Source organism: Perca fluviatilis, chromosome 24, assembly GCF_010015445.1.
Source record: "Perca fluviatilis chromosome 24, GENO_Pfluv_1.0, whole genome shotgun sequence".
Classification (NCBI taxonomy): domain Eukaryota; kingdom Metazoa; phylum Chordata; class Actinopteri; order Perciformes; family Percidae; genus Perca; species Perca fluviatilis.
In genome coordinates this window covers 15,330,359-15,402,447 of record NC_053135.1, presented here as the reverse complement: position 1 = coordinate 15,402,447, position 72,089 = coordinate 15,330,359, and the positions used below count along the sequence as shown (strand labels likewise).

The 72,089-nt window shown below is 41.0% G+C and overlaps 1 protein-coding gene and 1 long non-coding RNA gene across 2 annotated transcripts; one reads left to right on the top strand and one right to left on the bottom strand.

The window, feature by feature from the left end:
- Positions 1-29,598: 29,598 nt before the first annotated feature.
- On the bottom strand, positions 29,599-68,208 carry LOC120553993 (GATA zinc finger domain-containing protein 14-like). The gene is made up of 7 exons (XM_039792542.1): positions 67,791-68,208; positions 44,155-44,242; positions 40,911-41,884; positions 38,005-38,056; positions 37,022-37,888; positions 30,228-30,313; positions 29,599-30,073 (listed from the first exon to the last, which is right to left on the bottom strand). The coding sequence occupies exons 1-6, from the start codon at positions 68,206-68,208 to the stop codon at positions 30,253-30,255; spliced, it is 2,460 nt and encodes an 819-aa protein (XP_039648476.1). The 3' UTR covers positions 29,599-30,073; positions 30,228-30,252.
- Positions 33,615-34,144, top strand: LOC120554282. The gene is made up of 3 exons (XR_005638355.1): positions 33,615-33,654; positions 33,916-33,979; positions 34,113-34,144. It is a non-coding gene; the product is annotated as an uncharacterized LOC120554282 (long non-coding RNA).
- Positions 68,209-72,089: the final 3,881 nt, after the last annotated feature.

The window sequence follows — 72,089 nt, the reverse complement described above, 5'->3', positions numbered from 1 at the left end:
TTAGTGCCCAGCTTGTGTTTTCTACTGTACATCTCTCAAGGCTGCATCTGCTTTTTATCCCTCAAGAAAAGTTTTTTTGGTGCAGTGCTGTTTTCATCTAAAATGAACAGAATAGCAGCTTGTTCAGTTTAGTGTTAACGATTAGATTTTTACTTGAGCCTGTCACCTAGAATGTCTGTATACGTTCCTGATGTCACTAAGACTTTTGTTGCCAAAGCTATTGAAGCGGTCGTGAATATGAAACTGGCACTGCAGTCTCCCCCGATGCTGGGACTGCCAGATCCCTAAAAACAGTTTATACAGACACACACTGTCAGAGACCAAGCAGTTAGACAATTAGGATAACAGGAGTTTGTTGTAAAAAAGTGGGGTTTTATTTACCCAAAAAATTCACAAAACAATATAAGACAAAGAACTTAATATATAAACCTCTAAATTAAGTAAACTCAATATAACTTAACCCAAAAATAACTAACAAAAAGTACATGTGCACATCAAACCTGCCCACCCAAAATGAGACAACAGGGAACATATATACTAACTGGGCCAAACCAAATAACCACCCAGGGGAAACTAAAATAAACATAATTGAAACTAATACAAATAAACGCCCACCTAAACCTAAACCCCCCCTTCAGCATGGCATCTGATGGTACGGCCCAATTGGCAGGCCATAGTATATAACAGTCCTTCACCCTTGTCCACGCCTTTTCTGCATCAGGAAGGACCTCTCCACCAGCATGGTAACAAAGACAACAAAAATAATGATTAATATAACAAAACCTTGCAATGTAGAAAAGTGTATTCCATTTAAACCATATAAAACAATGTAATGGGTTTGTTTTAATGTTGAAATTATTTAAAGTGTGACTGAATGAATTAATGTGTACCAAAAAGCATGGGGTGAAATGGTGTACTATATTACCATTGCTGGCTGTTTAACCTGTGTGGCTTAGGCCATCACACACGCCCCTCCTTCAGGACTCTCGCTGGAACTTGCCTGGGATGTGCTGGATGTTAAAGCGGAAAGGTTGGAGTGCCAGGTACCACCTGGTTATTCTGCCATTGCTATTCTTCATCCTTTCCATCCACTGAAGAGCTTTGTGGTCCGTCTCAAGGGTGAATTCCCTGCCTAGGAGGTAGGACCTTAAGGAGTCGAGAGCCCACTTGATAGCCAGGGCCTCTTTTTCCACCGTCGAATACCGAACCTCTCTTGGGAACATCTTCCTGCTGATGTAGGCAACTGGATGGCGGTCACCAGGTGGTCCCTGAAGAAGCACTGCCCCCAGACCCCTGTCAGAAGCATTTGTTTGCAGAATAAACTGTTCATCAAAGTTTGGACTGTACAAAACTGGTTCCTTACTTAGGGATTGCCGGATGTCATAGAAAGCTGCCATTGCGTCCTCTGTCCACAGGATCCGATTGGGCCACCGGGATCCAGTCCTGCGGTATGAAGCGGTGGTAACAGCCTGCCATGCCCAGAAAAGATCGAAGTTGTTTCTTTGTCTGTGGCAAAGGACAGGACTCTATGGCCTGGATCTTGTTGACCTGTGGCCGTATCACCCCATTTCCGATGATATGGCCCAGGTATGCCGTCTTTGCAGCCGCAAAGACACTTTGATGGATTTATGGTCAACCCGGCAGAGTGGAGACAGTCCAAGACAGCCTGCAGATGTTCCAAATGCTCCTTCCAGGTGGTACTGTAAATGACAATATCATCCAGATATGCAGCCGCAAAACCAGTGAAATCACATAGTACCTGGTCCATGAGCCTCTGGAAGGTGGCAGGAGCTCCGTGCAACCCAAATGGCAAGACTGTAAACTGGAAGAGACCCAATGGAGTCCTGAAGGCTGTCAGCTCTCTGGATCGCTCAGAGAGGGGAACCTGCCAATAACCCTTGCACAGATCTAATGTGGTCAAGTATTTTGCTTTGCCCTGTCGTTCAAGCAGTTCATCAATTCTTGGTGTAGGATAGGAATCAAACTGAGAAACTGAATTTAGGTACCTGAAGTCAATGCAGAACCGTATGCTGCCATCCTTCTTTAGCACCAGCACCACTGGGTGACACCACTCACTTCTTGAAGTCTTGATGATCCCCAGGGACAACATCAGTTGAATCTCCTTTTCCAGTGAAGCCAGTAAGCGTTCAGGGATCCTGTAACTAAGTCATCTCACTGAAGCCCCTTCTTTAACAACAATGTTATGTTCAACAATATTTGTCCTACCAGGATTCTCCTGGAATACTTCTGAATTACAGATGTCTCTCACCTGGAGCTGCTTCTCTTCAGAAAGGTGGTCGAGGTCATGTCCACTGGAGCCCCAGCTGAAGGTAAGTATTGTTCATCCACTTCCTCTACCTCTTGCCCACCTCTGATGAGCATCACTTCTTTTCTTTCTGGACGCTGCACCCACTCCTTCAGGAGATTTATATGTAGTATCCTACTTGACTGTGGTTTCCCTGGGGTTGACACCTGGTACGTAGTGGGCCCTAGTTTCTTAAGAATCTCAAATGGTCCTTGCCACTTTGCCAAAAGCTTTTTGTCATCACTGGGGAGGAGCACTAGCACTTTCTCTCCAGGGTTAAAGGACCTCTGTCGGGCCGACCGATCGTACCAGGACTTCTGCTGTTGCTGGGCCTCCACCATGTGCGCTTGGGCAAGCTCACTCATTTTCTCCAATCGTTCCCTCATCTTGACAACATAGGATATGACATTAACGGATTCCCCCCTCTCCTTTCCTCCCTCCCAAATCTCTCTCAGTGAGAGAGGACCTCGCACTTCATGCCCGTACAGAAGTTCAAACGGAGAGAAGCCAGTAGAAGCTTGGGGTACTTCCCTGTATGCGAAGAGGAGATATGGCAGCCACTGATCCCAGTCTGTACCGCTGTTGTTGACAAATTTCCGGAGCATCTGCTTCAAGGTCTGATTAAAGCGCTCTGTCAGTCCATCCGTTTGGGGGTGATACGGTGTAGTCCTCAGGCTTCTGATTCCTAGTAGCTGGTACACCTGTTTCAGCAGCAAAGACATGAAGTTAGTTCCTTGATCAGTCAGGATTTCCTGAGGGAAACCAACTCTCGCTTTTATAGATTTAAGTGGAAAGACTTCAGGGTACTTTGTAGCATAATCTGTTATGACCAGCATGTAACGATTCCCTGCTTTGCTCCTTTCAACGGGGCCCACAATGTCCATTCCCAGCCGCTCAAATGGGGTGCCAATGATAGGTAGAGGTTGGAGAGGAGCTCTAGAAGGAGTTTTAGCAGATGTTATTTGGCACTGAGGGCAATTTCTACAGAATTCAGCTACATCTCTGCACAGACCTGGCCAGTGGAAATGGCGTTTGACACGTGCTGTGGTTTTGTGCTTACACAGGTGGCCCGCCCAGGGAACAGAGTACCCAAAGGTAAGTATGTTTGGTCTCACTGCTTGGGGAACCACTAGCTGCAACACTGACCCCTGTTGATGATAGAGCAGGGGTTCTTAACCTTTTCGACCTTGAGGCCCAATTTTTATAGTACAAAGTGGCCCGGGGCCCATTAAATATTAACACTGTATAGGTTTAATTGACTTCACTCTCGGTTTGATTTGTATTCAATAATAAACCAAATCCACTTATTGTTTAACAAGCAAAAAATTGTCAAATAAAATGACAAAATGATAAAATGGGATCATCACAAAGACTTTTATTAAACGTTTACATAAACCTGCACACATACATCAAGACACCGAACAGGCTGATAATTCATGGACCAAATCAGGCTGTGATAAGAAAAAATGTCAAGGATCAATTCAGGCTTTTTAATCATAATAAAAAAAGACCAATAGTAGGATTTTTACTATAAATTAATAAAAAAATAAATTATATATATAAATAAATCATGAAATCAATAAAAAGGGGGTGATAAAATAAATGCATTCAAATAATATAAATCTATAAATATAAATAAACTGTAAATGAAATTAAAGTGCAAATGAAACTATAGCCTTATAATCTGCAAAGCCATTGTAAAATTGCTTCAGCAGTCTCCATTTTTGCATGGCAGAACCAGAAGAATCTTTATATCTGTGACAAATGAACAATGACACAAATAATAACAACAATTAACAATAATACAACTCCCTTTTATCTTCACCTCTTAATGAGACACTTGGGCCTGCCTCTGAGACATAATCAGATCCAGTCTGGGTGGAATGGGAGAAAGGCTCACTCTCAGAGTAGCCTCCAGTGTTGCTCTGATTCTATTTCGGGCTTTGGTCTTAGTTGTGGCCACAATGGAGAATCCTGATTCACACAGGTACGTAGTTGTGAATGGGAGAAGGAGTTTCACAGCCCTCAGTGCAAGACATGGATACTCCTTTGAGACAGCAATCCAGAAGGAGCCCAGGTCCAGTTTGCCCCACTGCAGCTTTAAAGTGCTGTCAGTAGAAACTTCCAGAAGCTGGGATTCCAGGTGTGAGGGCAAAGCAACATCATTTACAGTGGAATCCACTGAAAATGGGTCCACAATCCACATGTTTCCCTCTCTCGCGGTCCTCAGGAAAGTAGTCACCAAATTTCTCTGCCAGTTGGGAGAGATGCTGGGAGACTGAGTCACTGATCTTCACCTGAGGGGAGTTTTCCAAAATGTCAGACAAAAGTGGAAACATGTCCATCCTCTTTTCCTGGGCCCTCTTGGTCCACAAAGCAAGTTTCCTCTTGAAAGCTTCAACTTTGTCTGCAACACAAAATATGTTGCAGTTTCTTCCTTGAAGTGAGGTGTTCAGTTGGTTCAGTAGTGAAAAAATGTCACAGAGGTAGGCAAGTTTTGCTGTGAACATTGTGTCAGCATAGTAATGTACAAGATGAGATTTTTTCTCAGTGAGAAAAGAGAACACCTCATTCCTCAGTTCAAACAAACGATTGAGGACCAGTCCTCTTGAGAGCCATCTCACTTCACTGTGATATAGCAGCTGGACATGATCTGCTTCTATGTCCTCACAAAGCTTAGCAAAACATCTGGAGTTCACAGCATTGCTTTTAATAAAGTTTATGGTTTTCACACTTACATCCATCACCTGGTGGATATCTGGTGACATCTGTTTTGCTGCAAGGCTTTCACGGTGGAGAAAACAGTGTGTCCATTTAGCTTCTGGTGCATGATCAAGTATCTGTCTAATGACACCATGATGCCTGCCAGTCATTGATGCTGCACCATCACTGCACACCCCAACACAGTTCTGCCAGTCCAGGCCGTTCTCAGTGAAGTAGTTATCCATGCAGCGGAAACATTCCTGAGCCGTAGTTCGTGTTGGTAGCTCTCCACAAAACAGTATGTCTTCGTGCAAACTACTGTCCCAGCGATAGCGAACAAAAACTAGCAGCAGTGCAGCATTCGTAACATCCGTGGACTCGTCTAATTGCAAAGAAAAAAAAGGGCTACTTTTTATTCTTTCTGTAAGTTGATGCTGTATGTCTGAGGCCATGTCCGCGATACGGTGACTCACAGTGTCGTTTGAGCAGCTTTTTTGCAGCGGCCTCTCCGATTAGCTCACGGCACTTTGAAATCCTAAGGGTAACTCTGGTTCAGGATTGGTTAGTGGTTTCACAACAGTGTGTTGGAACTTCTCCTGCAGTCTCTGTCTATGAGTTTTACGAGACTTTCCAGGTGCTGTCTCCAACTCGTCATTGTAGAAGGGCAGTACACAGAGAGTCTCAACATGGTCATTTGACTTATTTGCCTGTGCTCTGGTAACAGCCGCATTACATTTCCGGCCTTGGTCAAACTCCAACAAATCAAAAAGCACTGGAAGATCTCGCCCTAGTACAGCAGAAAAAGGTAAGCAATCAACAACTCCAACATTCAACAGGTAAGTTTGCCCATCTACTTTTATGTACATGTCAGCTGTTGAATATCTTTTCTCATCTCCATGTACACAACAGATAGGTATGGTGTCTTGGGTGCTGATTATATGGGGGGGTACAAACCTCCTGTGCACAAGAGTGATCACTTCCAGAATCAAGCAGGGCCTTAAGAGTTGTTCCATTCACTTCAATATTTGTCATTTTAATAGATTGGTCCTTCTTGAGCTCAGGTTCCTCCTGAGGGCGTGGTACAAAGCACATTTGTGTCATTTTAACTGAGTTTTTAGGGCACATGGGTTTTGTATGGCCTTCTATGCCACATAGATAACAGATTGGCTTTCTTCCTGAGGATTGTAATGCTCTGCTAGCTGGCTGGCTTTCCCCCATGGGACGCTTACCCACACCAGTCACTGGTTGGTAAGCTGGTTTCCAGTTGTCATTTGTTCTCCATAGGTTGTAGCTCCATGGTTGTCCCTTCTGCCGTGCAGCCACAAAAACATCAGCCAGCCTTGCAGCCTCCATTGCTGAATCTGTGTCATGTTCTCGGATCCAAACCTGAAGCTCTGGGGACACCATTTTCAAATACTGCTCAAATATAATAATTTCACCAATTTCTTGGATGGTTTTACCTTTTGGCTGGATCCACTTCGCATAAAGCTCCTTGAGCCTTGCATACAGCTCCTTGGGGCTCTCATCATGGTTGACCTCTAGGGAGCGAAATCTCTGCCTGTAGGTCTCAGGATTAATGTCATATTTAGCAAGAACTGCAGATTTCACCTGGCCATAATCAAGGGAATCATCAATGTCCATATGCACATATGCACCTCTAGCTTTGCCTGTCAGTAATGGAATTAAATGAAAAACCCAGTCTGTTCTTGGCCACCTGCATGCTACAGCAATGCATTCAAATGTAATGAGAAAATGTTCTACATCATCAGTATCAGTTAATTTTTCCAACCTGGGCTGATGATGTGAGTAAGCCGCACCTGCAGAAGCCACCGTTTGATTGGTAATCATAGGCTCAGTTTGGGCTGGCAGAGGGTGTAGAGTGGATGTTTGAACCCCCTGCTCTGGAGGATCGGACTCGGCTGACAGAGGATCTGAAGACGTTCGGGTCTCCACTTCACACTGCAGAAGTTGAAACTGATGTTGCATCGCTCTAAACCGATGTTCTTGTCGTGTAGTTACCTCATTCTGCCTTGCCTCTCGGGCCTCCTGCTGCCCCATGTGAGCATGAAGAATGGCCATCACATCTGACAAAGTTGGCTCCATACCCTCTGCGTTATCCACCCCTCCAGAAGCTCCATTTTCTCCTTCATTGGCTTGCCCTTCCTGAGCAACTGTTAGGCCTGCCGGTCCCCCTTGGTTCCTTCCACCTTTTTCTCGAGGCATTTTCCTCTTCTTGGGTTGGAGAAAAAAAAAAAAAAACACTCCTGTTTCCTCAACTGGATGATCCCACCACTGCCACCAATTGTCAGAGACCAAGCAGTTAGACAATTAGGATAACAGGAGTTTGTTGTAAAAAAGTGGAGTTTTATTTACCCAAAAAATTCACAAAACAATATAAGACAAAGAACTTAATATATAAACCTCTAAATTAAGTAAACTCAATATAACTTAACCCAAAAATAACTCTAACAAAAAGTACATGTGCACATCAAACCTGCCCACCCAAAATGAGACCACAGGGAACATATATACTAACTGGGCCAAACCAAATAACCACCCAGGGGAAACTAAAATAAACATAATTGAAACTAATACAAATAAACGCCCACCTAAACCTAAACCCCCCCTCCAGCATGGCATCTGATGGTACGGCCCAATTGGCAGGCCATAGTATATAACAGTCCTTCACCCTTGTCCATGCCTTTTCTGCATCAGGAAGGACCTCTCCACCAGCATGGTAACAAAGACAACAAAAATAATGATTAATATAACAAAATAATATATAAAATAATATATAATAATATAACCTTGCAATGTAGAAAAGTGTATTCCATTTAAACCATATAAAGCTACAGAAAATAAATGTGGATTATTAATTAAACAATGTAATGGGTTTGTTTTAATGTTGAAATTATTTAAAGTGTGACTGAATGAATTAATGTGTACCAAAAAGCATGGGGTGAAATGGTGTACTATATTACCATTGCTGGCTGTTTAACCTGTGTGGCTTAGGCCATCACACACACGTATACACATGCTTGCAATGATGACATGCTTTTTGCACGCTACAAACACTCCCCACACGATTAGACAGATCAAATGAGCGCAAAACCAGCACGGTAAACAGAAATAACTTTAGGAAAAAAGTCCACTTATTCAATGTGTTTGTCAGACAAACACATTGAATACGTGGACTTATATATATATATATATATATATATATATATATATATATATATATATATATATATATATATATATATATATATATATATAATTAACCCCATTCTAGGCAATTTGTTAAATTGCCTAGGCAATTTGTATATAACAAATTGCCTAGCATGGTGTTAATTACACAAGGGAAGAAAATTGGATTTTTAGTTGATTCAGGAGCAATAATTTGGGTTTAGTGAAGTTTTGTTCTTCAAATCAGAAGCTCTCTGGTAAACTAGTTTTTTTTTCTTAGGGAAATGATTGAGTGGTTATCCCAGGAAAGTTCAAAATTTTTATGATATGTGTGTATTCAGATCCTTAGGATCCTGAACTAGATAAGAAATGAAAATGTTCATTGTGTTTTCTTTTCTTCCTTTCATCTGTGTGTCCTGAAAATTTGTTAGGCAAAGATTTGAAAATGTCTATTGGAAAATTAAGTCATTTTTTCACCCACGGGTCTGCTCACGGGCTTTAAAGTTGTGCGACTTGATAAAAATCACTCTTTGGCTGACATATTTTTGTTGCAGCCTAAAAGTATGCATTTGTTTACAAATTATAATGGAACACGTAAAAAGTCAGTCTGTTAATCTCCTGACTACGGTAAAACAAATTGGGACACCTGTAGTTAAGTTTAAGGAATCACAAATATTACATGCATTCCTTTTGTCACCTTTTTTTGATGAAGATTACATTGAAAAGTTTTTTTTTGAACCAATCTGAAGAGGAGCATGAGTTTTCTTTTTTCCACGGCGATATACACATGTCCAGTGGCTGTTCTAACTCAAAAGCTCACATTTCGTGTTTCTTTGTCTCCATCAGAAGAGGAGACAGACCCAGGACACCTTGTGACTATTTATAAAAATTGACTGACTGGACTGACATTACTGATAATGTGTTTATTTCTCTCCATCGAAAGGAGACTATAGAAAACCCATACAACAACCGTTTGTGTTGTATTCACAGTGTTCACATATTCAGTGATCGTGTGGCTACAACAGACATAATTGCATGGTAAAAACAAAATTTTTATTTACTTATGTTTCACCAGTTTTTGTCTCAGGTACAGCGTTATCTCTGGGCAAAACACACAAATGTGACGTGGATTGATAGACAAATTGTTAACCTGTAGTCATCAAGCTGCGTTCGGACTACAGGCCCCAGAAACATCAGTACACGCTAAAACAGGAAGTAATCAACAGAAATCCGACCGTGTTTTTAACTCTTTATTGACGGATGGGGTTTATAGTTCCATGTTTAGATTCTCTAGCACATACGCTTATTTTCTCAAGTAACATAAATAAGAAGAATCATTTTTATTATGAATGTTAAGGTTTGGTTTTATTCAGGACCTTCGAGCAGTAAATGTAGTGGGTCTATGCTCGAGCACCCAATGTCTCCCACAGCTAAAAATAACATTCATGATTTTGATATACATTTTTGTTGAATATTATATGATGTGATATGTTTCCCATAACAGGTAACAATTTGGATAAATAGATGTTCAAAGTACACGTTCTTAGGTGTGCTTTTATAAGGCTAAAAACATTCATTTGTAATGATTCTTGGAACTAGCAGATGGTAATTAGTGTTACTTTGGTTTGTAAACTGTAGATAAAAAATGAAATAAACAATGTATTTTGGGTAATTCGTCTTAGTTTAATGGTGATAATGAATAAATAAAGGTTTAAATGAGATTTAATCCTAAAAGCAGTAGGTTTCATATCGTACTCTAATGAGTTTTTGAGTTGCTATATCACCAATTGTCTAAACTAAATTAGTTGATGTTGACGTTGAAACACTTTACTGTGGTGAATTTCATCTAAAGAAATTATTTATTGAACTTTGGTTACTGATAAACAGGATTTGCTGTAAAACCTAGAACAATGTTAAGGATTAGAATATTAAACAGATTATTTATATTGCTTTTGAGTCATGAGCTTTATCATGTCTCAAATAGGAGGGATATAGTAGCAATGATAAATAAGGGGTTTAATAAAGAGTATGGGAAAAGTAGCAAGGGAAATAAATAGTGTTAAATAATTTTAGTGTTAAATAATTTTTCTAAAGACATTTGAAACATTTGTTGTGACATCACTGTAGCTCCAGTTTAAAAGACCTTGAATAACCAAAGTGCTAGAATAGTTAACAATTGTACATTTAAAGAAAAAATCTGCTTAGCTGAGAACAAAATTGATAGTTCAACTGTAAAGAAAAGGATCATCTACCCCTGATTGACACGGTAATGTAAGGGGATGCAATAGTAATTGTTTTTGTTTTGTTGATTCTGATTTGCTCTAAAGAATTTTGCTCTAAAGAATTTTTTTTGACATAGGTAGGGAGAGGCCCATAATAAAAAACACTTATTTCTTCCACGGCAGTATAAGGGAAATTATAGGTTAGGTTAGGTTATTGCGTGAGAATTTTCTTCTGCTCTTTTGGCCGTAAGAATCCAAGTGTCAAGCATGGGGATTCTGTGGTGATAACAACTTCAGGAGGAAGGATTGGCAAAATAGACGGTGACAGAAACCATCGAGATCCTTCCATTGACACAGGGCAGTGAAGGTTCCAGGGAGAGTCACCTGGATACACGCATCACTACCAAAGGTTCCAGATGTGGAGGAGAAGAGGACAGGTTTTTCTACAACCTGCAACAAGTGACGAGCAGATCCTCTGCTGAGTCACCTACGAGGGAAATCGATTCAGAGATCAGCCTGACAGACGGCGTTTCTGTGCTATCTCTGAAATCAATCGGGGAAACTAGAGTTTTTCTCACTGTTTGCAACACATTGAGAGAGGAGAAAAACAAGAAGTTTTTCCAAGGAGGAAAAACCAGAAGCTACATACTGGTATTGTAGCCTGCTGTTTGAAATCATTGCAGAAGACAGCAGTGATACTGATCTCTTCTCTGACAACCACAGCACATTTCAGAGCACATTCTCTGACAGTGACAGCAGAATACACTTCACAATTGTAGAGGACACACCACCTCTCTCTCTCACATTCTTTTGAGGAACTGTTGACATTCCTCTGTGACTCAGAGCAGTGTGCTCTGGCACACACACACAGGAGCAAAGTGCTGTGATATGCACACACATGGAGCAGCAGGATGACAAACTGCTGAAATGGTACCCTCCGAGGAGATTCGGGGGGTCCAAATTTGTACTGAGTTTATTTTTCGTTACTGCATTTATGATTTTCTGTTGCATTTATGTTTTTTGCATTTTATTGTGGATGAGAGCAAGTATGATAAATCATGTGTAACCATTTCTCCCAACATTTACATACACCAACACACTAGGGTGACTGGAGGAAAAGGCGAGTGATGCGTTCACTACTTTCCAAGTCAAGAAGAAAATGGTGGTTGGAATACAATAAGTACTTGTACAGAGCTAATATTACTGTAATGATTAACTTACGTCCACTCTTATGTTCCAATAACAGGCATTAGGATGGTTGGTATATGAATGCTACTAAATTGGGGCTAATTAGGGGTTTTGTACCTTATGTGGTTCCTCATGACCACACAAACTCAACTGATAGATTATTGATGAAAGAAAGTAAATTATTCCTAAACAGCAATATTGTTTATATTGAACAAAGTTAAGTATAAAGATCTAGGCCATTTTGTTGTGTGCTTTATAACCTAGGAAAAACTCCTTGTGGATCTTTTATTACATTGAGGTAATTTCACCTTCCACATTGACGACACACGGACACCACATTTGACTAAGACTTTTGAAAGATTATCTATGTTTGGACACCATCTCTGATACTGTGGGAGATTGATTCATTTTGTTTTATTATTTTACTTTGACGTGAATGCTTGGTTTTTTTGTACCTTTCCATTTAACATGTAAGAAACAGACATGAATATCCATAAGGTTGAATATTAAGAAGTAAAATTTGGTTATGTGATTAATTCTATAATAAGGGTTGAATCTTTAAAAGTAAAATTTATTTTTGTGATTATTTTGTAATCAAAAGGGTGAACTGTGGTGGCAAATTTCATTTAAACCATTTGTTTAATGATATTAACCATTCGTTTAAAGATTGTTTAAAACCTCCACAAAATCCCGCTCCTTCCTGTAGACTCTTAAAGCACCAGAGAGGGGAACAGCTACAGCCGTCAACTATAGCCCAGTAGAATTATTTAGTTTTACTAGCCTGAAGCTTCTCACATTGTTGTCTTTTGCTTAGATAGAAATGGAGCAGGCCGATGGCTGTTTACGACAGTGAGAACTACGTAGGTTTCTGTCTCCTGAGATAAAACTGTTGTTTAGGCTAATGAAAAGAACAGGGGTCCATTCTTCGTACGTTGCTTAAAACATCCGAGATCAAATGACACATCCTAGATGATATCATCGTGCTAATCATGATCTGGCTAATTAGGTTCTTCGATCACACCTGCTGTTGATGATTAGTATAGCTGGATTGAGTTAGTGAGATAATTGCGCGTTCATGCGCTTGTTTAAAAGGGGAGATGTATCGATAGCAGAAACTTTGATCAGCAACGCTGCTATTGGCTGCTCACCGTGGCCAAAGAGCGCGCTCAGTTTTTCAACGCAGCAGAGCGATAACTATTACTGGAAGGGTATGCTGAGTTTGAAACAATAATTAAAACGCCAGGGAACACCTCAAAGTCTGCAAAAGCCAGGAGAGAGGGCTGGCAAAAAGAAGCAGACAAATTAAATCCGTAAGTGTTCCATGTTATGGTTATATCACTTATTACAGTATATATTCTTGATTTTTAATTATTTCATAATTGCTTAATGTCAGAGCCAGCTCAACCCCCACATTATACCCCGGCAGAAGAGCTGGCCCTTGGGCTAAATGCGAACCGACCCATTGTGGAGGGCATCCCTGGGGGCAGCTCTTCCTTAGACCTACAGCCAGGTAAATGAGTTTTAAATCATCTTGCTACAGTGTAAATAATTTGTTGCTGCATTAAATTAAGTATGTCTATAATCCAAATGGCTGGTACAGTCATTCCAACAGATAAATATTGAGTCAATTGCTTTGACTTGTGAAGGTGAAAACTGCATAACTTAATGTAGTAATGTTTTACAATATGTTGTAATGCCATTGTGTTCTCTTTTCCGACGAGTCAAACTTTTAACGTGTGGCTCCAACAAGTTGATAATGTAGATGAGACCCTCCCGAGAAAAACGATATCTCTCAATCAGTAGATTATCGCACTGCGCTAAAGGATCCTGTCGATCTCGCAAAACGCGATTGCTTCGAAAAGCTCTTTGAATTATTATGGCACCTTCAGCAACAGGTTCCTGACGTAAAATCGGACAAGATATGGCTGCGACAGACTTCCCATATCACCTCCGTTTATATAGCCGGGATCTAATCCTGTTGACATGAAATAAGCCTGCTCGCGAGCAGGTTTAAGATTGCGCACCTGTTGCTATGACAGCAAGTCCAGGATGAGCGTCGAAGAACTAAACAATCCAAGATCATGCCAAATCGCCAACAATCAAATCCAGCTAAGTGAGTTAGCGACGTACGAAGAATGGGCCCCAGGAGCAGAGGGGAAGGTGATCAACTATGGCCATGCTACAATATACATTTAGAGGGGTGGCTTAACAGAGGTTTTCACTATATGATGTGTGGATGTTTAGACTTTAGGTTAGAAGACTTTTTCAGAGGTGCTGCGGTAATTGTGAAACTGTATTTCTCCATTTGTAAATGTAAATAAATACTCAAAGACCAAACTTTAGTTTAATTCTCAAACAGTCGTTATTCGTTTTGATTTTATCATGGATATCACTAAACCTTGCTGCTTCATCGGAAAAATTCCACGACAGCGCCATTTCTCCTTTGGCCAGTCAATGTGTCCTTTGGCAAATTTCAACCTATTCAGTACATGTCTATTTTTCAGCAATAGGACTTTGCGGGGGCTTCTAGCTGATAGCTTTGCTTCACATAGCCTTTGTCTGATCGTAACAGTACTCACAGGTAACTTTAAGTCTTCTTTGATTTTCCTGGAGCTGATCATTGGTTGAGCCTTTGCCATTTTGGCTATTGTTCGATCAATTTGAATGGTAGTTGACCGTTTTTTCCCATGTCGTTCAGGCTTTGGATGCCATTTCAAGGCATTTGAAATCATTTTGGTTGAGTAGCCTATAATTTTCTGCACTTCTTTGTACGTTTCCCCTCTCCAATCAACTTTTTAATCAAAGTCCGCTGTTCCGCAGAGCAATGTCTGGAACAACCCATTTTGCTGAGTATTTCAGTGTGAAATGCACTATAACCAGCATGCACAACATTTGCTTTCTTCCTTCCTGAATATGGGCCATAATTGACACCTGTTTCTTCACAGAATCAATCACCTCACTAATTGAACACAACATGCCCCTTTCAATTACAGATTCAATTACACAAAATGAGCAGTATGCATGTCATGACTGTTGGGTCTGTTGGTTTTCTATGACTCTACAACACTTACTAGTAAATCATTTGCCATGTAGAAATATCACTTCTATCAAAGAAATTGATTTATGAGGTTAGTGATGTTGGACTGCTATTATTGTGAACACTGTACTTACCCAAAATGAAAACATTTAAGATGAAATGTTATATATTCCCCCTTTCTATCTGCTTTCAATGTTTTAAACGTTCTCCTTCTGTAACAGTCCACATCTATCATTCATCTTTCTATTGGAACAGAAGAAAGGCTAGTGATAGCTTAGTGATGAACTAAACTAAATCTCAACATATAGAATTCCAGCAGTCAATTTGCCAATTTTGTCTCAGTATAGGCCTATAATGGCACACTCCCTTCTTGTTCATCTTATTTGACAGTCAATATTAGTATTAATATTGGAACAGAAATTGGAACAGTGTAGGCTATTGACGTCACTCATAGGTGAAACATTTTTCAGAAAAGTTGTTATACCATAAGAACAAAATCAAATATCCAGGTACAGAATTTCAGCTGTCAATCTGTCAGTTTCTTTGATCATTATCATGGCATTCTCCCTTCTTTTGACCTGCTGAATTCCACCTATGTGAATGTTAAAAGTAGTTTGACCAGTGTGACAGTCAGTAAGGACGAAATAATAAATATAGATAATAAATACAGATTTGTAGTGTCGGGGTAATGGTGCAGGAAGAAATGCAAGAAAAAAAGAATAGCATTTTTACCTTTTGACTTATCAGACCAGTGAAAGTAAAAAATAATATTTATATGGACACATCTAAAGAAACATAAAAGTTGTATTTCCTCATATTCTTGTATGTATTATTCTTGAAATTTAATGACATCAATATGATACTATATGAAATCACTATATTTAATATTTATTAAATATTTGATTGTTATAATATCATATTGTGACTGTTAAAGCTGGTATGGGTCTGGCTCCTAGCTACATAACAGAGATATTGTCCCCATATGAGCCAGTTCGCAGCCTTAGATCCTCGGGCAGGGCTCCTTTAGCTGTTCCAAAGTCAAGGCTTAAATCTAAGGATGACCGTGCTTTTTCCATCAGGGCCCCTAGAATTTGGAACGACCTGCCCGAGGAGATAAGGTTCGCAGGATTGGTGGACTTTTTTAAATTACTTCTTAAAACTCATTTTCATAGAGTTCCTTTTATGTGATGTCTCTTTTTGCTCTCCTTTTATTCCCTTTTTATTTTCTCATTTTATTGTTACTTTTGATCAGTATCTGTTATTGCTATTGATCTCTATTCCATACTGTGTATGCTTTTTTGTCTCATTACCTTGTTTTGTGCTTTTTGGCCCCACTGTTTAGCTGTTATTTTACTGACCTCTTTTGCCTTGCTTGTCTGTCAAAGCAAATTGTAAACTTTGTTTTTAAAGGTGCTATATAAAAGATATGTTTTTTTCCTCCTCATTCCATTTTATATTTAACAATAGCAGCACATAGGGTAAAGACAAACTGTTGCTGCTTATACAGGGTTTCTGCGAGTTCACCAAGTTGGATGTAAGACTTTTTAAACACCTTGATAATACCACACAAAAAATCCTACTTTTTCATGATTATATTGGCCAAAGTATGAAATAATATTTGAAGACCAGTAAGGGCAATATGGCCTGATTTATGTTGTTATTAGCCTATATCACATATGTTGAGTACTCATCAGCAGTAGGCTTTATATAAACCATTCTTAATGATATAAGTAATTAAATTAACACAACCTGGACTTGGATAAGTGGCAAAAATGGATGGATGGAATAACCAATGTGAAATGATAAAGTTATTCAATTTTCAAGTCTGAAGCTGCTTAAATTGGTACTTGCCCATAATGAGTCAATCAGCTTATCTACTGTAGCTAGCTGTATCAACAGCGTTTGCTCCAGGTCTGATGATGCTGACTGAAACTTCACAAAAAAGGATTAAACGGCTTCCTGAACGCATAATTCACTATCGCAACAATCCCACTTTTAGTTTATAAGTAAGGGACATCTCCTGATAGAATTTCATATAGACTTAAAAATGTACTTACCCAAAAGATTTAAGATGAAATGTTATATATTCCCCCTTTCTATCTGCTTTCAATGTTTTAAACTTTTTCAATGTCTTTTAATTCAGTCCAGTTTACATCTGTGGTATTGCCAAAATGTTCACCTTCTGTGACACTCTGCATCTATTAGGGCCTTTATATTGGAACAGAAGAATGGCTAATGATGTGACTGACAGTCAGAAATGTTGTGACCCCGTAGCAATAAACAAAACCAAATCACAGGGTACAGCAACACGTGTTGGGTACAGAATTTCAGCAATGTGTCAGTTTCTTGGCTCAGTATAGGCCTATAATGGCACACTCCCTTCTTGTGTCCTGTGAAACCGGTTGCTGGTGCCTTCCACCTATGTGAATGTTGAAAGAGGTTTGACCAGTGTGACAGTAAGTTATGACAAACAAATAAATATAGATTTCCGACGAAATCATAGGTAACATGATGGCGGCGGGTGCCGCTGGTGGAGGGTCAGCTTGCCCCCGTACAAAACCTGCAATCTACAAAACGGACAATGGGAAGGTGATAGTGGAAGATGAACTGTTAAACTTTATCATGGTTAAAATGAATACACTCAGTCATGATGAAATTGTTTTGTTGGCAACAAACAACTATTCATCTGAGTGGATTGAAGAATCCAAGCGGCTTTGTTTGATATATGCCCGGATACTAGAGTTGAGCCGGATGCTCGGCTGAAACGAGTATCCGGTACGGATAAAGCACTTTTGCCGAGTATGAGTATTATACGAGTAATACGAGTCAATATCTGTGCTCGGATTGAATAAAAATCCTCATTGGGTAGCTGACTGTGTCTGCGTTCTGTGATAGGCTAGTAGTCACAGCGCCCCTCCCCTACACACATACAGATTTATTGTGTTGCTGTGTGTCCCGCTCTGCTCACTCACACACTGAACACTGAGAAGAGAACAGATCGCTCTCTCTGTTTTTTACTTCGGTTTGTAGTACTTAGTTATTAAACAGTAGAGTTCTGGTAAACGTGGGTTTGTTCAGACGTGGTGCTTGGTGCTTTTTTTTTTTCCTTCACGCACTGAGTGTCTGACACTTTCTTGCTGTATTTCATAAAAAAATTAAAGGAAGTAGTGGTATAAAACTATAGGCTATTACAAATTAATTAGCTACGCACACTCTCTCTCCCTCTCTTTGCCGGTCATCGGAGTTTTTTTTTTTTTTTAAACCGTCTGCTGGCTGTAACCAGTTTTTTTGACTTCACGCACTAAGTGTCTTAAACTTTCTTTCTGTATTTTATAAAAAAAAAATAAAAGTAGTTGTGGTATAAATAATATTACAAATTAAGCTACACACACAAACACTCTCCCCCCTCCCCCCTCTCTCTCTCTCTCTCTCTCTCTGTCTCTCTCTTACTCACACACACACACACACACACACACACACACCTGGTGTGGAAATAAAAAAAAGAACCAAAAAAAAAATCACACTGATCCTGAAAAAATTAAAAGTTAAAAAAGAAAGTTATGTTGGGTATGAAAACTCTTGTTCATTACATTTTACTTCATAATTGCAAACGCATGTGTTGTATTCATTGTTGCAAAACTTGTTCTGTATATACAGTACAGGCCAAAAGTTTGGACACACCTTCTCATTCAATGGGTTTCTTTATTTTCATGACTATTTACATTGTAGATTCTCACTGAAGGCATCGAAACTATGAATGAACACATTCGGAATTATGTACATAACAAAAAAGTGTGAAATAACTGAAAACATGTCTTATATTTTAGATTCTTCAAAGTAGCCACCCTTTGCTTTTTTTGATAGCGCTGCAAACCCTTGGTGTTCTCTCAATGAGCTTCATGAGGTAGTCACCTGAAATGGTTTTCACTTCACAGGTGTGTTTTGTAATTAGTGGAATTCTTTCCCTTATTAATAAAAAAGCAAAGGGTGGCTACTTTATTTACTTCTATTCTTTTTCTCCGGTGAGTGTTTTACACGTGTTCGTCAGTTGTGTTACTAGCAGACATAGCGTGATAGATGTGTTTTACTGAGTCAAGCACGCGAAGTTAGCTCTATTTTTCAATTTTTTTGCCGTTAATTCAGTTGTTTAATGCATTGTGTGAAAATGTATTGATATGTGTACTGTGTAAGTTAATCGGAGTTGAACGTGAGTTTAATGATTTGAAGTGCTATTTCATGCTATGTTGAAGCTATGTTACTACGTGGTATGCTACTGCTTGAGTTTCATGTTATAATATCATATTGTGACTGTTAAAGCTGGTATGGGTCTGGCTCCTAGCTACATAACAGAGATATTGTCCCCATATGAGCCAGTTCGCAGCCTTAGATCCTCGGGCAGGGCTCGAGGAGTTGAACGTGAGTTTAATGATTTGAAGTGCTATTTCATGCTATGTTGAAGCTATGTTACTACGTGGTATGCTACTGCTTGAGTTTCATGTGTGTAGTGAAAATAAGAATGTAAGTTACTACAATTCATGAATAAGAAATTCCCAGATCTGGTAGTTATTGAGAAAGTAATTGAATATTGCCCTGCAGGTTTTTTTTTTTTTTAATGCATGATTTGAGAGAGAGAGAGGGAGAGAGAGGGAGTTCCATTGGATGGTTCGCCATTGGACACACGAGGCAGAGGAGCAGAGGGCGTGGATGATCATCTTGCCTGCAAAAACGACTGCTTCTGCTCACCATTTCTTTTTTGCATCGTACAGATAAGCGCGAGATCTCACCACACTTTAAAAAAAACATACTACCCGGGTAGATGGACTTTGGTTTATTATTTTGGGGTTATTTCATCAGAGCTCTGAGGTCATTTTATTTTTCTGTTTTTTTCTAAGAGAACTACTGATTTCCACAACTAAAAGGACATTACAAAAGAAAAGAGAAACAAGGTCATACTGTTGGATAATTGATGTTTAATAAATGCCGGCTATATGTTCTGAGTAAACTATTTTGGTATCTTCTCCTCTTTTGAAAAGTTCCTTAGAAAGGCAGCACTTCACTCTACATTATAAGTGCCCCTTACATCTTATAATGTGTGTGGGCTGCGTGTTGGCCACAGTGAAACTGATAAATCACGTGAGGTATATTGTCATCTTATTGTATCTGCATATTCTATATGATTTGTATTTAAGCTTTGGGTAACAAAGGAACCCAGATGAACTTTAGCCTACATTCGTTGGACACTTTTCTGAACATCTGGGATGCATTATCAATGGCCTTCGGAGATAGAGCCACTTGGTTTGAAGCCATTGACCAGTTACCAATCCCACCCCAATCTATGGAATATAGATGTGGTCCACACACAAAGAACTTTAGAGTGACCATCAGAAAATCGGGAAAACAGGTCGCTCTCCGAGCTCTGCAGGGCTTGTACATGATGCTGATTTCTTCGATGTAAATAAACCTTTATAATCAAGAAACAGTGTCAACGGATTCCTTTCCACACAGCAACGCAGCATCGCTACAAAATACACCACACACGCCGTATTGTGGACAAATTGATGGACAGATGTGACATTTTGTGTGTCCAGGAGACTTTCCTGACTTAAAGATGCAGTAGGTAAGTCTTATAAAACTAACTTTCTGTCATATTTGCTGAAACTGACCCTATGTTCCAGCAGAACTACATGAATTATGTAAAAAAAAAAAAAAAAGACAGCTCCTCTGGCACCTCCTACAGTCTGTAGTGCCATTGGCAAAATTCCACCGCTACCGGTTGATTTTCTCCAATCAGGGCCACAGGGGTGGTCTATCTGCCTGTCAATAACTGCTCAGGCACACGCATATAGAGCGTTCTCCCCTCCCCCCTCCCCGCGCACGAGCTGCAGAAAAGTTTTCCAAAACTCCGTGAATAATGGAGTGGCTTTTCAGAGGTGGCGTGGCTGCAGGATTTTAACGATCTGAAGAACGATGCAGATGTAGCCACATTTCCTACCAACAGGTAACATAATTACCATTAGTGAGTTATCTTTCACTTGGTTATTAGTAGTCAAAAGTCCACAAAGCTACGTTGGTGAGGATGATGGTAACGTTAGCACAGTGGTCGGTCTGATGTGATGCTGAAATGGCTAACGGTAGCCTGCTAGTTGGCATCGTTTTACTGTTGGTGAGTAAAGTTAACGTTGTGTTAGTGTTTTAGTTATTGAAAATGTTGTCTGTCTGACATGCCGGCAGTTCTGTCAAACTCCGTTGTGTGGGAGGGGCTTAGGAGACGGTTTGGGCTGCAGCAGAAAGGGAGGAGGGACTGAGAAGTTGTCGATGTTCAAATTTGTTGGCAAAGTCCTGGCTCTTCACAATCTTACCTACCTCAGGTTTAACAAGACCTGGAAGGACTAAATTGTATACATAGGGACTTTCATGTGGCAGGTGAATCAACAACTGACCCAAGTGCTAAAGTTGTCCGGGGGAGAATTCCAGGGGGGGTAGCCACGATATGGAATAAAAAATCTGACCAGTTGGTTAATGTTATAAGATTGGGAGTTGACTGGGCTATTGAGCTTGAGTTGTGTTGTAATGATAAGAGCATAATAATTTTGAATGTCTATACGCCATATGAGTGCATACAAAATGAGGATGAGTACCTCAGCAGATTGGCATTTATCATGTCTTTCATTCGGACAATTCTTCTATCTTCTATGTTGTTGGCGACATGAATGCTGATGTATGTGATGCCAACTCTTTACTAGGTAATCATTTAATGCAGTTTTGTTCAGAGGGTGGATTGATTTTATCTAGTAAGGTACTATTGCCGAATGATAGCTATACTTATATCAGCGAGGCCTGGCACTCTACTTCCTGGCTGGACCACTGCCTTTGTACAGTGGATGCCCATTACTCATCGATATGATGAAGATTGGTTATTTTCCTTACCCATGGTGTTGAACACAGGCAATTTACTAGTGTTGTTGCCTGTGGATAATGGCATTGATGTAGGGAAAATAAATTGGTCAAAATTGTCTAAAAAAGATCTTAATGAATATTTCAGTCATTCTGATGCTTTGTTGGGTAAAATAAAAAGATGCCTTATTGTGTCGGGATATGAACTGTAAGAATGTACAACACTGTAAGGATTTATGTTCCCTGTATGAGGCTATTGTGGAGTCTCTCTGTATCTCAAGCAGGCATCTATTTAAACATAGCACAAATGTGTGCAATGCTAAGCCAGGTTGGAAAGATCATGTAGAAGAGCTCCATGCAGAGGCCCGAAATGCTTTTAAAAAATGGGCTGAGTCAGGCAAACGCAGGCATGGCCCCTTGTTTGAAAATAAGAAATGCACTAATGCTAGATTTAAATATGCACTTTGCTATATTAAAAGAAATGAAAACACTATGAGGTCAGATTCAGTGGCATGGAAGCTGCAAAAAAATGTAATGTTAATGACTTCTGGAAAGAAATAAAAACTATGAATAATTGCAAAACAACTCTCCCATCTAATATAGATTGAGTGGTCCATAATTTCTGTTATGGCAGAAACAGTATTATGAACTGTTAAACTGTGTAAAAAGTAATCTGTTTGTAATGGATAATGTAGAGTTTGATAATGATGTTGTCACGTCTGCTGAAGTCAATGAAGCAATATTGAAGTTGAATTGAATTGAAGAACTCTCTGCTGAGTTCAATGTCACCTCACACAAGACTCTACCTTAAACGGTTCAAATGTTATGAAAGGGGGCATGGCCTGAGTAAGTGGGCGTGGTTATAGTATAGGGGCCGGCTCAGTTTCACATGTAGACCACACACAAGTTTCATTTAAACCGGATGATGTTTGTCATATAAGGCAGATTTCCTGTTGCCAGCGGGGGGGGGGCGCAATGACCAAAAGTCAATATTGGCATGTATATGTCCTCAGTCCTGGACCCGTGTTGATTCTGTGAAATTTCAAGTAGATATGACAATGTACACTGTAGTTACAGCCACTTTCGAATTTTATAAATTTTTTTAATAACTTTTCATCTGTAAGGTGTTGAGATGGTACAGACCAAGTTTGAAGTACGCCGGATGAAATATCTAGGAGGAGTTAGTTAAAGTTGCAGCTTGACTTTACATACATACATAGATAGTTTGCTTACAGTAGCTACTATGAGCTACTGGTCATACCAGCCCAATTGAGGATGTGACAGCAAAACCTCTGAAAGTGCCCATATTATGAAAAACAATTTCTGGGATTTGGGGTGTTATTTTGTGTATCTTGTGCTTCCACACACATACAAACTTGAAAAAAAACAAACATCCATGCTGTTTTGAATGAGAAACGGGTTTCTGAATGTGTCCTGCCCACAGTCTCTGGGTGAGCTGTTCAAAATCTGTACGGCTGTGTACATCACTAGCCGAAACAAGATGGTTAACCGCTAGCATGCTAGCGCTAGCATGCTAGCGCTAGCATGCTACCTAAAACACACACCAAGTTCACCAAAATCTACAAAAGAACTACTTACATGTCCCTGTTCTGCAGGTATTCCACGCAAAGTTGGAAGTGCGCCCTCATGTAGAAGTCTCCCGGCTAATCCTGCATTGTAACTGACCGAAGTTGTTTAAACACCTATAGCTACTGAGCATGTGTGAGTGCCACCAAAGATGGTAAAAAAAAATTTCATGTCTCACTCTGTAGCTAAAACAGAGACCTGAACACAGGGTGAAAAGAGGAGCTGCATCAATGTGCAGTACAACAAAAATATGGTGTTTTTTTAAAATTAAACCATGTACCCTATTCTGGTACAACCTCAAAATACAATTATGAACCTGAAAATGAGAATAATATGTCTGCTTTAATGTATAAAATTGAGCAAGGGTATTTTTTTTTTTTTAAACGTATGACTTCAACTTGTTTAAATGTAAGACAAAGATTGTGATTCATGACCTGTCTGTCTCCAGTCTCTCCTGTGTGGTCCGTCCCTGTCCGTGGGCTCCGGTCGTGCCTCTGATGGAGCGTTTGTCAGAGGAATCCTTATGGGGCTTCAGCCTGCACCTCCTCTGCACAACCAGAAGGGGGCAGTACGACAGCAGCATTCAAAAGCTGCTGGACCGATCATCATAGCCTACGCCAACCACCAGTTACAAGACAAACATATGGTCTGTACTGAGCAGTAGACTGAACTGTGAAGTTTGTCACTATTTCACTCTGCCCTTACTCTGTTTCATGTCTGTACATTTTGAAGTTCAGACAGTGATTATCAGAAGTATTACCCTTTCTGTCTTGTCTAATCTCTGCAGGTGTTACGGTGGCAGAAGCTGCTCCCAGAGCTTTGTATCAGGACGAGAGCTGCAAAGTTGGGTTCTGCTAATAATTTTAGGTTTGTATATTTAAATACTACTTTGATTATTTTAAGTCAACAGAACAGCTAAATACATAAATGATTCAATATTTTCTCACCTCTAGTTTATTTCTGGTAGTACAGAGAAGATTTGAAACAGCATTTAGACCTTCACCAGGGTAAATTGTATGTACAGAAGACAAGATTGATTAGTTAAATACATAAAATATGACAAATTTAAATATATCATAGAATCAAATATTTTATAGCAATACAAGCCAACAGATTAACACTATCAAAGGGCAGCTCCACGAATTTTACAAATGAAATTATTTTTACAGGTCTAGCTGCAAATCAAGTTGCATTGTGGATAAAATAGGCACCTGGTGTTGACAAGAAAGAAAACTGCATGCAATCAATTAAAAAGACCATATGTCTGTTGTGATGTGATGTTTTGACCTTGGGATTTTAACGTGGCCGTTTTCCATGCCAACAGAGACGCTAGTTGTGGTTGCCATGGAGACGAGCCCCACAGAGTTCCTGGAACTGATGCTGGACGACGGAACGACATTCTACTTCCTGCCTCACCTCTTGACTTGTAGCCAGAGTCACCTGCTAGCATGACTGACACACACATACACACACAAACACACACACACACACACACACACACACACACACACACACACACACACACACACACACACATAGTGCGTCTCACTATCTTTTTGGGGACCCGTCATTGACATAATGCATTCCCTAGCCCCTTACCCTAACCTTAACCATCACAACTAAATGCCTAACCTTAATCCTTACCCTCACCCTAACCATAACCTAATTCTATCCGTAATCCTAAAACCAAGCCCTTTAAACTTGTGGGGTCCAGCATTTTGGCCCCACAAAGCTGTCCGGACCCCACAAGTATACTGTATTCCCAGCCTTTGGACCCCACGAATATAGTTAAACAAGAACACACACACACACACACACACACACACACACACACACACACACACACACACACACACACACACACACACACACACACACACACACACTGCTGCAGGCCCTTAGCAGTGGTGTTTGAGGATTATTCAACCATGGAAACACTGAAAACACAATATGTAATCTCTATGCTGTGACTCGCACTTTGTTTGTCCTCAACAGACAATCATGTAGGTTTTAATACTTGACCAACTTTTGAGTATTAAGCAATTAAATTGAACATTTATTCAGTTGCTTGGGTGACGTATGCTCTGTGTTTTTAGATGACTTAGATATAGAGAAATAGTAGTAGATAAAGAAAAGAATGCAATTTGCAGGATACACAGAACAGACTACAGTATATAGAGCAGGTCATGCAAAATAGATATGAATCAAAAATAGTTTTTTTCGGTTTCCCTTCAAGTTCATGTTTGTATATGGATATTGCTTTGTAATTCTGACTGTGTTCTCCATTAATATTGTGATGTGTTGTCATTTTTGTAACATTTTAATGTCTAGCTTCAATGAGAATTAATTTTCTATTTATTACCGTTAGTAGTCCTGAAACTAGTTCTGTAATTCATCAGATAGGCAAGTAAGTTTAAAGCACTTCAGAGCTATGGGATCCATTACCAGATCATTTATATTGCCACAACCGTGTCATGTGAGATTGTTGTCAATAAGCCAGAAAAATGCCCTTGGTTGTCTCTCATGCAGCAAGTACTCACAACTTCCTGCTTCCTTTAACCTATTATTAGGGGTCCAAGCCCGAGGGGGCAAGAGAACCACGTGTTGCAAGGCAACGCGGTTCACGTCTCCAGCGGAGCGTGGAACCCTATTGTTTTCTTTTTTTTTCTACTGGTTCTACTGGTTTTTCTTCTTACTTATTATTATTCTTCTTCTCCGCCTAAAACTCCGACTGCAGCCTAAACCGTACATGGTGGGGGGTTGCCATTTTCAGGACTGGTCCAAAACCCCGCAAGGACCTCAGGCGCAAAAAATGACCCATTTCCACCACTAGGTGGCGCTATAGCAGAAAGAAACGCGTTTGGCCCTATAACTCCCACACCGTACTTCCGACAGTCAAAAACCCTACATCTACGCGTTCACTGGATCCAACTGAATCACGTGATATAGGCCACGCCCATTTCCGCCTATAGTTTTATGCATGAAAAAACGTGATTTATCAAAAACCTACTTTTTCGAACTCTTCCTAGACCGTGCGACCGATCTGCACGAAACTTGGAACCTAGCATCTCCAGCCTGACCTGACTAAAAGTTATGGAAAGAATTTTTATACGATAAAAATTGCGCATATAAACTACACAAACTAATTTGTGTAGCTAACTATGAAAACACTAACCTTGCCATATCTCAGCCAATGTCAATGCTATCAATGCCAAACTTTCGATTATTAATTGCCATGACCCTCTGGAGGTGCCCCATGCTTTTAAGAAAATTGGTCACTAGGCGGCGCTACCAGTACAAAAAGTTTATATCTCATGAACGGCTCATCCGATTCCTACAAAATTTGATGGGTACCATACCGGGCCAATCCTGAGGCCAACCCTAGAGTGGGGTACTGAGGGATCAAAGTGGGCGTGGCCTATGGGACCCAAGGTGACCCAAGTCTAGATATACCACTTACACTAATGTGAACAACTTTAAATTTACAGGGTAGATGGACAATGGGCCATGGATCACACCTACCAAAAATTACACATGTGGACCACTAGGTGGCGCTATAATGTTTTTTTGTCATTAACTCCCACAATACACATCGCACCTTAGAAATTCTTACATCCACGTGTTTCTTGAATCAAGCTGAATTACCTAATATAGGCCACGTCCATTTCCGCGCAAACGTTTTTTCGCAATATCGCGCAATGTGCAAAACCAACTTTTTCCAACTCGTCCTAGGCCGTGCGACTGATCTGCACGAAACCTGGTAGTTAGCATCTCCAGATGGACCTGACAAAAAGTTATGGAAAGAATTTTGCTACGTTAAAGTATGCCAATTTTACAACCGAACAAATTTTCCTACCTACCACACACGTATCATATCATATCTCGGTTAAATTTAAGGTTATCAGCAAATAACTGGAGATCCTTATTCAACATTCCACTACGATGCTCTGTACCAAATTTGGCGAAGATCGGCCTTTAGGGGGCGCTATAAGCAACGTTTATTTGTATCGCCCAATAACTCAATGCATTTAAATTGGAAATTTGCAATTGCAATATCTCTGCCACAGTACAAGCAATCAACACAAAACTTGTGACGCTCGTTCGGCATGCCGCTCTTAGGCACTGTACCAAATTTGGCGAAGCTCGCCCATTAGGGGGCGCTATAGTCAACATATACCAGTTTGGGTCTTTTAATCCCTTCTGAGGTCGAGCATGTTGTATGCAACGCCAAACGGCACTTCTTAATAATAACTTTATAACTTCATAATTTTAAATAGTCAAAGCGTAGGGTCTTTTGGAGCTAAAAGCTAACAGTTGCTGGTGTTTTCTTTGTCTTCCTAGACCTTGTGCATCAAACCTCTTGATATTCACCGTTTGCCCCCCTACGTAATGCTTCAGGTCCCACATTGGCGCAGCTTCCCAGGTCATCGGGGACGACTGGCATCGGAGGCGACTGGCATCGAGGCTTGGGCCCCGTTCATAACTGCTTGCAGTTCTAGTTGAAGTTTCTTCCTCTTAAGATACATCGATACATCTTATGAAGCATCATCTGGTTAATGTCAAACTCATGTAAGTTAGTAAAGAATAGTTTACTAATTTAGTTTCTTGTGGGTTTGAGTTTGAGTGTATGAAGTTGCTGATAGGCAAAGATTCCTTGTGCTGCTGCCTCCGTTGACTGACACATTGATTACAGATCGTTCCGTGTGTGGTTTTGTTAAGTCACCACATTTTCCCCAGAGAAATAAGGTGTGACTTTAAACAAACACTTTTCAGTGTGACCCAGGGAAAAACATGATTAGATAGATCACTGTGGTGTAGTATCTGCTCCTGCTGAAGATTGCAAACTTAAGTAATTCAGCTGTCTCGTTGTTTTTGGCTGCCTTTTCAATCTTATACTTATATACCAGTATTGTAACTTTTGGTTGTTGGAAAGGGCTATATAAAGTAATGTTGAGTGATTGATTGATTGATTGATTGATTGATTGATTGATTGATTTGTAATCTTGTTAACTGTCCTTCTGTAAACTCCATGAGCCATTTGAGACTCTTTAATCACTTAAATTCATCAACTGCAATCAACAATTTAAAAGCTCCAGCAACACTCTGCAGAACCAACCAGAGCCGTTTTAAAATCCTCTCAACCAATGAGGGCTTCAGAACAGTCCACAGAACAAATCACAATTTAAGAGCACAACTCTGAGCCAAACAGAGATTTAAACTTTGATTGATCTCAGCTTGAAGATCTCAGCTGTTTAGATGTTTGGAAGGCCACCATCACCTCAGGATTATATGTTACACAATGAAATACAGAGCGATTTGTATCTGCCAATGTGTATTTGTGTCTGTACGTCTAATTTGTAACACATATTTCATCATTTGTGTTTGTTTGCAGATACAAATTGCTCTGCATTCATTTGTGAATTGTGTTTGCAGATACAAATTGCTCTGCATTCATTTGTGACTTGTGTTTCATTAAGGCATTTTTATGAACGTGAGGGGTCTTGTTAGGAGGACCAGCTAGCTAGGTATGTGTCCCATTCAATACAATGGGAAAATATCGCGGCTAGCCACTTTCGGCATAACTATAGTATATTTACAGTTTGAATTTCATGACGCCACTTATATAACATCTACCCCAAGGTCTTATAAAGCTAACAATTGGTGTCAGATTTCAATTTAATGCATTTTTGTGAAGACTAGGAGTTTCGTTAGCTGCGACTGTCTCTTCAATCCTATGTGTACAGATTGCGGCTAGTTAGCTTCATTTTCGCCGTAATTAGAGTATATTTACAGTTTGAATTTCATCACGCCACTTATATAACCTCTACCCCAAGGTCTTATGAAGCTAACAATGGTGTCAGGTTTCAATTTTATAATTTTTTGTGAATTTCAGAGGAATTCTAAGAGGAGGCTAGCTAGCTCTCATTGATAGAGCTACATCCAGCCACAGGCTCTATTGATGAGACTCGCGGAGCTCTGTCCAGGCTGCGGCGTTTGGTAGTCCATTCACCCAAAAAACTGTGACTTTGCGCGGGTATGGAGTACCGTGGGCTGCCAGCCGTGACGGAGCTCAATCTACCTCACAGCAGCGGCGAGGCAGCAACACAGGCAGCACCGGCCGCTGAACTGCGACACACAGTTGGACAAAATTTGCAATTAGCCATCAATTTTCATAAAACGGCCCATATTTGACCTCTACATAGTTGATTTCAAGCATAAAAAAGTTTCAGAAGTGAATTTTGTAATGGAATAGCAGAGATCTGCGTGACCCAAATTCAGAAGACTACCTGATCTCAGGTCAGTTGTGTAGCCTGTAAATGTTGGGGCGTGACCGTTCTCTTAATAAATCCATTGGCGTGACAAAGGTACAGGTCTTGGGATGCTTACGTCAACTTCCAGCTTTGTTGAAATTCGCCCGTTTTCAGCGGAAGTTTCAAAATATGAGATTTTCATAGTAAAGGGGTGTCAATGGGATTTTGAGCTTCTATGTATGTCCTATTTACCCACCAAACTGTCGTTATTCAACTATGACAAGGTAAAATCGGCAATCCACATACTTCTTATGATTTGGGGAAACTGATGCGTTGTGCTCAAACTGTCGACAAATCAAAAAAAATGGACTCTTTCCAAATATGTTACATTACGTGCAAGTACATTAGCTTCAAATAAGCAAAACTACAAAGAGCCACATGAAAGTGCAGCTTCAAGAAATCTATAATTCTTTTTAATCTTTTTTTTTTATGTTTATCCAAGGAGTAGTCGGAAGAGAATTTTGGGCCATCCTGATGTCAATAGGGAGCTCATTCCACCACTTATGAGCCAGGACAGCAAACATTCGGGATTTTGTATGTATCCATCCACATGCAGCTTCTATGGAGCAACTGTAACCCTTTGAATGTTTGTCACAGTGACAGTGTAGGCTGTTCCATTCAGAAGCTGTTCTCTGAAAAACTTAATGGAGAGAAGACAGAATAAACATCAGAAGATCCACCTCATTCACTTCATCCCACCCTTTATCTTGTGTGTATGCATTATCGTTGATATGTCATTGTTAGTTGAAGAGCCTTCACAAAAATGGTTATTTTACACAATCTGATTAACATACCTGTTTAACATCTTCAATGATGGTTTCATTGCTGACCTCTCCAATAGAAGTAATTTTCATCTGTAGATGTACCAGTGATTCCAAGCCTGTATAAAAAACAAACATTACATGTGTAAATTGATTAAAAAAACTCTGGGATTTGTGTATGTCAATGTAAAGTAATGTCAATGTAAAATAATTCCTATGTATGTGAGTTGTTGGGGCAATTGTGTCCTTAAACATACCATTGTTGCATGCATACTCATATATTTTAACCAAGCTATACAAATGCATTTCAATTGTTATTGTTCAAATGTTATGGCTCTTAACACTGCCTGAAAAGTGGGATTTTTTTTACCCCAGACATTTTTCTAAAAGGTATTAACTTAATTTTAAGAAAATCTCTTAAAATAGATCGGACTCAGTATAGCCTAATTGTAGACTCTTTAGTAGATTTATTTGATGAAAGTATGCTAGATTAATTACTGTGTATGTCATTAGTAATGACTAATTAGATGTAAAAAAAGATACACAAAATAATTTATTTCAACAATTAGTTTTAATCAGGCTTTGCCACAAAAGGTAAAATGTGCATTCCATGATTAATTCACAGTCTCAACCACTGAGCATAGTGACATGACTACAGTGACCTTTCTTTGGTCTTGCTCATCCAACATTGTCTGGTGGAATGGAGACAGAGGCACCACTGTACAGTTTTCTAAGAGAAGTCTTTCTGCTGACACCAAAACACTGGGCTTCACATAAAGCATATCAGCTGTGTCATTGCATGACAAGGTCCCAACCATTTGTGTTCTTAAAATACTGGCAAATTCAGCACCATATTCACATGTCCATGACATATGAAGCTGTTGGCTCTGCTCAAATGGCCTCATAATCTAGACATCAATTGTCCTATTGTTATTAAAGGGGTGATAGAATGTAAAACCGATTTTACCCTGTCATAGTTGAATAACGACAGTTTGGTGGGTAAATAGGACATACATAGAAGCTCAAAATCCCACTGACACCCCTTTACTATGAAAATCTCATATTTTGAAACTGCCTCTGACAAAGCTGAGTTGCTTGCGTAAGCGTCTCAAAATCCGGAACCTTAAGAGAACAGTCACGCCCCAATATTTACATAGGCTACACAACTGACCTGAGATCAGGTAGTCTTCTGAATCTAGCTAGTTCACGCAGATCTCTGCTATTCCATTACAAAATTCACTTCTGAAACTTTTTTATGCGAGAAATCAACCATATAAAGCTCGAATATGGGCCGCTTTACGAAAATGGATGGCTAATTGCAAATTTTCTCCGACTGTGTGTCGGAGTTTAGTGACGGTGTTGGTGCTGCCTGGGTTGCTACATCGCCGCCCTGACCGCAGTGTCAGCGAGCTTGTTACGCCCGCAGTCTTTTACCGCAGCCCGCAGGTTCCAGTTAATCTTATAATGGGTATGTGTGTTGAGTTATTTAAACAAACAATCGGGGAAATAAACGCCTCTTGTCCGCGAGTCTCATTGATAGATCCGCGGTGAGATGGAGTCCATCAATGAGAGCTAGCTAGCCTCCTCCTAACTCTGACATTCACAAAAATACATTCAATTGAAATCCTAAATCGGACAAGTGTTAGCTAAGCTTTGTAAGACCTTGAGGAACCTGTAATATTCATGCCGTGACGAAATTCAAACTGTAAATATACTTTAGTTATGCGAAAGTGAGCAAGTTGCGGTATTTCCCCATTGTAATGAATGGGACATATAGCAAGCAGCTGTTCGTCCTACAAAGACGCCTTGCGTTCATAAAAATGCCTTAAAATCAAATCTGACACAACGGTTAGCTTTATAAGACATTGGGGAATGATGTTGTATAAGTGGCGTGACGAAATTCAAACTGTAAATATAATTTAGTTATGGCGACAATGTAGCTAGCTAGCTGCGGTATTTCCCCATTGTAATGAATGGGACATATAGCAAGCAGCTGTTCGTCCTACAAAGACGCCTTGCGTTCATAAAAATGCCTTAAAATCAAATCGGACACAACGGTTAGCTTTATAAGACATTGGGGAATGATAATGTATAAGTGGCGTGACGAAATTCAAACTGTAAATATAATTTAGTTATGACGACAATGTAGCTAGCTAGCTGCGGTATTTCCCCATTGTAATGAATGGGACATATAGCAAACAGCTGCTCGTCCTACAAAGACGCCTCGCGTTCATAAAAATGCCTTAAAATCAAATCGGACACAACGGTTAGCTTTATAAGACATTGGGGAATGTGTTGTATAAGTGGCGTGACGAAATTCAAACATAAATATAATTTAGTTATGGCGAAAGTGTAGCTAGCTAGCTGCGGTATTTCCCCATTGTAATGAATGGGACATATAGCAAGCAGCTGCTTGTCCTACAAAGACGCCTCGCGTTCATAAAAATGCCTTAAAATCAAATCGGACACAACGGTTAGCTTTATAAGACATTGGGACATTCAAAACCGTAAATGTATTATTTATAGATATAGTTATGCCGGCAGCTGGCCGCGGAGCCCGTAGTGCAGTATCCACAAAGGGTGACTTTGGTGCCGGTGGAGGCCCGCGCTGCCGCTTTCTCGTCAGACTGTGTGGAGCTCCTAAAGTCCGACACGTCTTACCAAATTTGCAATTAGCCATCAATTTTTGTAAAACTGCCCATATTTGAGCTTTATATAGTTGATTTCTTGCTTAAAAAAGTCTCAGAAGTGAATTTGGTAATGAAACATTGCAGTGTCTGGAATATGAGATTCTGTCGCTTCTCTAATGTATGTGTATTGGGGATTCGCTCAACCAATCAACGCGCGTCTCTAATGTCTGCATATGGCAAGTCGCTCAACCAATCACCGCGCAGCTCATCTAAATATTCATGACCATACCATATTTGGAAGAAAAGCTCTTGTAAATAGGGCCAAAACACAGGGATGCATAAGGGCCCATAAAATATCAACCAGGCCATTTTCAGCCCAACCAATGTTACATACCCCATTAGGAGACCATAAGGAACAGTGTGAAATACCCTATATAATCATTCTATCACCCCTTTAAACTTTCCCAGTATTCCATTAAATCTCACTGTAATTCACCTCCACACCAGTGTGAGCGCTGTTCGCGCCCTGCTGGTTAATCTGCTCCTCTTTGTCTCTCTCTATCACTCTACCCCGCCCCATACCCCCGCCCTCACTGCTTCCATTTGAAAATAGCGGCGGGAGATTGCGGGAGATGAGTCCGAGAGTTAGAGCAAAAGCTTCCGAAATATGGGAATATTTCAGGCCAACTGGTAAAATAGTTATCTGTACACTCTGTCAAACTTCACTTGGAAACACACAGGAGTTGTTCGAGACATTTGGAGCGGTTTTTTCTCTCCTCCATATCACCTCCGGGGCTCCAGACATGCGCTCACAGAAAGAAAAAGTCAACGTAAGTATATGATTATTAATGAAACGGCGACCTAGTCTGTACTGTTTATTAACTCTTGATCGTACAATGACTGTCTTTGGATGTTAAACAGGCTACTTAGACTTAGCAGTAATGTTTTAAACCCCACCAAGTTTAAACGCGAGCAGCACAGAGCTGTGTGTCTGGGCAACCTGGCTGCTTTCAGCGCCATTCATTATTGAGGCAGAGCTGAGCGGGTGAGTTGTTTTATTAAAGTGTATTTTTTGATTTTGTAATTTACAGAAAGCAGTCCGCCGTCTTCACAACTCGGACACAAACTGTAGCAGGCGCTACTAACCGGAGCAAGGTAAGATTTAAAGAATATGCTTTCATTGAATGAACTTCATTAAGTTTTCTGTATAAGGACATATATACCGATCTTAACAGTTATATATATATATATATATATATATATATATATATATTTTTTTTTTTAACAGACTAACCTCGCCTCATAACGAGGCTGTGACCTATATTTGCTCGGAGCTGTCTGCCGGTGTTATAGCCCTACTGGTTTTTTTTTTTTTTTTTATACTACACTACCTGGTTTCCCTATGTTGTGTTTAGCCTAACCAACAGCATCGTGGCCGATGTGGACCGAATAGATTCGTACATATCACAAACATATTACTGGTGATTTTCAAATCGTTTCACAGATCTACTGTCGCTAAAAATGTTTGTCTAAGTAATCGCCACATCACAGCCACCTACAACAACAAAAAAAGATCTAAAAACAATATAATCATTTAAGTTTGGGTCGAGCTGGTTTCGATCTTGTGGCATAAATATAATAGTTAACACCTAAGTCGGCAGCTCTACACAGTGAGCTATCAAAGCTCTGAATGAAGCTGCTTCCAGTCACCTATCTATTAGCTAATAGGAAGTGGCTTGTAATAATTAAGGCTATGAATGTGATGTTTCTCATGTTGTAATATGCTGGTGTTTTATTTTGTCCACAAGGGGCGCACTGGGTTGAACCCAGAGAGAAACTCCTATCACTAAAGATGAATAAGCTCATTAAAAAATACTAATAGCTACTTTGCTGTGTCGGAGTTAGATTTCAGAACAACTTTACATCAGTTTGGATGGAATGATTCGATTAGAGACACATTAACATGCTTGGTTAATTCGCGGCCAAACTCAAGTAGGTTAACACTGTATTACAAGCCGTTATTTTGCAAATTCTGAGGTATATATTAGGCTACTATATGCCATACCATATAGGTTACACAGAAGGAGAGACGATGACTGTAAATCATGACGACCATGCATTCAAACTGAGTCATGCAGCCTACTACCACTTTTCTGTGACTCGGTAACAATTGTGTAGCCTATATCGACAATATTAGACCACGAGTTATCGTTACTGTTAAAACATATGTATCAGTCCCGATGTGTAGCTTAGTAGGTGGCTTTGATGAAGTAGTAGTAGTCCATATGGCCGTAGATGTGAGGAAAGAAACATGAAAACTACCATCGGGTATTTCCTCAACTAAGCCCAGGTAACCAGTTGTTTTAGATCAGCTCAAATCAAAATGTTACCTGGGTGATGACGTAGCTAATAGATAGGTGACTGGAAGCAGCTTCATTCAGAGCTTTGATAGCTCACTGTGTAGAGCTGCCAACTTAGGTGTTAACTATTATATTTATGCCACAAGATCGAAACCAGCTCGACCCGAACTTAAATGATTATATTGTTTTTAGATCTTTTTTTTTGTTGTAGGTGGCTGTGATGTGGCGATTACTTAGACAAACATTTTTGCGACAGTACATCTGGGAAACGATTTGAAAATCACCAGTAATATGTTTGTGATTATGTGACGAATCTGGTGACACAGGCGGACCACATCGGCAGCTGTTAGGTAAACACAACATACGGAAACCAGTTAGTGTAGAAACCAGTAGGGCTATAACACCGGTCCAGATTTACATGACGCTGATAATTACGCCATTGTGTGTAAGTATTTTTTTACTTTTTCATCTTTCCTTGTTTAATTTTACTGTAACTTGTGTTTTTTTTTATTCATTCCACTCACATTTAATTGTTTTCCTGCCTGTAAGACATATTAGGAGACAGCACGCAGGAACTTCAGCTAGAAACAACCAGATGTGGCATCGCGGGCAGAAGCTGTGAAGAGTTCAGCCCCGAGTCGGTCGAGAAGAAAAGAGGGTAAGATTAGATCAGTTTGGTTAATGTGAATATGTTTCAGGTGCATTCATAGATGTGTTCTGTCCGTAAGCAGTGCATTGCGCAGTACTGACTGTCTTTATTGATTGATTTTACAGCTGCTGGAAGCTAGACAGAGTGTGCTGGCTGTGGGTGAGGTGGACATTTGGAAGTGCGCTACATATACATACAGGACAACGCGCACAGAACCGCTAAACTGCTGGACAGAATTTAGACCCGAATGCTGCGGTTACCAACAGCTCCGGGGCGGCCGCGGGTTAGATGTGGACGGTGCTGCTTCTCGTGAGCGAGGGATATTTGTTGTGTGTGCTGTTTGTCTCCGATGCTTTGTACACAGTTTTTTTCTGATTGCGTTTGTGTATTGTCAATAAAGCTCTATCTTTGAATAAACAGCACGTTCCTGGCAAATCATTTTAACTATGATAATCATGACATGAATATACAACATAGCATATATGAAATAAATATAATAAATAAATAAATATATATATATATATATATATATATATATATATATATATATATATATATATATATATATATATATATATTTATATATATATATATATATATATGATTTTATTATAATAATAATGGCCCAGGTTGACCAATAACCTAACCCGTGACAGACCTGTCAACCAATCACGAGAGATTTTTCTTGTTTAAAAGTAGAAGTTTCAGCCAATAGTGAGTGAGGAAATTTCAGCCAGCCCAGACGTTCTCTGGCCAGGCGCCTATTCATATTCTAATTAGATCCATTAACACCTCCGCGGGGGCTCTCCATATACGTCATGGTTCGTTTCCGACAATATGTGGCACAGACGAACGTGACGTTCACAGCCTGTAAATTGTCGATAACTGACGAAAATTAGAGGGATTTCCGGGCGTTTACAGGCGTTTACGGGGACGGAAATCCCACTTTTCATGCAGTGTAATCCATTTGAATGTTAAACTCACTTGTCAAGTAAATTGACAATATTTATAGTTTCAATTTGTGACGCATCAAACTGGAAGACGTATTTGGTAAAAACAATATCTACGTCAGGATAAGCTTGACCCTTCAGTTATTGCTTTGAGCCATACATATTTTGTAAACATACTGCATTACACCACGAAGAGTTAATGAAAAAGGACAATTAAAATGGGTTATAAATAATATACCTTGGACCGCAATTGTTGGTGCAGCTGTTGCAAATGCTGGGGCCTCTGTTGTTACTGCTGGGGATGCTGTTGTTACTGCTGGGGCAGCTGTCGTCAGTGATGGGGCCGCTGTGGTTACTGCTGGGGCAGCTGTGGTTATGGCTGGGGACGCTGTTGTTACTGCTGGTGCAGCTGTGGTTGATGCTGGGGCAACTGTGGTTGATGCTGGTGCAACTGTGGTTGATGCTGGTGCCACTGTGGTTATGACTGGTGCCGCTGTTGTTAATCCTGGGGACGCTGTTGTTACTGCGGGTGAAGCTGTGGTTGATGCTGGGGCAGCTGTTGTTACCTCTGGGGCAGCTGTGGTTATGGCTGGGGCCGTTGTTACAGCTGGGGCAGCTGTTGTTACTGCTGGGGCAGCTGTGGTTATGGCTGGGGCCGCTGTTGTTACTGCTGGTGCAGCTGTGGTTGATGCGGGTGCAGCTGTGGTTGATGCTGGGGCAGCTGTGGTTACTGCTGGTGCCGCTGTGGTTACGGCTGGTGCCGCTGTTGTTACTGTGGGTGCAGCTGTGGTTACTGCTGGGGAAGCTGTTGTTACTGCTTGTGCAGCTGTGGTTGATGCTGGGGCAGCTGTTGTTACTGCGGGTCCAGCTGTGGTTACTGCTGGTGCAGCTGTGGTTATGACTGGTGCTGCTGTGGTTATTGCGGGTGCAGCTGTTGTTACTCCTGGGGCAGCTGTTGTTACTCCTGGGGTAGCTGTGGTTATGGCTGGGGCCGTTGTTACTGCTGGGGCAGCTGTTGTTACTGCTGGGGCAGCTGTGGTTATGGCTGGGGCCGCTGTTGTTACTGCTGGTGCAGCAGTGGTTGATGCGGGTGCAGCTGTTGTTACTGCAGGTGAAGCTGTGGTTGATGCTGGGGCAGCTGTTGTTACTGCAGGTGAAGCTGTGGTTGATGCTGGGGCAGCTGTGGTTACGACTGGTGCCACTGTTGTTACTGCCGGGGACGCTGTTGTTACTCCTGGGGCAGCTGTTGTTACTCCTGGGGCAGCTGTTGTTTCTGCGGGTGAAGCTGTGGTTGATGCTGGGGCAGCTGTTGTTACTGCTGGGGCAGCTGTGGTTATGGCTTGGGCCGCTGTTGTTACTGCTGGTGCAGCTGTGGTTGATGCTGGGGCAGCTGTGGTTATTGCTGGTGCCACTGTGGTTACGACTGGTGCCACTGTTGTTACTGCCGGGGACGCTGTTGTTACAGCTAGTGCTGCTGTGGTTATTGCGGGTGCAGCTGTTGTTACTCCTGGGGCAGCTGTTGTTACTCCTGGGGCAGCTGTTGTTACTGCTGGTGCAGCTGTGGTTGATGCGGGTGCAGCTGTGGTTGATGCTGGGGCAGCTGTGGTTACTGCTGGTGCCGCTGTGGTTACGGCTGGTGCCGCTGTTGTTACTGTGGGTGCAGCTGTGGTTACTGCTGGGGAAGCTGTTGGTACTGCTTGTGCAGCTGTGGTTGATGCTGGGGCAGCTGTTGTTACTGCGGGTCCAGCTGTGGTTACTACTGGGGTAGCTGTTGTTACTGCGGGTGCAGCTGTTGTTAATGCAGATGCTGCTGTCGTTGATGCTGGGGCCGCTGTGGTTACTGCTGGGGACGGTGTTGTTACTGCTGGGGCAGCTGTTGTTACTGCGGGTGCAGCTGTGGTTACTGCTGGGGCAGCTGTGGTTATGGCTGGGGCCACTGTTGTTACTGCCGGGGACGCTGTTGTTACGGCTAGTGCAACTGTGGTTGATGCTGGAGCAGCTGTTGTTACTGCGGGTGCAGCTGTGGTTACTGCTGGTGCAGCTGTGGTTACGACTGGTGCTGCTGTGGTTATTGCGGGTGCAGCTGTGGTTACTCCTGGGGCAGCTGTTGTTACTGCGGGTGAAGCTGTGGTTGATGCTGGGGCAGCTGTTGTTACTGCTGGTGCAGCTGTGGTTGATGCTGGGGCAGCTGTTGTTACTGCTGGGGCAGCTGTGGTTGATGCTGGAGCAGCTGTTGTTACTGCGGGTGCAGCTGTGGTTGATGCTGGGGCAGCTGTGGTTATTGCTGGTGCCGCTGTGGTTACGACTGGTGCCACTGTTGTTACTGCCGGGGACGCTGTTGTTACAGCTAGTGCAGCTGTGGTTGATGCTGGAGCAGCTGTTGTTACTGCGGGTGCAGCTGTGGTTACTGCTGGTGCAGCTGTGGTTATGACTGGTGCTGCTGTGGTTATTGCGGGTGCAGCTGTTGTTACTCCTGGGGCAGCTGTTGTTACTGCGGGTGAAGCTGTGGTTGATGCTGGGGCAGCTGTTGTTACTGCTGGGGCAGCTGTGGTTATGGCTGGGGCAGCTGTTGTTACTGCTGGTGCAGCTGTGGTTGATGCTGGGGCAGCTGTGGTTATGGCTGGTGCCGCTGTGGTTACAACTGGTGCCACTGTTGTTACTGCCGGGGACGCTGTTGTTACAGCTAGTGCAGCTGTGGTTGATGCTGGAGCAGCTGTTGTTACTGCGGGTGCAGCTGTGGTTACTGCTGGTGCAGCTGTGGTTATGACTGGTGCTGCTGTGGTTATGGCTTGGGCCGCTGTTGTTACTGCTGGTGCAGCTGTGGTTGATGCTGGGGCAGCTGTGGTTATTGCTGGTGCCGCTGTGGTTCCGACTGGTGCCACTGTTGTTACTGCCGGGGACGCTGTTGTTACTCCTGGGGCAGCTGTTGTTACTCCTGGGGCAGCTGTTGTGTCTGCGGGTGAAGCTGTGGTTGATGCTGGGGCAGCTGTTGTTACTGCTGGGGCAGCTGTGGTTATGGCTTGGGCCGCTGTTGTTACTGCTGGTGCAGCTGTGGTTGATGCTGGGGCAGCTGTGGTTATTGCTGGTGCCGCTGTGGTTACGACTGGTGCCACTGTTGTTACTACCGGGGACGCTGTTGTTACAGCTAGTGCTGCTGTGGTTATTGCGGGTGCAGCTGTTGTTACTCCTGGGGCAGCTGTTGTTACTCCTGGGGCAGCTGTTGTTACTGCGGGTGAAGCTGTGGTTGATGCTGGGGCAGCTGTTGTTACTCCTAGGGCAGCTGTGGTTATGGCTGGGGCCGTTGTTACTGCTGGGGTAGCTGTTGTTACTGCTGGGGCAGCTGTGGTTATGGCTGGGGCCGCTGTTGTTACTGCTGGTGCAGCTGTGGTTGATGCGGGTGCAGCTGTGGTTGATGCTGGGGCAGCTGTGGTTGATGCTGGGGCAGCTGTGGTTACTGCTGGTGCCGCTGTGGTTGATGCGGGTGCAGCTGTGGTTGATGCTGGGGCAGCTGTGGTTATTGCTGGTGCCACTGTGGTTACGACTGGTGCCACTGTTGTTACTGCCGGGGACGCTGTTGTTACTCCTGGGGCAACTGTTGTTACTCCTGGGGCAGCTGTTGTTACTGCGGGTGAAGCTGTGGTTGATGCTGGGGCAGCTGTTGTTACTGCTGGGGCAGCTGTGGTTATGGCTTGGGACGCTGTTGTTACTCCTGGGGCAGCTGTTGTTACTCCTGGGGCAGCTGTTGTTTCTGCGGGTGAAGCTGTGGTTGATGCTGGGGCAGCTGTGGTTATTGCTGGTGCCGCTGTGGTTACGACTGGTGCCACTGTTGTTACTGCCGGGGACGCTGTTGTTACAGCTAGTGCAGCTGTGGTTGATGCTGGGGCAGCTGTTGTTACTGCTGGGGCAGCTGTGGTTATGGCTTGGGCCGCTGTTGTTACTGCTGGTGCAGCTGTGGTTGATGCTGGGTCAGCTGTGGTTATTGCTGGTGCCGCTGTGGTTACGACTGGTGCCACTGTTGTTACTGCCGGGGACGCTGTTGTTACTCCTGGGGCAGCTGTTGTTACTCCTGGGGCAGCTGTTGTTTCTGCGGGTGAAGCTGTGGTTGATGCTGGGGCAGCTGTTGTTACTGCTGGGGCAGCTGTGGTTATGGCTTGGGCCGCTGTTGTTACTGCTGGTGCAGCTGTGGTTGATGCTGGGGCAGCTGTGGTTATTGCTGGTGCCGCTGTGGTTACGACTGGTGCCACTGTTGTTACTGCCGGGGACGCTGTTGTTACAGCTAGTGCTGCTGTGGTTATTGCGGGTGCAGCTGTTGTTACTCCTGGGGCAGCTGTTGTTTCTGCGGGTGAAGCTGTGGTTGATTCTGGGGCAGCTGTTGTTACTGCTGGGGCAGCTGTGGTTATGGCTTGGGCCGCTGTTGTTACTGCTGGTGCAGCTGTGGTTGATGCTGGGGCAGCTGTGGTTATTGCTGGTGCCGCTGTGGTTACGACTGGTGCCACTGTTGTTACTGCCGGGGACGCTGTTGTTACAGCTAGTGCTGCTGTGGTTATTGCGGGTGCAGCTGTTGTTACTCCTGGGGCAGCTGTTGTTACTCCTGGGACAGCTGTTGTTACTGCGGGTGAAGCTGTGGTTGATGCTGGGGCAGCTGTTGTTACTCCAAGGGCAGCTGTGGTTATGGCTGGGGCCGTTGTTACTGCTGTGGCAGCTGTTGTTACTGCTGGTGCCGCTGTGGTTACGACTGGTGCCACTGTTGTTACTGCCGGGGACGCTGTTGTTACAGCTAGTGCTGCTGTGGTTATTGCGGGTGCAGCTGTTGTTACTCCTGGGGCAGCTGTTGTTACTCCTGGTGCCGCTGTTGTTACTGTGGGTGCAGCTGTGCTTACTGCTGGGGAAGCTGTTGTTACTGCTTGTGCAGCTGTGGTTGATGCTGTGGCAGCTGTTGTTACTGCAGGTACAGCTGTGGTTGAAGCTGGGGCAGCTATGGTTGATGAAGGGGCAGTTGTGGTTACGGCTGGTGCAGCTGTGGTTACGACTGGTGCTGCTGTGGTTATTGCGGGTGCAGCTGTGGTTACTGCTGGGGCAGCTGTGGTTGTCATTGCTGCAGCTGTGGTTGTTGTTGGAACATTAATATAAAAGATTTTCAGAGTAAACAATCAATCAAATACCTCAGCATTTCTATATATCTTCTCATGTTTATACTGACTGCAAAACTAATGTCCTCAGAGATGGTTACACCTTGTAAGATGTTGATGAGTGCTTCACTGTTTTGCATGTTATGTTGTTTTTGTATGTTTAATGCACCTTCAATTTGGATTAATTGTTTTAATTGAGTCATCGTGCGACTCCAAGAATTCATTCACGGAGGGCTAACAAATGTTACTCCACAGCAATGGCTCAAAATGTGGTGACCACAGTGACCGCATCCCCCCTACCCCAACTATTATATAGAATTTTCAGGATTATACTTGCATTTTCTGTTTGTACTACAACATGTTTAAAAAAACAACAACACTTTATTTGTCTTATACTGCCCCATGGCTGCTGCACCTGTATGCACCCTCTGTATGAGACGTTCTGTAGGAGCGCCTGTCTCTTTAATCCCTCCTCCCGAAAAAGCCCAGGGTGCTCTCATTGGCCATTGCACTTCCTGGAATCTCCGGGGCCTCCGCTCCGTGTTTCACTAGCTAGTTGAAGCTGGCACTACTGCAGCGGAGTATATAGCAGGACTTTGTTCTGTGAAAAATCACCAGTAAAGGCTTCTAAATCAAATTTTACACAACCGGACATGTCCCAGCAGTAAAGTGACTGGAATTTGGGGAGAAATGACCAGCATCAGCCAAGATTATAGCTATGTTGCGTTAGCATGCAGCTACTTAATAGTTAGCAGTGTGTTAATGTTAGACTGTAGTGGAACGAAGCAACACTTTATATCGTAAAAAATCGCAGATAAAGGCTTCTGAACCAAACACTACTCAATTAGACATGTTTCAGCAGGAATGCGACCCGGAATTGCGGAGAATTTAACAACATTGGCAGCCAAGATGACATTGTTTGCCATTAGCCATGTAACGTTAGCTACTTAGTTACACTAATACAAAGAATATAGCAGCAATTTCTACAGTCAAAAATCACAACTATAGGCTTTTAAACCAAATACTACTAACAGAAAATGTTTCAGGAGTAATGTGACCCAGAATTGGGGAGAATTTAACATCACTGACAGACAAGGTGATTGTTTACTCCAGTTAGCAGGTAGTTACATGCAACAATGTTAACACCGCAGTGGCTTAAAAAAACACTCCAGTCCTACCTAGCTGGAGCGACGACCAACCATAGAAGGCCGGCTTTGAGTTGGATAAGACCAAGAGGGTAAACGAGCGTCCGCAAAGCGTACCTCCTATGGCGCCATTTTGATGCTACCTAGATCCCACCACCGTTAGCATTCCATTGACTGCCATTCATTTTGCCGTCACTTTGACAGCGAATAACTTTACAACTTCAGACAACATGCCCGGAGGTTACAGTTTTTTAAACCAGACTACAGACCTATGTCAGAGGGGGGCTGATGACGACTCTTTGTGTGAGACTGTCACGGATCCTGCAATGTGGGGAAATCCAGTGACAAATTAAAAAAACTATTCTCATTGAAAGAGGGGCCTCTTCATTTCACAACAGAGGAGCTAAATACCCTGCATCAGCAAGAGACTATGGAATAGGTGGCCAGGTTCACTCGTTTGATAATGACATGTTGTGCAGCCGATTGCCTGATGGACAAGTGGCACCACGAGAATGGCTGTAATATTCATTATCAACCTTGATAAATTGTAGGTAGGATATTTGTTTTCACACTTTTTCAAAATGGTAATCCACCACGTTTAATGTATTGGTTATACATATCTGTACCCTATTAGATTGTGTGTTTTTCCCTGTGAGGCGTTGTAAATCACTGTGCACTCTTTCAGATAGTGGATGTGTAGGCTACTACTTGCACGTACAGGTGTGTGTGGGTAGGGAATGGGTCAACCACAGCATTCCAATTTTGTGCCCATCTGATGCTGTCTGCCAGCCAGGATTTCTGTTATGCTTTTTTTTTATCCTCCATCGTCTTTGACAGAGGAACATTCAGGCAGTAAATGACACATTGGAAATTAATCAAAGCAATTAACTAATATTTGTTGTTTGTTCTACTACAATTAATATTTTTTTTAAAGGAGAGATCAAATGTAGGCAGTAAAAACAGACTGAATCCTAAAAAAATCTTTTGAACACTTCTAATGTCTCCAGTCTAATGTGATACAATATTGTACCAAATAGCAATATTAGAATGTAAAATACAAACAATCAAAGACATAAAAATAGCACTTGAATAGTTACTTTGTCCGGAGAATGCGTGTAAATATCCAAACAAAAATATCCAACAAAGGATTTTTCTTTCCATGATGACTGGTGTTACTTCTCACCACTCCAGGTACAAAGGGAAGTGTTTTGTCAGTTACTGTAATTTTTGCATAGTTTGTAAATTACTCCTCCCTCTGGAGGGAGTGACAGGGCATTGGCAACAGAGGCTACTTTCTTATAACCTGAAAAACCAGGAAACACGGAAACATACAAAATAAATCATTTTACAAACTATAGGACTCCACAAATTAAATCCTAAAACACATCGTACAGTGGAAAGAAATCTGCAGTAACTTTACACCATGCAGAATTGGGCTGATAATCCAATTTGTTTAAAAACAATTCAATTCAAGTTTGTGCAATATCACCAGACATAGTCTCAAAACACTGTACAAAAGGAAATTCAGTAAAAAGTTAGGATTAAAATACAAAAAATACATTTAAAATCATTGCGGGTATATATATATATATACATACAAATATATATATATATACACATATACATACATGAAAGTGAAATAAAAAGTGGTACAGGGGTAGAAACAGAAGATAGAGGAAGTCATAATAATGGTCCATAATGTTTTGAAAAAAGAAATGTTTTGAGTTTTGATTCAAAAGTGGTGATAGAGCTGGCTTCTCTGACATATAATGGAAAGTTACTCCAGAGGCATGGTGTTCGATAAGAAAAGGCACGGTGGCCTGCCGATATCTTTTTGACCAAGGAATTTCTAAAAGATTGGTACCCAGGGAGCGGAGTGGTCGTGTGGGGGTATAGGGTTTAATCAGTTTGGCTAGGTAAAAGGGTGCAAGGCCATTCAGCGATATGTAGTTTAAAAGAAGGATTTTAAAATCTGCTCTTGCCTGTATGGGTAGCCAGTGGAGTGAAGTTAAGACAGGAGTAATGTAGTCATATCTCCTGGTCGTTGTCAATACCCTGGCTGCTGCATTTTGGACGAGCTGCAGGCTGGAACATGCAGGGAGGCTGGAAAACAGGGCATTGCAGTTGTCTAGCCTAGAAGACACAAAGGCATGAATCAGAGTTTCTGCATCACGCGTTGTTAAAATCGATCTAATCTTTGCAATATTGCTCAGATGGTAGAAAGCAGTTTTTGTAATATACTTAATGTGATCTCGGAAGTTTAGCTGAGAGTCGAAAATAAAACCAAGGTTTTTAACAGTTTTGCTCTCAGTGATTTCGCAACCATCTATGTGCACTATAAGTTCTTGTGAGTTCTTGTACTTGGAAGGCCTTACCAGAGATGGGAAGTAACGAAGTACAAATACTTCGTTACAGTACTCAAGTAGATTTTTCCTAACTGATGTTGTGACAACTTATGTTGTCAGTTCATTTAAGCCTGTTGTTGTATTGGTCTATATTTCTTGCAAACTTAAAGTAAATTAGTAGGTTGCACGTTGCTTGATCTTATTAAAGCATCAAAAGAGAGAAGTTGTCTCCGTCCGTGTTTTAACAGACACACCTGGGGCAAAGTTGGAAACCAGAATCAGCTTTAAATACAGTCCTAATCTAACTAACAAGTTTCAAATAATTTCACTGGAGTTACCGTTATTAATTTTCGCATCATCAATACTGAATTCAATCTAATTGGATCTAATTGGACGGGAATATACTGTACGTTGCACTTGATGCAACGACTCAACAGATTCGGCGGCATTCATTTGCAGCAAATCATTGTGGCTTGATGGTGGTAACGTTAGCACTAGTTAGTTAGTTAGTTAGTTAGTTAGTTAGTTAGTTAGTTATGTTTTATTTCTGTGTCATGCCAAACATTTTGGCCCATCCCACATGGGATTACAAGACACCACAAATGTACTTATTTAACAAACATCTTCCTGTTGCATGTACAAAAACTTTCGGAGAAATTCATGAATACAAATATATACATATACACATACACACATGTATATACACGTACACACGTACCACACACAAACAACAAATTCCATTTAAATCCATTTAAAATGTAGACAATGGCATAAAAAGAGTCCACTGAAGTTTTTCAGCTACCACTCTAGTTAGATTTGTGTGGTCCAGGCTGCTTTTCATAAAAAATTTTATTCATTCGCAAGGCTACTTTTACTTTTATGCTTTAAGTAAATTTCCAAGCCTGTACTTTGTTACTTTTACTTGAGTAAAGAAGTTAAATCAATACTTCTACTTTTACCAGAGTATTTTTTAACAAAAATATCTGTACTTCTACTTGAGTACGGGAAGTGAGTACTTTTGCCATCTCTGGGCCTTACTACCAGGAGCTCTATTTTATCAGCATTCAACAGTAAAAAGTTTATGCACATCCATCTCTTAATTTCGGATTGGCAGTCCTCTAGTTTGTTCAGTTGGTTCAATTGGGTGGGGTCATTTGCATGAATAGGAACATAGAGTTGAGTATCGTTTGCATAGCAGTGAAACTTTATGTTGAATGCATTCATAATATTGCCAAGGGGAAGTAGATATATACAAAATAAAATAGGGCCAAGTACTGACCACTGTGGCACACCAAAACTTATATTGGCAGGCTTAGAGGTATTATTGTTGTAATCCACACATTGGGATCTATTTGACAGGTAGGAATAGAACCATGATAAAGCTGACCCTGTATCCCGATGTGCCTCTCTAAGCGAGTCAGCAGTATTATGCGGTCTGTTGTGTCAAAAGCGGCGCTTAGATCAAGGAGCAGTAACAGAGAAATTTGCCCAGAGTCTACTGTTAACAGTAGGTCGTTTGTCACTCTGGTCAGAGCTGTTTCAGTGGAATGACAGGAACGGAAACCGGACTGAAATTTCTCAAATAGACTATTCTGGGATAGATGGACTGTGAGTTGGTCAGCGACAGCTCTTTTGAGTATATTTGACATGAATGGTAGATTTGATATTGGTCTGTAGTTCTGCAAGATTTGTGAATCCATGTTTGGCTTTTTTAGTAGTGGTTTAATAATTGCTTTTTTAAAGGCAGATGGAATTAAACCCGCTGATAATGACTTATTTACAATGAGAAGACAGGAACTGAGAAAAACAGGTAGTAATTCCTTAAATAAACTGGTTGGAATTGGGTCTAATGAACATGTGGTAGATTTAGAAGCGGTAACTATGCTCATGAATGATTCTGGGGAGATAATGGTAAATTGGGAGAGAATGCCAGTGGGTTGAGTTATTGAGTCGTCATCAGCCTCACCGATTGAGGCATCGATCATATCTCTTATCGTATTTCTAATTAGATAAATTTTGGTCATGAAAAAATCTAAAAAGCTTTCAGCAGTAAGATTTGACTTTGTTACAGTGCTATATTGTGTGAGACTGGCGACTGTTTTAAAAAAGAAACATTGGGTTATTACTATTGGAGTTAATTAACTCAGATTAGTAAGCTGTCCTGGCGCTCGACATTGCTTGTTTATAGATCTTAAAACTGTCCATCCATACAAGAAGATGGTCCTCTAGTTTAGTCGCCCTCCACTTTCGCTAGAATTTTCTGCAGTTCTTTTTTAGTGTAAGAATATTGTCACTAAACCATGGGGCTAATTTAGACCGTGTTCGTCTCCGTGTTTTTAAGGGAGTGACAGAATCCAGCACCGTGGTTAAGGCGCTGTTAACGCTGTCAGATAAGTCATCTATGGAGCGCAACAGGAGCTTAGAATGTCTGGTAGAGTCTGGGCCATCATAGATTTGGCAGTACTGTCGATTCGACGATACGTGTAAGTTCCAGGGTCAGGACTCATTAGGATATTAGAATAAACATTAAAAAACATACAAAAGTGATCTGAGACGGGAGTCTGCTCGATAGAGGAGATATCAGCATTTACTCTGCCTGTAAAAACTAAATCTAATGAGTTCCCACAGTTATGAGTTGCGCCATTCATATGTAATACAAAATCAAGGCTAGTAAATAGGTCCATGAATTCCCTAGCTCTGAGATCAGATCTGTCATTAATATGGAAGTTAAAATCACCCATTAACAGCACAGTGTCATATTTAACCAGCAATATGGATAGCAAATCTGAGAATTCAGAGAGGAAATTCGAGTTGTGTTTTGGGGGCCTATATATTGACAGAACATGGATGCTGTTAGGGGCTCTAATACCAAAAGCTAGGTATTCAAAAGTGGGAAAATCGTCAAATTTACGTTCAATACTGTTGCTGGCATCAGAGAAGATAGCGGCGATCCCACCCCCTTTTTTCCCTTGCCTTGCAGAAAACAAGAAATTGTATTCTGGGGAGGAAGCTTCAATAGAACTGTTGTGGCAGTGGAGGATAGCCAGCATTCCAGTAAGGAATCCAGTAAGGATAAAAAAAATCCAAGTTATGCTCAGTAACTAGTTTACTAGTCAGTGATCTTATGTTCAGTAGTGCAAACTTTAAGGGATCTGGGAACCTTATAGCAGAAGGGACAGACGTACAGTGTGAGGGCATAGCTCCCCCACTGGGTAGTGGCAGCGCCAGACAAGGGAGCCGCTCTGGTATGCGAAGAAATACTGGTCGACTTATTCTGATTGGGCGCTTCCTCCTGGTTCCGATTTTGACAGGAACAGAAGAAGTCAATGGGGGGAAAAATGTCAAGGGTGGACATTTACTTTCACAGGTTGCTAGTCAGTCTAGTCTAGGTGGGAGATTGACACCAATACATTTAGTGAAATTGGAAATTAACTGTCTAGACCCTTTTCTGTTTGGAGGTAGGCCAGACGCGAAGGCCTGGTCGTTGTTGTCCCTGATTCCAAGGTTCGCCGGTCCATGGATGCTCCGTGTATGGAACCGGCGTAGAGGGAGCAACAGCGTGGGAGGCCCAAAATGAAAACTTCGTCGTTGTCATTATAGCGCCACCAGAGCTCGGAACAGGAACGCCGTGGGGCTTATGAGGAAGGGTTATCGGAGCTGACAGACGGGATCGCTTGTTCCATGGGGTGCTGGATCTGGATAGCTCTCCGATGGGGGACCCATGGTGCGGGGGGCTGATACAGCAGGAGGAATGCTTCCTCGGTCTCCTGGGCATAGGGGGGCAAACTGGTTAAACAGCTGCAGGGCCCCATCATCTTTGTCGAACGGATCGAAGAGGGGAAGGGAACCTTTCCTTTTCTCTTTTACCCATCTTTGTACTGCACGTATCCCGAAGGGAGTATAGAGGGCTGTGTTCACCTCGTGTGGATTGGGATTTTCCACACACTCCAGATGGAAAAGCAAGGAGTTCAGCTCGGTTTGTCGGCAGAGCAAATCATCCATGAGACATGCGATTCATCAGTTTTAATGTCAGTAATGGTGATGGTAGGATGCGGAGTGAAATCCCCATCATTGGTGAGTCCATTTAATTCTCCGGTGTTCTTAGAGTTTCTCTCTGTCAGAGTAGCTTGCTGACTGTCTGACTAACACTGAATGACTGAACTGGAACTGCCTCTGAAAACGGACAAATCTCAACGAACCACTGAGTTGACTGGTGGCTCCTCCTTATTTCGCTCTACCTTCTAGCTTTGTCACACCCCAACTTTTACATAGCTCACTGATCTGGGATCAGTTTGTCTTGTGAATCTAGGTCGCGCAGATCTCAGAAATGTTGTACATTCTTCGTCTGATATTTCATTACTAAATTCACTTCTGAGACTTTTATGGGACAAATCAACTATGCAGAGCTCAAATATGGGCCGTTTTACGAAAATTTATGGTTAATTGCAAATTTAGTACACTGTTTCAGACTTCAGAAGCTCCACAGTATGATGTGGGAGAGGCCAGTGCCTGCCTGGATCGCTGGCTTGCTTCCTGGACTGTACATCTTCAGACCCCACTGGGCGCTGGCTGGAGCTCTCTCAGGAGATACGGAATACTGGCCCAGAAAATAAGTGTTTAGAAGGAGTAGACATCTGACAATATAGTGGGACATGTGGATTTAATGCAGCAGTGCAGTGGACTCGCAATGGGCGGTGCACTGGAGCTGCCTGCCGGCAGCGGTTCACTTTTTTTTCCAACATGGATCGTCGGGGAACACAGTGTCAAAAGCATAGGTGTGTGTGCGTGACACGCTTGAGGATGAATAAACTAACAAAACTCTGTATCTAGTGCTTTGTACAGTAACATTAGTTGATGAGTTTATGTCTCCAGGCTGAAATGAAGTTTGAAGCCATCGGTGGCCGGGCGTGTCTGGACATGTCTGTAGTTTGGTTACAGTGTGAAAGCTCAGCTGCCGCTGAGAAAAAAAGGGATAGTGTGTGTGTGTGTGTGTGTTTGTGTGTGTGTGCGCGCATCGCTTTCTATGTGTGCCTGTGTGTGCCTGTGTGTGTGTGTGTGTGTGTGTGTGTGTGTGTGTGTGTGTCTGTGTGCAACCAATCAGCGTGCAGCTCATCTAAATATTCATGAGCATACCATATAAGGCAGAAAACATGTCGTTCAGTCTAATGCCAATTCACAGGGCTTTATTAGGACCCATAAAATAGCACTCGGGACATTTTACGCCCAGCCAATGTTACATACCTTATTAGGAGACCTTAAGGAACAGTGTGAAATACACAATCATTTCCCCTTTAACTGCTGTGTGAGTCAGCTTCTAGTAAGTCATGCTTTGGAAGGTTACGGAGCCTTTACCCTTTTGGTCTTTGTATGAATGTTTTACATCAGTGAAATTATTTTTTTCTCAAAGAATTACATTTCACATTGTAAGTTATAGCCAAGATGGCAAATGCGTATTTACATTAGGTATAGTTTAGTTTTTAGGGTAGAATGTGTTTGATTACTGTTGTGAATTCATCAAACTACAGAGACTGTGTAGGTTACAGTGTGTGTAGTTACATATGTGTGTAGTTATATATATATATATATATATATATATATATATATATATATATATATATATATATATATATATATATATATATACAAAATTTAATTTTGTAATATATATATATATATATATATATATATATATATATATATTACAAAATTTAATTTCAGACATTTATTTACTATTTTAATCATATATAACCTAAGACTTTGGTTAACTAATTTCAAGCACCAAAACAATTGGTACAACACATCATATGTTAAAGTTTTAGTTCGTAGCTTTTTGATATTAATGAACGTCCGTTAAATTCGAGCCATTGCCAAATTAGTTGCTACAAAGCTAATTAAGACTATCAGCTCCACACAACTTTCTCTGTATTTCTCAGTATGGCTATATATGTTCAGAAGATTGTGTCGTCCAGTGACTTTGGGCATCACTATACGGAAAGCCTAGTTTGTCCTGAACATTTTGATGTAACACATGGGCATCAGGTTATATGCAAATTAGACATTATAAACCCAGAGCCCAAACCACGAAATAAACATTAAGTAAAGAAACAACATATGAGAAATTTGCATCAATAATGACATGTATAAGCCTTTAGCAAAACAACACATATAATTTGCACCAATTTTGAGTTTCCTGTACCTATAAAGAGTTATAAAAAATAATTATGATTAGTGGAGCCTGTTTAACTGATTAATGCAAATTATGTGATGCTGTACCTGCCTATACTTTGAAAGTCAAAGTATTGTATGTGCAGTTAGCAGTTCCTATTTGCATACAGTATTGCTAGTACGAACACTAACCCAGTTTTTGTATTGAAAAATCATGTTATTTTGTTTCAAAGTTAAGGTCACAGGAACATTTGTTGATGGATAATTGCAGATTGTCAAAGTTCAGTCAGCATAATGCTGATGAAATTGAATAAAACACTCAATTCACATTCAATAAAAGTACTGAACTGATCCTAATTGGTGTGTCTACAATTAAGCAATCATGTGTTTGCATACCTGGTGGCTGTGTTTAACCAATTGATTCATGGGTGTGTTTATTTGAAAGCCTTTGCTTTGAAATTGTAAGTAAATGACATCATGATACATTTCTGTGTCAAATGCATACAAGTGTGATTAGTGTTTTGCAAATCACTGTGGGTGATGTTTTGCAAAATGGGTGAAGCTGACAATGTGCTTACAGTTGTGCAAATCTAGGCAAGTGTTTTGCTCCTTGAGTGTAAGGTTTTGCTAATTGTGGGAAAGTTTTAATTTTAGTGTGTAAGCAATTTTAAAAAACTGTAACTCTAAGCTTTGTAATTTAATGTAATTTAAGCACGTAATTAATTTGTCAAAGATTTCAATGCCAGTTCTACAAATGGTATTTCAAAAGTATGATGAACGGTATATTACTGTCAGCAAAGTCACTGAGAAAAGCCTGAATGTTACATTTCTTTTGATAACAATCCTACAGCAGTTCTAACGCAGACTAGAGGAAAGCCGTCATTGAGCACAAGCACATCAAGCACAAAATCTCCAGAAGCAGTTATTTTGTCCATCCTATTTGAGAGAATCAAATTTATTAATGTTGATTTTGAAGGATTCTTCAACGAGTTCTGCCTGGCTCATCAATCAACTGTGACAGGTTGAATGTGTTTCATCTGATGATGATATTGGCTTACCACACACTACTAGAAGAAACAAATATGAGTATGATGCTGCATCATTCAGACACAAATGAACTCATTCTTTGTGTTTTACATTTAATACTTTACGTACTTTACATGGAATATGAACACACATAAAAATGCAGACAACAAAACAATAACCAGAGTGTGCAGCAGAGTTTCCACAAAGTACATTTTTTACCGTGTAATGCAATCAAATAAAATTAACTGCAATGTGGATATTAAATCTCTTTGAATACATTAGACATAAGAGCTGTTTATTCTTGTGGCCAATCACTGCATATGACAGCAGCTAGTAAAACTTGTATATTTTCTTATGTCAAAAGAATATACATCAAGTATGTCTGTGTACTTAATTAGGGCATGACATCAGATCTGTTATAAATAGTAAGTTTTGTGTTTGCAAAAAACATAAGTCACAGCTAAAGAAAATTAGATACAGTGCCTTGCGAAAGTATTCGGCCCCCTTGAACGTTTCGACCTTTTGCCACATTTCAGGCCTCAAACATAAAGATATAAAACTGTAATTTTTTGTGAAGAATCAACAACAAGTGGGTCCCAATTATGAAGTGGAACGAAATTCATTGGCTATTTCAAACTTTTTTAACAAATAAAAAACTGAAAAAGTGGGCGTGCAAAATTATTCAGCCCCTTTACTTTCGTGCGAGCAAACTCTCTCCAGAAGTTCAGTGAGGATCTCTGAATGATCCAATGTTGACCTAAATGACTAATGATGATAAATAGAATCCAGCTGTGTGTAATCAAGTCTCCGTATAAATGCACCTGCTCTGTGATAGTCTCAGAGGTCCGTGTAAAGCCGAGAGAGCATCATGAAGAACAAGGAACACACCAGGCAGGTCCGAGATACTGTGTGTGGAGAAGTTTAAAGCTGGATTTGGATACAAAAGATTTCCCAAGCTTTAAACATCCCAAGGAGCACTGTGCAAGCGATAATATTGAAATGGAAGGAGTATCAGACCACTACAAATCTACGAAGACCCGGCCGTCCCTCTAAACTTTCAGCTCATACAAGGAGAAGACTGATCAGAGATGCAGCCAAGAGGCCCATGATCACTCTGGATGAACTGCAGAGATCTACAGCTGAGGTGGGAGACTCTGTCCATAGGACAACAATCAGTCGTATACTGCACAAATCTGGCCTTTATGGAAGAGTGGCAAGAAGAAAGCCATTTCTTAAAGATATCCATAAAAAGTGTCGTTTAAAGTTTGCCAAAAGCCACCTGGGAGACACACCAAACATGTGAAAGAAGGTGCTGTGGTCAGATGAAACCAAAATCGAACTTTTTGGCAACAATGCAAAACGTTATGTTTGGCGTAAAAGCAAAACAGCTCATCACCCTGAACACACCATCCCCACTGTCAAACATGGTGGTGGCAGCATCATGGTGTGGGCCTGCTTTTCTTCAGCAGGGACAGGGAAGATGGCTAAAATTGATGGGAAGATGGATGGAGCCAAATACAGGACCATTCTTGAAGAAAACCTGATGGAGTCTGCAAAAGACCTGAGACTGGGACGGAGATTTGTCTTCCAACAAGATAATGATCCAAAACATAAAGCAAAATCTACAATGGAATGGTTCACAAATAAACATATCCAGGTGTTAGAATGGCCAAGTCAAAGTCCAGACCTGAATCCAATCGAGAATCTGTGGAAAGAACTGAAAACTGCTGTTCACAAACGCTCTCCATCCAACCTCACTGAGCTCGAGCTGTTTTGCAAGGAGGAATGGGCAAAAATGTCAGTCTCTCGATGTGCAAAACTGATAGAGACATACCCCAAGCGACTTACAGCTGTAATCGCAGCAAAAGGTGGCGCTACAAAGTATTAACTGAAGGGGGCTGAATAATTTTGCACGCCCAATATTTCAGTTTTTTATTTGTTTAAAAGGTTTGAAATATCCAATAAATTTCGTTCCACTTCATGATTGTGTCCCACTTGTTGTTGATTCTTCACAAAAAAATACAGTTTTATATCTTTATGTTTGAGGCCTGAAATGTGGCAAAAGGTCGAAAAGTTCAAGGGGGCCGAATACTTTCGCAAGGCACTGTATGTAGCATGAAATCACATAAGTCTCTTCAGGGACAACATAAAGTGTACACAGTGTCTAAATGTTGGTGGTATTAAGTCCCTTGATCCAGTCCAGTTAATTCTAAACAGCTGTAACAACTGCTATGACTAAAAGGAAACTTGTTTTGTTGCTGACTGTAGAGGAGGCAGCAGTTGTTGGCTTTGCTGCTGCTGTCGTTACTGCTGCTGCAGCTGTGGTTGATGCTGGGGCAGCTGTTGTTGATGCTGCTGCAGCTGTGGTTGTTGTTGGAACAGCTTTGGTTGTTGTCGGAGCAGCTGTTGTTGTCGTTGCCACAGCTGTGGTTGTTGTTGGAGCAGCTGTGATTGTTGTTGGAGCAGCTGTGGTTGTTGTTGGGGAAGCTGTGGTTGTCGTTGCTGCAGCTGTGGTTGTTGTTGCTGCAGCTGTGGTTGTTGTTGGAGCAGCTGTTTTTGGGGCAGCTGTTGATGGACCAGCTGTTGTTGGGGCAGCTGTTGTTGGGGTAGCTATGGTTGTTATTCCTGCAGTGTTGCAATACAAATTAGTAGTAAGACATTGTCTGAAGTACAATTGCATAGCTCAGATGGGTTAAATGTGAAACCAAAAAAATTCCAAAATTACAAATACTTCTTTTCTCATACTTATGTTGTATATTTTCTACTTGATGAAAAAAATGAAATGATGAAAATGTAGTGTCACTTATTGTATATGTTGAAATTATATTTCAAATTATATTTTCATTACATGCTCCACTGCATCTTTGAGACGATAATCCTTTGTTAGCTGTAAATGCAAACTAACATTTATAAACATTAGGATCTACAAATGAGCATTATCATTGCATAATTGTGAGCATTTACATTGTTTCTGGGACAAAACAAGCTTTTTTGTGCTTTACTTGTTTTTTATAAATTTAAAAAAGTAAAACATCTGTCTAATACCGACATACACAACATAGTTGTAGCTGTAGACACGTATAATATCTTAAAAGTTTTTAAAATGTTTCATTATCTTCCAGAAAAAATTAAACAAAGAAGATAAGTGTAACACCAACAATTATTACACAGACAGACCGTGGGTGATGATTATTATGATAACTATTATTGTGGATAATTGCATTGTTATTGAAGAAAGACAGAAAACACAACTTGCATTGATTGAAATTGGACAAATATTCATCATTGAAATACTTACAGGTTTTGTCTGCCGTAGATTTGTTTTGACTGCAGTGATTGAAGCTGTGATGCTCTCTGATTCCACCTGTTGCTGTTTGCTGGTTGAGGTCCTCCACTGAACACACATCACATTTTATACCCATTTACACAAAGCAGAGGCCTGTACTACGAAGCAAGATCAACATGGCCTGGATTTCTTTCAGTTATCTGGCTTCACTAACCCTAACAACCGCTGTTCTACATAACCTGTGTCACGACGGTGGTTTACAACTAGTTCAGTCAACCCAGGGTTTCCCAATCCAGCGGCGCGCGTGTTCACATAAAAGAGGCGGTGTTTGCGCACCACGACCAATCACAAACATCTACCAGAGCCGCATATTTTACATAAGAAGAGCAAACTATAATTCTACATAAATAAGAAGAACACAGACACGGTTTTACAGGCAAAATGCAGGAAGGAAAGCTGACAAAAAAAGCCGACATAAATCACAATGCCTATCAATATCACTTCCAGTGGTGTGGTCTACGTGATAGTAAGCTCCAGGATTTCTATATACCCACTTAAAAATGCCCATTGACACGTAAAAACATACTTTCCATTATATTTCTGATACATTTTGAATTGTCATCCGTGCTTTGTTCTTACCGTAAATTGGTACATAAAAGTGTATCGGAATGCAGAAAATGAAGTCGTTGATGCTTAAAACTTTCCTGGGGAAGGACAGCCAGGCCCCCCCCGCTATGATATGACCCCTCCTCCCCCAAAGGCAGATTCTGGCTAATATACAGTACAGTACACCCACTATAATAGCATACATTAGACATAAATAAACATAAACTGTCGTTGCTTCAGCCTATTATTTCAGTTGCAACCTTGGCAGTGGTAAGCGATCGTGAGAACAAATAAAACATATAAAAACATAATTCAAACCGATGTGCGCATTGGCGACACATGGCTCAAGAAGCCGACAAATAGCAGATATGTAATTTCCTCCCATTAAAATATATATATTTCATAAAAATACCCATCAGGGAATGTTAACGGGGTTGTTGGTCTCTAAATCTTTTAACTTTTATGAGTGCACCCCTCTCTCCCCCTCTCTCTCTCTCTCCCTCTCTCTTTCTGCGCACCTAGCTCCGCCTTTCTAAGAACGGTGACGCTGTTCTCAATCAAGTATTGATTGGTCAGTAGGTGGTTCTTTTACACCGGTTAATCTCTGATCACCAACATAACCTGCTCCCGACCAGGTTAGGTGTTCAGCATAAGTTACCACGGCGATTGAACCTGGTAACAATTAATCCACCGTCGTGGTACAGAAAATCCTGGGTTGAACCTTAAATTAGCTCGTTAACGCCAAATCCTGCTTCGTAGTACAGGCCTCTGGTAACATGACATCAGGTTGTGAACAACATTCGGGAATTGTATGAGTAATGGGTTTTTAAAGTGTTACCACACCTGTGACAACTCATTCTTACATCTTCTTTTGGGTTACTGGGTAAAGAAACTGGTTGAGGGGCATTTTTTTCGAGACAGGATGTTGGATTTGTGGGGAAGTTATTTGTGATGTGAAGTTTACACCAAGCGTTTTTCTCATTTTGCAGCCTATATCTGGTTTAGTGTTCATTTGTGTATAGGTATGAGACACTGGAAGAACCACACCTTCAGGAGAGAATCTATTAATGATGCTCTTACACCACCTCTTAATGAAAAAAAGGTTGTTACAGTTAAAGTTTTGTATCCAGACAGGTGTAATTTAAACATAAGTCCTTTGCCTTGAGCATCATTGCTATTTCTTTGTAGAACTAGCGGCTTGATCTAGCTTCAAATCTAAGCTTTGTAATTTAATATAATTTAATGTAGTGTAAGCATGTAATGATAATTTGTCAAATATTTCAATGCCAGTTCTACAAATGGTATTTCAGAAGTGTGATGAACGGTATATTACTGTCAGCAAGGTCACTGAGAAAAGCCTGAATTGATAACAATCCTACAGCTTGATCTTTCCAATCTATCACTTCTAACGCAGACTAGAGGTCAGCAGCCACTAAGGCCAAGCACAAAATCTCCAGAAGCAGTCATTTTGTCCCTCATGTTTGAGAGAATCAAATTTTATGATGTTGATTTTGAAGGATTCTTTAATAAGTTCTGCTTGGCTCATCAATCAACTGTGACAGGTTGAATGTGTTTCATCAGATGCCGACATGGGCTTACCATACACTATTACAAGAAACTAAAATTATGCTGCATAATATTGAAAGCTCGGCATTTGACGTGCTGACGTGTACAGTAAGCGTATTGTCACTTCCAGTGTTCCGGTGTTCCAAACGCTAGTTTGCTGCTCCAGCAAAAACTTACTCAACTCTGCTTTATTGTCTAAATTAGCGGCTATTTGCCTGGATTGCATTTTAATTACAATTGTTCTACTCAAGCACTTATACTTCTCTTCCCTTACAGTGCCTGCCTCGCTGATCTTACAGTTGTTAAAACGCTGTTAGCTACTTTAGCTTAGCCATTAGCAATGGCTAATTCCTCTCCCTCTCCTGCTCTCTCTTGCTCTGTGTGTCAAATGTTTAGCTATTCGTCTGCCTCCTTTAGTGATAACGATACATGTGATAAATGTAGTATATTCGCTGCTCTGGAGGCAAGGCTTAGTGAGTTTGTGGCACGGCTCCGCATCATGGAATCAGAATTATATGCTTCCGTAGCTAGCCAGCACCACGTAGTTTATGCGGGCCAACATACTGTAGCTTCTGCTAGCAGTCCCCCGGCAGACCCTGAGCAGCGGGGGAGTGGAGTGACTGTCGTCGAGGCGTGGCGTTAGATCTAAACCAGGAAGTGCACATGATGACGGTCGCTCTAAACCGGAGCATCTTCGCCTCTCTAACAGTTTCTCCCTACTCAGTGATACACCCGCTGAGAAGCCAATTCTGGTCATTGGGAGCTCTATACTGCGACATGTGAAGCCGGCGGCCCCAGCGGCGCTGCGGTCATATGTGTCCCCGGGGCTAGAGCGGGCGATATAGAATCCCATCTAAAGCTGCTGGCTAAAAAGAACCGTAAATACAGTAAGATCATACTTCACGTAGGTGGTAATGGTCGTAAATCGGAGATCACTAAAATTAATGTTGAGTCACTTTGCAAAGACAATGTCGGACTCAGTAGTGTTCTCTGGACCCCTGCCAAACCTGACCAGTGATGAAATGTACAGCCGTACGTCATCCTTCCACCGCTGGTTGTCGGGGTGGTGCCCAGCTAACGATGTGGGCTATGTGAATAACTGGAGGGCGTTCTGGGGAAAGCCTGGTCTGATTAGGAGAGACGGCATTCATCCCACCTGGGACGGAGCCGCTCTCATATCAAAAAATCTATTATCGGTCATAAACCATGACAACCCAAGTTTGATATTAGTAATCAGAGGTGCAGTGCTACGCGCCCCTCTGTGCTTCCGTTGGAGCAGTCGCCCACTCATAGTCTAATAAGCACGGTGTCTGTCCCCCGACTCAGATCGGTTAAATCAAAGGTAAACAAAAGATGCGCTATACTCAACAACGTAATTAGAATTAAAACGACTACATCGATAGAACAAAATAGGAAAAATAGATGTGGACTATTAAATATTAGATCTCTGTCTTCTAAAGCAATATTGGTAAACGATTTGATATCAGATAATAAAATTGATTTATTTTGTCTTACTGAAACCTGGCTGGGCCATGAAGAATATGTTAGTCTAAATGAAGCCACTCCTCCCAGTCATATTAATACTCAAATTCCTAGAGGCTCAGGCCGAGGAGGGGGAGTTGCAGCCATCTTTGATTCAAGCTTGTTAATTAATCCTAAACCTAAACTAAATTATAACTTGTTTGAGTCTTGTTCTTAATCTTCAACGTCCAAAATGGAAAACATTACAGCCAATTATATTCATTGTTATTTACAGGGCTCCAGGTCCGTATTCTGAATTTTTATCTGAATTCTCAGAGTTTTTATCATGTTTAGTCCTAAAATCTGACAAAGTACTTATTTTAGGTGATTTTAATATCCATGTGGATGTTGACAATGATAGCATTAGTACTGCTTTCAACTCATTATTAGATTCAATCGGTTTCAGTCAGAGTGTGCACAAGGCGACGCACTGTTTTAACCACATCCTCGACCTTGTGCTGGCATATGGTATTGAAATTGAGGATTTAATAATATTTCCACAGAATTCGGTATTATCAGATCATTCTTTAATTACTTTCAAATTCTTACTACCTGACTCTACTAAATTAGATAAAAGCTTCTACACTAGATGCCTATCTGACAGTGCTATAGCTAAATTTAAGGAAGATATTCCAACAGCATCTAACTCTATGTCATGCCTTAACATAACAGAGGACCTTTATGTTAACCTCAGTCCCTCTCAAATTGATACATTTGTAGACGGTGCTACAACCTGCCTACGGACGACTTTAGACTCTGTTGCTCCCCTCAAAAAGAAGATGATTAAGCAAAGGAAACTAGCACCTTGGTATAACTCCCAAACTCGCGCAAAATTAAAACAAAAAATCGTGAAACCCTCGAAAGTAAATGGCGTTCCACCAAAGTGGAAGAATCTCGTTTGGATTGGCAAGAAAGTCTCAAAACCTATAGGAAGGCCCTAAGAAAGGCCAGATCAGACTATTACTCATCACTAATACAAGAAAATAGGAACAACCCAAGGTTTCTTTTCAGCACTGTAGCCAGGCTGACAGATAGTCACAGCTCTACTGAGCCATGTATTCCTCTAGCTCTGAGTAGTGATGACTTCATGAGCTTCTTTAATGATAAAATTATAACAATTAGAGATAAAATCTATCACCTTTTGCCCTCAACTTCTAACGGTTCATCTTTAAACGCAGGAATGCTAGAAAGAACGTCTATTCCCGACATATACTTAGACTGCTTTTATCCTATAGACCTTCAACAATTAATGTTAAAGATATCCTCAGCTAAGCCATCTACCTGTCTCTTAGATCCCATCCCAATGAGACTACTCAAAGAAGCGTTACCCATGGTTAACACTTCATTACTAGATATGATCAATATGTCCTTATTAACAGGTAATGTACCGCAGTCATTTAAAATAGCTGTGATAAAACCTCTTCTGAAAAAACCCACCCTCGATCCTGAGGTCTTAGCAAACTATAGACCTATATCATCGCGCATTGCCACTTCCGGACCCTGAAGTGTCCAATCCTGCCATAGCTCAACATCACGTCTCCTTAAGTCCTCTAATATTTCCTCATTTATGTCATCAACACATCCATGATTCATGGAAATGTTGTGTAAAACAACAAGCCACAAAGACTGCGACTTTTTGAGGACTGTACTGTAAAGTGCCTCCTAAACCGCATTTTCAGTATTATTTTTCCTTGTAATTATATATGGTTTGCAAAAATGGGAACTGCTGCATCTGTGTAGATGAGAGAAGCAAAGTCTATGTGCGTTGTACACACGCTACCTTATGGCCAAGCATGCGCAAATAAAATAGCATCTGAATAATGTGCCACTGACTTTAGACTAGCGGCACTGACTTTAGACCAGGTTTTTCCTGGTTTGTGGCAGAATTCTTTTCTGAAACTGCAAAATAGCACTATGGAACATTTGTGCTGGAACACGCCTCCTCTTTTCGCTTAACCGCCCCCGGGAGCGCAAATTCATTCCCTGATTTACCAACGTGCGTCTGTGGAGGGAAAAGTGCAGCAGAGTTTCCACAAAGTACATTCCTTACAGTGTAATGCAATCAAATATAAATGAACGGCAATATGAATATTAAATATATCTTTGAATATATTAGACATAAGAGCTGTTCATTGTTCTCGCCAATCACTGCATATGGCTCATATGGTTCTGTGTCATTGTTAACAGCAGTTAATAAAAGTTGTATGTATGCTTGTCTTATGTCAAAAGAATATACATCAAGTTTGTCTGTGTGCTTAATTAGTGCATGACATAAGATCTGTTATGATTAGTAAGTTTTGTGTTTGTAAAAAAAAAATAGGTCACAGCTAAAGCAAATTAGATATATAGCATAGAAAAGAGTGTCTAAATGTTGTTGGTATTAAGTCCCTTGATCCAGCCCAGATAATTCCAAATAACAGCTGTAACAACTGCTATGACTACAAGAAAACCTTTTTTGTTGATGACTGCAGAGGAGGCAGCAGTTGTTGGCTTTGCTGCTGCTGTCTTTACTGCTGCTGCAGCTGTGGTTGATGCTGGGGCAGCTGTGGTTGATACTGGGGCAGCTGTTGTTGTCGTTGCTGCAGCTGTGGTTGTCGTTGCTGCAGTTGTGGTTGTTGTTGGAGCAGCTGTGGTTGTTGCTGGAGCAGCTGTGGTTGTTGCTGCAGCTGTTGTTGGGGCAGTTGTGGTTGTCATTGCTGCAGCTGTTGTTGTTGGGGCAGCTGTTGTTGTCGTTGCTGCAGTTGTGGTTGTCATTGCTGCAGCGTTACAATACAAATTGGTAGTAAGACATTGTCTGAAGTGCAATGGCATAGCTCATATGGGTTAAACGTGAAACAAAAAAACTTTAAAATAAAAATACTTTTCTTTCTATACTTATGTTGTTGATTTTTAATTAAACTTGCTATGTTGTTGATTTTTTATTCAACTTGCTCTACCTCATAATTCAATTTAATATCTTAAAACTTACCAACACACAGAAGGATGACACAGATCTTCATCATCATTGAACAGATGTGCTATAGTATAGCACATCTGTTCAATTCAATTCAATTCAATTTTATTTATAGTATCAAATCATAACATAAGTTATCTCGAGACACTTTACAGATAGAGTAGGTCTAGACCACACTCTATAATTTACAAAGCCCCAACAATTCCAACAATTCCAGTAATTCCCTCAAGAGCAAGCAGTGCGACAGTGGCGAGGAAAAACTCCCTCTTGGGAAGAAACCTCGGACAGACCCAGGCTCTTGGTAGGCGGTGTCTGACGAGCCGGTTGGGGGTGTGATGAACAGTGGCGATAGTAGTCACATTAATAATGGAACAGTGACTGGATGTCAGCGGAGGCCTCGGGTTCAGCTCGGACGCGCATGACATTGCAGGGCATCGCTGAGCTCAGCAGGGAGTGCAGCAGGACACACGGCGACAGCTGCAACCAGGGTCTTGGTGCCAACGTTCTCCAAGGAAAAAATGCACTGGGGGGAAAAGGCATAAGGACTCCGGGAGGGTAAACTCCCCAGAAGCTAGGATTAGTAACAAGCATTTCTGGGACGGGCTGCACACAAATAGTAATAGTAATAGTAACAGTAATAGAAACAGTAATAGAAAGGGAGAGGAGAGAGCAGCTCAGTGTGTCAAAGGAAGGAAGTCCCCCCGGCAGTCTAGGACTATAGCAGCTAATATAACAGGTAACTAAAGAGACAGGTCATAAGGAGAGGTAGCTTTTTTGAGGTTTTAGAAACTCTCCCCTGCCGGATCTGTCTTGGGCTGGCCTGCCTCCCTCTACTTTGTTATGTATTATTAATCTAACAATTATGAAGAGAAGCAGTTGGGCCAGTTAGGTGAACACTGCAACTCCTCACTCCTTAACTATAAGCTTTATCAAATAGGAGAGTTTTAAGTTCATTCTTGAATGAGGTGACAGTTTCTGCCCCCGAACCCAGATCGGGAGCTGGTTCCATAGGAGAGGAGCCTGATAACTGAAGGCTCTAGCTCCCATTCTACTTTTAGAGACTCTAGGTACCACCAGTAACTCTGCATTCTGGGAGCGCAGTGTTCTAGTGGGACAATAGGGTATTAGGAGCTCTTCTAGATATGATGGTGCTAGACCATTTAGAGCTTTGTAGGTCAAGAGAAGGACTTTAAACTCAATCCTGGATTCAACAGGAAGCCAATGCAGAGAAGCTAATACAGGAGAAATATGATCTCTTTTCTTAGTTCTTGTGAGAACACGCTGCAGCATTCTGGATCAGCTGGAGAGTCTTAAGAGACTTATTTGAGCAACCTGACAGTAGGGAATTACAATAGTCCAGCCTGGAAGTAACAAATGCATGGACTAGTTTTTCAGCGTCGTTTTGAGACAGGATATTCACTAATTTTTGGCAATGTTACGAAGATGAAAAAAGGCTGTTCTTGAGGTTTGTTTTAGATTGGCATTAAAGGATATATCCTGATCAAAGATAACTCCTAAATTTCTAACAGTGGTGCTGGAGGCCAGGGCAACACCATCCAGAGTAGCTATATCTCTAGATAATGAAGTTCGGAGGTGTTTAGGGCCCAGCACAATAACTTCAGTTTTGTTAGGGTTTAACATCAGAAAATTATAGGTCATCCAGGATTTTATATCCTTAATGCACTCTTGAAATTTTGCTAGCTGACTGGTTTCGTCTGGTTTGATTGACAAGTATAATTGGGTGTCATCCGCATAACAGTGAAAGTTAATTGAGTGTTTTCCTAATAATATTGCCTAGAGGAAGCATATATAAGGAGAATAGAATTGGTCCAAGCACGAAGCTTTGAGGAACCCCATGGCTAACTTTAGCGTACTTGGAGGATTTATCATTAACATTCACAAATTGAGATCGATCAGAGAAATAGGACCTAAACCAACTCAGAGCAATTCCTTTAATGCCAACCAAGTGTTCCAATCTCTGTAACGGATTGAATGGTCAATTGTGTCAAATGCAGCACTAAGATCTAGTAAAACAAGAATGGAGACAAGACCTTTGTCTGCAGCAGTTAAAAGGTCGTTAGTAATTTTCACCAGTGCCGTCTCTGTGCTATGATTCTTTCTAAATCCTGATTGAAAGTCATCAAATAAACTGTTGCTATGTAGAAAATCGCATAACTGATTCGCAACCACCTTCTCAAGGATCTTGGATAGAAAAGGAAGGTTAGATATAGGTCTATAGTTTGCTAAGACCTCAGGATCCAGGGGTGGGGTTTTTCAGAAGAGGTTTTATCACAGCTACTTTAAATGACTGTGGTACATAACCTGTTAATAGAGACATATTGATCATATCTAGTAATGAGGTGTTAACCACAGGTAATGCTTCTTTGAGTAGTTTTCGTTGGGATGGGGTCCAAGAGACAGGTAGATGGCTTCGCTGAGGATATCTTTAACATTAATTGTTGAAGATCTATAGGATAAAAGCAGTCTAAGTATATGTCGAGACTAGTCTTTATTTCTAACGACTCTGCGTTTAAAGGTGAACCGTTAGAAGTTGAGTGTAAAATGTGATGAATTTTATCTCTAATTGTTGTAATTTTATCATTGAAGAAGCTCATGAAGTCATCACTACTCAGAGCTAGAGGAATAGATGGCTCAGTAGAGCTGTGGCTATCTGTCAGCCTGGCGACAGTGCTGAAAAGAAACCTTGGGTTGTTCTTGTTTTCTTCTATTAGTGATGAGTAATAGTCTGATCTGGCCTTTCTTAGGGCCTTCCTATAGGTTTTGAGACTTTCTTGCCAATCCAAACGAGATTCTTCCACCTTGGTGGAACGCCACTTACATTCGAGGTTTCGCGAGATTTGTTTTAATTTGCGAGTTTGGGAGTTATACCAAGGTGCTAGTTTCCTTTGCTTCATCATCTTCTTTTTCAGGGGAGCGACGGAGTCTAAGGTCGTCCGTAGGCATGTCGTAATACCGTCTACAAATGCATCAATTTGAGAGGGACTGAGGTTAACATACAGGTCCTCTGTTATGTTAAGGCATGACATAGAGTCGAATGCTGTTGGAATATCTTCTTTAAATTTAGCTATAGCACTGTCAGATAAGCATCTGGTGTAGGAGCTTTTATCTAATTTAATATGTTCAATGAGAATGCATTCTCTAACAAAGATTATATTTTTATAGCAGCTATACTGTTGAAAAAAATATAATCTTTGTCAGATTTAGTTAAGCAATGACAACTACATAGCATTTACTAACTAAAATCTGTACTTATACTACTGCTTTCTGCATTATAGTAAACGGAGTGTCTATTTGCACCCAAGGTATGTATAGCCTCGGCCACACAGCTGAGCTATTCACACCCTGTGACGTAACAACAAAAAACCGCTGCTCGCGTGCACTGAAATCATGGCGGACGTTCATCTTCCATGACCGCAGAAACTGGCATATTGGGAAAGTTTTGTCTCTAAAGTTTATAACAATTGAATTTCTAGCGGAAAATGGATGCTACATTTGCGCTGTCTTCAGTGAAAGCATACAACCGTTAGTTTGTTAGTAAGTGAGAACACTCAGAACTATGATTGACTGTGCTCCTCTGTGCTTGCTCCTTTGGAACAACCACCCGTTCATAATCCCATAACCACGGTGTCTGTTCCCCGACTGAGATCGATTAACATAAACAAAAGAGGTGCTATACTCAACAACCTAATTAGAATTAAAACAACCACTGCACTGACAGAACAGAATAGGAAAATCAAATGTGGACTATTAAACATTAGATCTCTGTCTTCTAAATCAATATTGGTAAACAAATTGATATCAGATAACCAAACTGATTTATTTTTTCTCACCGAAACATGGCTGAGCCACGATGAATACGTTAGTCTAAATGAAGCCACTCCTCCCAGTCATAATAATACTCAAATTCCATGAGGCTCAGGCCAAGGAGGGGGAGTTGCAGCCATAGTCGACTCAAGCCTGTTAATTAATCCTAAACCTAAACTAAATTATAACTCGTTCGAAAGACTTGTTCTTAATCTTCAACACCCAACGTGGAAAACGGTACAGCCAATTACATTTGTTGTTGTTTACCGCCCACCAGGTCCGTATTCTGAATTTTTATCTGAATTCTCTGAGTTCTTATCAAGTATAGTCCTTCAATCAGACAAAGTACTACCCTCGATCCTGAAGCCAACTATAGACCTATATCCAACCTTCCCTTTCTCTCCAAAATCCTTGAGAAGGTAGTCGCTAACCAATTATGTGACGTTCTACATGAGAATAGTCTATTTGAAGACTTTCAGTCAAGATTTAGATGCATCATAGCACAGAGACGGCACTCGTGACTAACGAACTTCTAACTGCTGCTGACAAAGGACTTGTCTCCATACTTGTTTTATTAGATCTTAGTGTTGCAATCGACATTATTGACCACACCATCCTGTTACAGAGACTGGAACACTTAGTTGGCATTAAAGGAATCGCACTAAGCTGGTTTAAGTCCTATTTCTCTGAGCAATCCCAATTTGTTAACATTAACGATCAACCCTCCAAGTACGCTAAAGTTAGCCATGGCTTTCCTCAAGGCTCAGTGCTTGGACCAATTCTATTTTCCTTATATATGCTTTCTCTAGGCAACATTATTAGGAAACACTCAATTAACTTTCACTGTTACGCAGACAACACCCAATTATATCTGTCAATTAAGCCAGACGAAAGTGGTCAGTTAGCTAAACTTCAAGCATGCATTAAAGATATAAAATCCTGGATGACCTACAATTTCCTGATGTATATATAATTTATATAATTGTCGATAAAATCTAGCTTGTGAATGCTGCATTTAAGCTGGAGCCAGGTGTTAAGGGAGAGTAGCCTTCTAAAAAGGTGTGATCTGCGACCTAGAGATGGAAGTGGGCCCGAGATAAAAACCGACTTCCCAGTGCTTTTTAAAGCCTCAATGAGAGTGGTAAACTCTTTCTTTGTGCGTTCAGATTCCTGATAGGACATGTCGTTGTGTCCACAGTGGACCACAATGCGTTTAATAGAGGTCGGGAATGAGGGTGTCAGATCCACAACAACACAAAGGAAAGCAGTGTGTGACAGCCTTATGAAACGTTAAATCTCTGGTGATGGAGTCCCCAATAATTACTGTGGTTGGGGGTAAGAGCAGACAAAGGGTGAGGGGGTATGGATGGCCAGTGACGGGAGCAAAACAGTCAGTGTCGATTACAATTTGACAAGAGAAAGAAGAGGACGATTGCTTACCGTTCGGTTGGGGAGGTTGTTTTTGAGGAACGTTGTCGTTTGGCCGCTCCAGGCAGTGTAGACCACCGGATCGTCTGGCCATCGCGTCCATCAGAAGCTGTAGCCGTGGGGTAGCGGTCCTCTTCTGTGACGGTGGCTGGTCAGTCTGCTTTGAAGTGGGGCGAGGCCGGTGAACCGCATCGGCCGATGCTAGGTCCGACTCCGACAGGGCACTGAAACGGTTGAAGAGGCTGAGGGCAGGAGGCGATGGAGCCCTACTCGATGCTCTCTTTTGGCCGTGAAACACCTCAGTCCAGGGTGGCTTAATGATCAGTGTCGAGCAGGGAGATAGGTGTTGGCTGGAGGTTGGGTCCCATAGCGCGGTATCCTGAAAGGCCGCCGTGAGCAATAAGATCTGGAGCGACTGGTTATGAGCCATGTCCAAGCAGGCGGTAAACAAAGCATCTTTGGTCTTTAAGTCCTCGGAAAGTCGACGAATATCTTCCTTGAGGTCAGCAATTTCTTTGTTTGCGTTCTTAAAAAATTAGGAAATTTTGCGGGGGAGTGGTGACTCGCTAGGTGTAGAGGCTGCCATGGGGCTAGCGTTGGTTTAGCAGGTTGGTCTAGTCTTAGTAGATTAGTAGTTTAGATTAGTTTATTTGTTTATTTGAGCAGTAACCATTCTGCTCAAAGGGAGTGGGCAGAAGCAAAAGAGCTTAGCGCCCCCAAAATAATACAATAAAATTTCTCATTTCATAATAGTACAAAAAAACATAGTGCAAAACAACACAACAAAACAACATCAAACAAACAATATAACAATCAAAACAAATACAAAACAGAACAAAAATGGATTATATACACTTCCAATATCTGATCATGGTATAAATACTCCTAATGGCTAATCATTTCTACTTCTTTATACTTTTCAAAAATCTTTTGTTTGTGTCTATATTTAAAAAGGTTGATATTTGGACATCGTTTCATCTCCATCTCCAACTTATTCCACAAATGCACCCCATTAACTGTAAGGCTAAAACTTTTCAAAATTGTACTATGTTTCTGCGTCCTAAAGTTTAAATCATCACGTAATTCATAACCACCAGTACGTTCTTGGAACCTTCCTTGTATTTGGCTTGGTAACAATTTGTGCCTTGCTTTATATAGCATCTATATCGATTAGAACTCAACAATGTCATAAAACTTCATGATCTTAGATTTAACAAATAATGAGTTTGTGTGGTCCAAAAACCCAACTTTATGAATTAGTCGGATAGCTTTTTTTGCACCATTACTATTGGTTTTAATGTGCTTTTATAAGTACTACCCCATACCACAGAACAATAATGTAAATAGGGCAAGATTAGATAACAGTATAAAGTATGCAGAGCTTTGATGTTTAAAACTTTTGCAATTACTGCAATGCTTCTTGATATTTTAGTGATTAAGTATTTAATATGAGAGTTCCAAGTAATTTTATCATCTATAATAACTCCTAGAAATTTGATTTCATGCACCAACTCTATAACAACACCCTCTATCTCAATTGCTTCCTGAGCATTGGAATTACCGTTTCCAAATATCATCATTTTGCTTTTACTCAGATTTAATGATAATTTATTTAGTTTGAACCACTTATTAACATGTTTGAGTTCCAAGCTTACAATTTGACACAGTTGTTGTAAATCGTTTCCAAATGCCAAAATATTTGTATCGTCTGCAAACAAAATAAATCTAAGTATTTGAGATGTTTTACAAATATCGTTTATTATTGTTAAACAATTTTGGACCCAAAATGGAACCTTGAGGTAAGCCACACACAATTTCTTGATAACTTGACTGATAATCTCACATATTGTTTTCTGTTTTTTAAATAACTAGTAACCCACTGTAGTGCTACCCCTCTAATCCCATACCGTTCTAGCTTATTAATTAAAATATCATAATTTATTGTGTCAAATGCCTTACTTAGGTCAATAAATAACCCTATTGCAAATTTCTTGTTGTCTACAGCATTAGTTATTTCATCAATTATATCAAAGAGTGCATGTGAAGTTGAACAATTATTCCTAAAACCGTACTGGTTATCTACGAGTAATTTATTTCTTTCAATAAAGCTTTCAAGTCTAGAAGAGAAAACCTTCTCTCATATCTTTTTTTTTTTTTTTAAAACACTATATTAATGTTATAGAAACTAGGCTATAGAGCCGATGGGTAGGAGAGTGAAGGCAGCTGCCGGCTCCCTGTTTTCCCGCCGGCTGCTGTCCCTTGTGGATGACGTCGACGTTGTGATGTGTTCTTCACAGCACTGTTATAAAATTAACCATTTTATTGCACAAAATGGCAACTAATCATGAACCCAAACAGCAGAGAAGGCATCTGAATTACATGCTGCATGACATAGAATAGCCTACATCAGACAAAAATCGCACATGTAACCAGGGCTGGACTGGCCATCGGGCATACCGGGCATTTTTCCGGTGGGCCGACGGACTTTTGGGCCGAACCGCCGATATAAATAGGCCTTTTTTAAATTTTTTGGCCGGGCCGGCCCTTAAAGAGCTCAATGCGGCCCATTGGTTAGTTTTCTTTATTGGCACTGGCCTGACCCAATCAAATCCAGGAACCCCCTTCCCCATTCCGGGCCGCAAATTTACGAATCCCACTATGGCCACGCCTCCCGGCCCTGAGACACGAAGCTGTAATATTATGCTGGAAGTTTAGCATTCACGTTAAAATGGACAAACGACCACCAAAGTGCAAGGGAGGTGCAGAGAAATTACAGGAGAAAAAGATTAAGAATCTACAGGCAGATTCCTCAAAAATTTCGGACATGTTTGGGGCTGTAGTAGCTTCTTCAACATCAGTATTACCTGAAGTAGAGGCACGCGTGCCACGTCATAACGATAACAAGCAGTTTGGCTGTAACATTAAAGTTAATGGCTGTCAGGTAACCTAACTGTTTAAGCTTACATTGAAAATGCTGGCAGTTAGCCTGTTGGCTAGCTGAAAAGTCTGTGGGATCTATAAAATCAGTGTTGATACAAGCATCAGTGTTCCTTGAATAGCTTAATTAGCTTCTCTTCTTTTGGTGGCTTTTGGGAAGGGTTATAGTTATGGTTATAGTATTTAGCAGACACTTATGTCCAAAGTGACAAAATATGAATCTTAAAATAGTTAAAAATAGTTAAAAATGAACAGTAAACTGTTTTTAAAGTTGCTAAGCCAATATTAAGCAAAATAGTAATAATATCAATAATGACAATACAATATCAATAATAAAAACTAATAAAAATACCATAAATATACAAATCATAACTCTAAGAATGAATGAATTATTTAAGTGTAAGACCAACAGATAAGTCTTGACACCCCTCTTGAAGGATCCAAAACGATCACATGAACGCTGAACACTAGGCAACTCATATCATAGAATGCACGCATATTTTAAGAGGACTGTCTGCAGGGAATGTGTCTGACCAATCACGGTGGGTGTGGGCCGCCTTGTCCAAAAATGCCAGGGCCAATTTTTTGTCCCAGTCCAGCCCTGCATGTAACATATCCTATCCACATGCTATGGACTATGGTCAGATTGTGAGAAGCATGAAACATGTTTTACTTAGCTAATGTTACCTCTGTGAGAGCCTCCTCTCTGGCTGATGGGCTGTCAGCTCTGCTGGGGAAATGTCTGCACATGCTGCAGAAAAGCTTGTCCTTATTTACACTGTATTCCATCCAAGAAAGCTGTCCGTACCACTTTAAAGAGAAGCCATTGTTGTTACGGTAACTTTTAACAGTGCATTGCTTAACACATCCATGGTACTTCTAGTCTTCTTCGTCTAAAAAGCTTCCTGCTTCTTACAGTGCAGACGCTCTCTGCTTGCTCCTGCCTCTGCTTGCATATTTCTGCTGACAATCTTCCTTTTTGTCTGAGAGAAACTATGAGCAGCGGCTCTTGGATACTTATAAATCACTGGACTATACATTTTTTTTATACATAGTAGGCTATTGCCATATTTGAACATTTTTCTGCGTGAGCAAGGCCTACCAATAGCTCAAGCCTGCCCTAAAGTGACTGTAGCTAAAGCTAATTAGCAGCAAGATGCCTACATTCTCCATGGAGGACTACTACAAACTCCTTCAGAAGATTGCAGTTCTGGAAACCAAAATTTACCGGTTAGAAGTAAACATGGAAGTGAACGGATCATGTGGAAATGACATCACTTTACCAGTGACCCAAAACAATGGACAAAAGCATGCTAACACATGGCTAACTAGCACCAGCAAGACCACAAAGAAAAAGGAGTGCTCAACAAGTGG

Bases quoted from the DNA above. Each gene is read 5' to 3' on its own strand.
- LOC120553993 (XM_039792542.1), bottom strand. From the start codon at position 68,208: ATGGCTCATAACCAGTCGCTCCAGATCTTATTGCTCACGGCGGCCTTT. The intron at 37,889-38,004 runs GTCCCCGGCAGT...CTTCACCTGCAG, and splicing joins GCCCCAGGAGTAACAACAGC to TAACAACAGCTGCACCCGCA. The intron at 30,314-37,021 runs GTATATTATTTA...TTTTTTATACAG, and splicing joins ACCAACAATTGCGGTCCAAG to GCTTGGAATCACTGGTACAT.